Below are 72,089 nucleotides of genomic sequence, written 5' to 3'. Positions count from 1 at the left end.
TGGCTAGCGTTTTGGATAACCCTTTTGGCGATGGGTTGCTAGCATTTGTTATTGAGGCAATGAATCTCGGCTAGTGCGGATTTATGATGACTCAGGTAGTTCAGTCATCTTGGTGATGAGGTGGTGAATTTCGGGTTGTGCGAATTCACTAAGGCTCGGGTAGTTCGGCCAACCTCGGTTGTTGAAGTGGTGAAGGAAGTGAATCTCGGGTAGTGCGAATTCACTAAGGTCCGGGTAGTTCGGACAACCTTCATGTGGATTGGGTTAAGGGGTTAACCTTATTGTTATTATTGTTCATAGTTATTGTATATATATATATGTACTTATTGTTGTGTTGTAGCTAATCTCGTGGCGCTAGCTTGGTGATTACGTAGCGTGTAGCTACTTTGTGTTTGTGCTCTTTTGTAGTTTGTTTACCATACGGAACCGGTATGTGTTTATTTTGATGCTTGGTGATGCGTAGCCATTTTATGCATATGTATATGTATAGTACTTTACATTCACTAAGCATTAGCTTACCCTCTCGTTGTTGATATTTTTATAGGTTCGCGTGATGGCGGCTCGGGTAAGCATGGGGATTAGAGATCTTGGCTAGGTTTCTTAGAAGATCTTGCTTTTGTACTCGATTAGGATTTGGGGTAGCGTAGTCCCAAATCACCATGCTCGGTTTTGTGTAAACGTAACTAGTCGGGTCATAATGACTATAACCAGTTTATTATTTAATTAACGCATCATTGTATTAAGGAGTTTAAATTATTAATGTATGTTTTAAGTTCGATGAACTTACTTTGATAATAAATACGTTTTGGAATTTTGTAATGGGACCTAAATGTTATTTAATGTATATTAAAAAGGAAAAAAATTTATGGATCGGTTTAAATATGGGTTTGGGTTGTTTCAGTACTTGATCAGCAAATTGTTTTGTCCACTCTTAAGCATCAAATCTGTCTGTTAACATAAACCAATACGACTCTTCCCAGCTAAGATTTTGTCATAAAATATATCATAACTATAAATAATTCTGTGATTTGGGTAAAAATAACTAGCATTTTTATCGAGCCTTTGGCTTAGTGGTAATCAAGGAGTGAATCAATAATGTGACCCGGGTTTGATTCTCACCTAGAGGTTTTACTTCCCTCGAAATATATGGCCCGAATTCGAGTTGAACAGGTTTCCACTGGACATGTGATATAGGATGAAAAGGTGGTGGGTCCTCTACATAGTGTGGACCTCCGTCATTGACTCTAAAGTTGCTGGTCTAAAAAAATAAAAAATAAATAAATAACATTTTTTCTTATCGATTTAGTTGGTGTGTGGGTTTGTCTTTAGAAAACATAGTTTCAACTAACTACTCCATATTTTTCAATTTCAAACCCATAATTCGTAATAGGTTATTGTTACTCAGTTTTCAGGAAAAAAATGTGGGTCTTAGGTTGGATCTGAAACTCAATGAGTGGTTTGAAATGTTGATGTTTAAACAACATTCGAGCATAAACCATAATCAAAGTCAAAATTACCATGAGCAGATAAATAACCGAATCAGAGCAGAAGCTTTTGAAACTGAAAATCAGAAGTTGAAGATCGATTTGAAGAAGACAAGAGATGTGACAGTTTTCTATAAGAAACGTTGTTTACTTTTAATAATCTCTTTACTTGGTGTATGGCTAATGATGTGTTTTGTTTTGATGTAATTGTAATGTGAAATTGATATGAATCAATGAAAAGAACATTTTGTAGTGAAAAATCTCTGGTTTGCGCTCGTGGAGTAAACCCTTCTCCGCATTTCGGAGTTGGGATATAACCACGTTAAATACCCGTGTCGTTTGTACTTTATTTATCGTTTTAATTCGTTTGTCGTTCGTGGGTAAGTGATTCGTATAAATCACTGTTTGCCTACCGAATTCCTAACAAGTAGTATCTAGAGCTTAAGGTTCGACGAACGGGCACGATGGCAAATTTAAAGCATGGTAAACAAGCGACGGGTCTAGAAATTTTCTAAATTCGGATGTCCAGGAACTGTTGCAGAAGAAAATTAGTGGTTTCGTTAACCGTTGGATCGGTTTGAAATTTTTATCGAAGGTACTAGATACATATTTCCAGTGATAGTAAAAATTTGAGGATGATCGGACCGTTAGATTTCAAGATATGATTTTCCGAATGTTTCTGTTCAAAGTTTAATTACGGAGCTATGAGAGAAGAAAAATCACTACGGGTTCGTTAATCGTTGGACCGCTTTGAAATCTTAACTGTAGACTCTAGACTCATAGATCTAGTCGTGGTCAAAATTTAGTGGTGATCGGACCGTTCAATTTGGAGATACGTGTTTTCAAAATTTCAGTTGTTTGGGTTTAGAGCAGCTGTGAGAGAAAATTCATAGAGGGTTCGTCTACCGTTAGATCGACTTGATATTTGGATTGTAGGTTCCAGACATTCTGTTATAGAGGTGGTTAAAATCTGGTAACGATCGAACTGTTGGATCTTGAGATACAATTTTCGAAGTAGCGGCAGTTTTATTAGAGAGTTCCAGTTTTGATGTTGCGAGTGGCGAGACGATTTGTTTTGCGAATCTTCGGACGATAAAGGCTGTGATTTTTTCAGAGATGTAGCTTTGTTACAGGAGCCAAAATATATTCCGGATGTGATGGATGGCGTTGTGGGCGCACCTCTCAGCGTGCGTGCGTTCCCTTGGTAACGTTGAGCTGATCCTAAAGTCTTGTATCAAAATCTCACTAGTCCGAACACAGACAGTTTGAGAGTTCCGTTTGGCGGCGGTAAAGGTTGGGTCCAAACTATCGTTGGAAGGGAGGCACATATGAACTTGGGTTTGAGGGGAGGTTTGTTATGGTGCAAACCAAAGTCATCAATCGGATATGGGGAAGAAACATATGTGTGCTTAATAGTTTCTCTCAGGTTTGGGCGGTAAGGTAGCAAACAGTGGGACATTCGTTTGATAATCTACAGTGGGAGTTATCGTGGAAGTTTGGATACTCGCGGGTTGTAGTTCGGATGTGTGGATAGCACAACGTGACATTTACAGCATGTCGATGGTTGGTGCACCCCGTACTTGGCGCACGTAGTTATGCACCCTCAATGGATGAGTCAATCTTGGAGCCTTATACCGTAAGTCGACTTGATGTGGTCCCAGTCAGGTTGTGTTCCGAGGTTGCGGCATGCACTAAATTATGTTAGATCTGGACTATCATTGGAGGGAAGGCCTAGTTGAACTTAGGTTTCAGGGGAGGTTTGTTGGAATTCAAACCAAAGTCTAACATTAGATTATTGAACGGGTTGACCAATGTACTTGGTTAAATGTTCTATGGTATTTGGAGTATGTGGGCAGGGTTAGAGCTTCTCTCACTAAATAAATTGGTTTGAAGTTGTCGGAAAGGACGTGTTCGACTGTGGCTCGAGTTTGGTTGATGGTTTGTTCAACAAAGCGAAGGTTTTATTCGGGGTGACCAATTAGGAATCGTTAGGTGATGGTAGAAGTGGATAATCGTGTAAGTCCTGGAACTTGAGCTTTCTAGAGGGTGTCGGGAATTCGATGGGTGTTTGGTAACCGACGAAAGTACTGAGTTAGTAGGAGTTTGACGACTAATGGGAGTTATGGAGATGGTTATGCAACGTGGGTCTCTGGTATTCACTTGATTAGTGCGTATAACACTAGGGTACTTGGATGCTGCAATATACCCTCGAATGGCAAATAGATTTGCAACTGACCGGTGGAACAAACCAGATTCTTCTCGGATAGCCACGATTTTATTTCTTACTCGTACAGTGGGAGCGTGCTTGGGATGAGAATATGGGGTTTGTGAAATTCATAGCTATGAGGTGGGTTAGTGTACCAGCGCGAAAGCGGTAGATTTTCAAAGGTGTAGATTTTAAGGTTTTGTGTTCTCACTCGAGCCTTGATGAAGAGTCTACGAAGGTGTGTGTTGGATTTTCTGATTGCTGGGAAGGAAAATCATAGATAGACGGTGAAATCCTGTACGAGGGTGATCATTGACATGCGTGTTCGGGATTGGACATGTCTAGAGTGATCGGTGAGGTGGTGTAGTTTCATGAAAAATCCTATAATTGAAGAGTTGCATACTTCAATTGATCTTCTTGTGTAAAAAGATGGTGGTGCAAGAAACCGAGATGGACCAAGTTAGTAACTGGAGATCGGGTTGAAGCTTAGCGGTTTTGATGTCGAAAGAATTCCTTCCCTCTGGTGTGGAAGAGCGGCATAACCCGGATGTTTGATTCCGGCGGTATTAAAAGTCGTAGCTGAGAGGAGATCGGGAGTTGCTATGTGTAGTGACCCGAACTTTTCCATGTTTATATATATTAATTGAGATTGATGTTTACATGATTAAATGTTTCCAACATGTTAAGCAATCAAACTTGTTAAGACTTGATTAATTGAAATAGGTTTCATATAGACAATTGACCACCCAAGTTGACCGGTGATTCACGAACGTTAAAACTTGTGAAAAACTATATGATGACATATATATGGTTATATATATAGTTAACATGATATTATGATAAGTAAACATATCATTAATTATGTTAACAATGAACTACATATGTAAAAACAAGACTACTAACTTAATGATTTTGAAACGAGACATATATGTAACGTTTATCGTTGTAACGACATTTAATGTATATATATCATATTAAGAGATATTCGTACATCATAATATCATGATAATATAATAATTTAAAATCTCTTTTGTTATTATAAACATTGGGTTAACAACATTTAACAAGATCGTTAACCTAAAGGTTTCAAAACAACACTTACATGTAACGACTAACGATGACTTAACGACTCAGTTAAAATGTATATACATGTAGTGTTTTAATATGTATTTATACACTTTTGAAAGACTTCAATACACTTATCAAAATACTTCTACTTAACAAAAATGCTTACAATTACATTCTCGTTCAGTTTCATCAACAATTCTACTCGTATGCACCCGTATTCGTACTCGTACAATACACAGCTTTTAGATGTATGTACTATTGGTATATACACTCCAATGATCAGCTCTTAGCAGCCCATGTGAGTCACCTAACACATGTGGGAACCATCATTTGGCAACTAGCATGAAATATCTCATAAAATTACAAAAATATGAGTAATCATTCATGACTTATTTACATGAAAACAAAATTACATATCCTTTATATCTAATCCATACACCAACGACCAAAAACACCTACAAACACTTTCATTCTTCAATTTTCTTCATCTAATTGAACTCTCTCAAGTTCTATCTTCAAGTTCTAAGTGTTCTTCATAAATTCCAAAAGTTCTAGTTTCATAAAATCAAGAATACTTTCAAGTTTGCTAGCTCACTTCCAATCTTGTAAGGTGATCATCCAACCTCAAGAAATCTTTGTTTCTTACAGTAGGTTATCATTCTAATACAAGGTAATAATCATATTCAAACTTTGGTTCAATTTCTATAACTATAACAATCTTATTTCAAGTGATGATCTTACTTGAACTTGTTTTCGTGTCATGATTTTGCTTCAAGAACTTTGAGCCATCCAAGGATCCATTGAAGCTAGATCCATTTTTCTCTTTTCCAGTAGGTTCATCCAAGGAACTTAAGGTAGTAATGATGTTCATAACATCATTCGATTCATACATATAAAGCTATCTTATTCGAAGGTTTAAACTTGTAATCACTAGAACATAGTTTAGTTAATTCTAAACTTGTTCGCAAACAAAAGTTAATCCTTCTAACTTGACTTTTAAAATCAACTAAACACATGTTCTATATCTATATGATATGCTAACTTAATGATTTAAAACCTGGAAACACGAAAAACACCGTAAAACCGGATTTACGCCGTCGTAGTAACACCGCGGGCTGTTTTGGGTTAGTTAATTAAAAACTATGATAAACTTTGATTTAAAAGTTGTTATTCTGAGAAAATGATTTTTATTATGAACATGAAACTATATCCAAAAATTATGGTTAAACTCAAAGTGGAAGTATGTTTTCTAAAATGGTCATCTAGACGTCGTTCTTTCGACTGAAATGACTACCTTTACAAAAACGACTTGTAACTTATTTTTCCGACTAGAAACCTATACTTTTTTTGTTTAGATTCATAAAATAGAGTTCAATATGAAACCATAGCAATTTGATTCACTCAAAACGGATTTAAAATGAAGAAGTTATGGGTAAAACAAGATTGGATAATTTTTCTCATTTTAGCTACGTGAAAATTGGTAACAAATCTATTCCAACCATAACTTAATCAACTTGTATTATATATTATGTAATCTTGAGATACCATAGACACGTATACAATGTTTCGACCTATCATGTCGACACATCTATATATATTTCGGAACAACCATAGACACTCTATATGTGAATGTTGGAGTTAGCTATACAGGGTTGAGGTTGATTCCAAAATATATATAGTTTGAGTTGTGATCAATACTGAGATACGTATACACTGGGTCGTGGATTGATTCAAGATAATATTTATCGATTTATTTCTGTACATCTAACTGTGGACAACTAGTTGTAGGTTACTAACGAGGACAGCTGACTTAATAAACTTAAAACATCAAAATATATTAAAAGTGTTGTAAATATATTTTGAACATACTTTGATATATATGTATATATTGTTATAGGTTCGTGAATCAACCAGTGGCCAAGTCTTACTTCCCGACGAAGTAAAAATCTGTGAAAGTGAGTTATAGTCCCACTTTTAAAATCTAATATTTTTGGGATGAGAATACATGCAGGTTTTATAAATGATTTACAAAATAGACACAAGTACGTGAAACTACATTCTATGGTTGAATTATCGAAATCGAATATGCCCCTTTTTATTAAGTCTGGTAATCTAAGAATTAGGGAACAGACACCCTAATTGACGCGAATCCTAAAGATAGATCTATTGGGCCTAACAAACCCCATCCAAAGTACCGGATGCTTTAGTACTTCGAAATTTATATCATATCCGAAGGGTGTCCCGGAATGATGGGGATATTCTTATATATGCATCTTGTTATTGTCGGTTACCAGGTGTTCACCATATGAATGATTTTTATCTCTATGTATGGGATGTGTATTGAAATATGAAATCTTGTGGTCTATTGTTACGATTTGATATATATAGGTTAAACCTATAACTCACCAACATTTTTGTTGACGTTTAAAGCATGTTTATTCTCAGGTGAATATTAAGAGCTTCCGCTGTTGCATACTAAAATAAGGACAAGATTTGGAGTCCATGTTTGTATGATATTGTGTAAAAACTGCATTCAAGAAACTGATTTCGATGTAACATATTTGTATTGTAAACCATTATGTAATGGTCGTGTGTAAACAGGATATTTTAGATTATCATTATTTGATAATCTACGTAAAGCTTTTTAAACCTTTACTTATGAAATAAAGGTTATGGTTTGTTTTAAAAATGAATGCAGTCTTTGAAAAACGTCTCATATAGAGGTCAAAACCTCGCAACGAAATCAATTAATATGGAACGTTTTTAATCAATAAGAACGGGACATTTCAGTTGGTATCCGAGCGTTGGTCTTAGAGAACCAGAAAATTTGCATTAGTGTGTCTTATCGAGTTTGTTAGGATGCATTAGTGAGTCTGGACTTCGACCGTGTTTTCTTTAAAAATGATTGCTTAACATTTTTGTTGGAAACTATATATTTTTAACATATGAATATTATGTGATATATTAATCTCTTAACGTGTTTGATATTATGTGATAGATGTCTACCTCTAGAACAAGTCCCATTGACTCACCTAATAATAATGAAGAGTCAAATGTAAATTGGAATGATTTGTGGACTGATTCACAAGTTCCCGAAGAGGAACCGGAAGAAGAGTCGGAACCGGAAGAAGAATCGGAACCGGAAGAAGAATCGAAACCGGATGAAGAAATAGAACCGGTGGGGGAAATAATAAAACGGTTAAGTAAAAGAAAATCCTCAACCAACCGACCAAAGTTAATTATGGTCAATGGTGTTTCCGCCAAGGAAGCAAAATATTGGGAGGATTACCAATTCTCCGATGAATCGGATTCCGACGAGAATTCCGATGATGTTATAGAAATTACCCCAACTGAATTTAAAAAGGCAAAAGAAAATAATAAGGGAAAGGGCATAAAAATAGAGAAATCTAATTCCAACCCCGATGAACTTTATATGTATCGTCAACCCCCGAAGTCCTTAAGTTGTAACAATGACCCGGGAATCTCTAAACCACCAGGTTTTTCTAAACCAATGTGGACAACGACGGCTCGTATTAGGGGAACATCATATATCCCTAGAAACTTGGCAAAACGAACCAAAACCGAAGAAGAAGAAACGAGCGAGTCGGAATAAGATAGTTGTATTCGTGTGGTGTAATATATGTAATATAGTGTTCTTATGCTTTATGATATATGTAAAAATTGCTTGTATTAATAAGTATTTTTTTATGAATCTAACTCTTGTCTATTTTACAGTTTAAAAACACAAAATGGATAGACAACCCAATATTTTAAGAGACCTACCCGGAGACATGATTGATGAAATCTTGTCTAGAGTCGGCCAGAATTCTTCGGCACAACTATTTAAGGCGAGATCAGTTTGTAAGACATTCGAAGAACGTTCCAAGAATGTCTTGGTTTATAAGAGACTTTCGTTTGAAAGATGGGGGATATCACATTGGGAAACCCATAAGTTACGATGTGTTTACTTTGACGCATATATTGCGGGGAACCCAAATGCTATTTTACGCAACGGGTTAAGAAATTATTTTGACTCAATATATCCGAATATTGGACTTCGTGATTTAGAAAAAGCGGCTAACATGCAACATAAAGAAGCATGTTATGCTTATGGATTAGTAATGTTCGCTTCTCACCAAAGTGAGAACAAGAACATCGGGCTACAACTATTAAACAAAACGTTTCCACAAGTGACGGAGTCGGTAATTGGGGTAAGAAATGAGGTTTTTAGATTATTACGGGACTGTTGGACATTACGTAACCCTCGTCCCTTTGATGACGTTACAACACGCTGTCTTATCAACGGCCATAACGGTTATGTTGCACAAGACCAAGGATGGGAAGTAGTCCTAGTAAAACCAGAATGCATGACTTGTTTCTGGACGTATGAATTACGTGTCTTTATTGCCTTTACTGAACGACTTGTGTACTAGCTAGAATTGTCTTCACAACTATCTTGTATCAAAGTTATTGTGTGCTATATTTCATGCTTTATGTAAAATAAGCGGTATTGTAAGTTTGTAAAATATTGTATAAAAGTTTGAACGCGAAATATTATTATAATCAGTTTTTCATATAGAATTGTAGTAGTTGAATTGTATATTAGCTACTAAGTATGAACTTAACGGGTAGGTACTACCCGAATTTAAACTTATAAAACGCTAATATGAAGAAAAAGCTTTTATAAATGAGTTCATATTATGCTACGAAATACTATTAACTACTCTTAATATTCTGTATGATTAACTTGTTCCATTTAACTATTTTGAAGGAAATGGCACCGACTACTCGACACACCGTGAATATGAATGAAGAGGAATTCCGTACTTTTCTAGCTTCAAACATAGCTGCAGTACAGGCTGCGCTACATACCAACAATAACCTTGGATCTAGCAGTACAGGAAATCGTGTAGGATGCACCTACAAAGAATTCACTGCCTGCAAACCTTTGGAATTCGATGGAACCGAAGGACCGATCGGATTGAAACGGTGGACCGAGAAGGTTGAATCGGTGTTTGCCATAAGTAAGTGTACTGAAGAGGACAAAGTGAAGTACGCTACGCATACCTTCACAGGTTCTGCGTTAACATGGTGGAATACCTATCTAGAGCAAGTGGGACAAGATGATGCGTACGCACTACCGTGGTCAGCATTCAAGCACTTGATGAACGAGAAGTACCGTCCCAGAACCGAGGTCAATAAGCTCAAGACAGAACTTAGAGGGTTACGAACCCAAGGATTTGATATTATCACGTACGAAAGACGATTCACAGAATTGTGCCTATTGTGTCCGGGAGCATTCGAAGATGAGGAAGAGAAGATCGACGCGTTTGTGAAAGGATTACCGGAAAGAATCCAAGAAGATATAAGTTCACACGAGCCCGCCTCCATACAACAGGCATGTAGAATGGCTCACAAACTAGTGAACCAGATTGAAGAAAGAATTAAAGAACAGACTGCTGAAGAGGCCAATGTGAAGCAAGTCAAAAGAAAGTGGGAGGAAAACGGTGATAAGAATCACCAATACAACAACAACAGCAATTACAACAATAATCGCAACAATTATCCCAACAATCGCAACATCAATCGCAACTACAACAAACGGCCCAACAACAACAACAACAACAACAACAACAACAACAGCAACTACAACAATCATCCCAACAACAATAATAACCGCAACAACGACAACAATCAGAAGCAGCTATGCCAAAGGTGTGAAAAGAATCACTCGGGGTTCTGCACCAAATTTTGCAACAAGTGTAAAAGAAATGGTCATAGCGCGGCGAAGTGTGAGGTCTACGGACCAGGGGTTAATAGAACGAAAGGAACAAATGGTGTCGGAACGAGTAATGGCGGAGCAAGTAGTGTCGGAGCAAGTTATGCCAATGTAGTTTGTTATAAATGTGGAAAACCAGGCCACATTATTAGAAATTGCCCGAACCAGGAGAACACGAATGGACAAGGCCGTGGAAGAGTTTTCAATATTAATGCGGTAGAGGCACAGGAAGACCCGGAGCTTGTTACGGGTACGTTTCTTATTGACAATAAATCTGCTTACGTTTTATTTGATTCGGGTGCGGATAGAAGCTATATGAGTAGAGATTTTTGTGCTAAATTAAGTTGTCCATTGACGCCTTTGGATAGTAAATTTTTACTCGAATTAGCAAATGGTAAATTAATTTCAGCAGATAATATATGTCGGAATCGAGAAATTAAACTGGTTAGCGAAACATTTAAGATTGATTTGATACCAGTAGAGTTAGGGAGTTTTGATGTGATAATCGGTATGGACTGGTTGAAAGAAGTGAAAGCGGAGATCGTTTGTTACAAAAATGCAATTCGCATTATACGAGAAAAAGGAAAACCCTTAATGGTGTACGGAGAAAAGGGCAACACGAAGCTACATCTTATTAGTAATTTGAAGGCACAAAAACTAATAAGAAAAGGTTGCTATGCTGTTCTAGCACACGTCGAGAAAGTACAAACTGAAGAAAAGAGCATCAATGATGTTCCCATTGCAAAAGAATTTCCCGATGTATTTCCGAAAGAATTACCGGGATTACCCCCACATCGATCCGTTGAATTTCAAATAGATCTTGTACCAGGAGCTGCACCAATAGCTCGTGCTCCTTACAGACTCGCACCCAGCGAGATGAAAGAACTGCAAAGCCAATTACAAGAACTTTTAGAGCGTGGTTTCATTCGACCAAGCACATCACCATGGGGAGCTCCTGTTTTGTTTGTCAAGAAGAAAGATGGTACATTCAGGTTGTGTATCGACTACCGAGAGTTGAACAAACTTACCATCAAGAACCGCTACCCACTACCGAGAATCGACGACTTATTTGATCAACTACAAGGCTCGTCTGTTTATTCAAAGATTGACTTACGTTCCGGGTATCATCAAATGCGGGTGAAAGAAGATGATATTCCAAAGACTGCTTTCAGAACACGTTACGGTCATTACGAGTTTATGGTCATGCCGTTTGGTTTAACTAATGCACCAGCTGTGTTCATGGACCTTATGAACCGAGTGTGTGGACCATACCTTGACAAGTTTGTCATTGTTTTCATTGATGACATACTTATTTACTCAAAGAATGACCAAGAACACGGTGAACATTTGAGAAAGGTGTTAGAAGTATTGAGGAAGGAAGAATTGTACGCTAAGTTTTCAAAGTGTGCATTTTGGTTGGAAGAAGTTCAATTCCTCGGTCACATAGTGAACAAAGAAGGTATTAAGGTGGATCCGGCAAAGATAGAAACTGTTGAAAAGTGGGAAACCCCGAAAACTCCGAAACACATACGCCAGTTTTTAGGACTAGCTGGTTACTACAGAAGGTTCATCCAAGACTTTTCCAGAATAGCAAAACCCTTGACTGCATTAACGCATAAAGGGAAGAAATTTGAATGGAATGATGAACAAGAGAAAGCGTTTCAGTTATTGAAGAAAAAGCTAACTACGGCACCTATATTGTCATTGCCTGAAGGGAATGATGATTTTGTGATTTATTGTGACGCATCAAAGCAAGGTCTCGGTTGTGTATTAATGCAACGAACGAAGGTGATTGCTTATGCGTCTAGACAATTGAAGATTCACGAACAAAATTATACGACGCATGATTTGGAATTAGGCGCGGTTGTTTTTGCATTAAAGACTTGGAGGCACTACTTATATGGGGTCAAAAGTATTATATATACCGACCACAAAAGTCTTCAACACATATTTAATCAGAAACAACTGAATATGAGGCAGCGTAGGTGGATTGAATTATTGAATGATTACGACTTTGAGATTCGTTACCACCCGGGGAAGGCAAATGTGGTAGCCGATGCCTTGAGCAGGAAGGACAGAGAACCCATTCGAGTAAAATCTATGAATATAATGATTCATAATAACATTACTACTCAAATAAAGGAGGCGCAACAAGGAGTTTTAAAAGAGGGAAATTTAAAGGATGAAATACCCAAAGGATCGGAGAAGCATCTTAATATTCGGGAAGACGGAACCCGGTATAGGGCTGAAAGGATTTGGGTACCAAAATTTGGAGATATGAGAGAAATGGTACTTAGAGAAGCTCATAAAACCAGATACTCAATACATCCTGGAACGGGGAAGATGTACAAGGATCTCAAGAAACATTTTTGGTGGCCGGGTATGAAAGCCGATGTTGCTAAATACGTAGGAGAATGTTTGACGTGTTCTAAGGTCAAAGCTGAGCATCAGAAACCATCAGGTCTACTTCAACAACCCGAAATCCCGGAATGGAAATGGGAAAACATTACCATGGATTTCATCACTAAATTGCCAAGGACTGCAAGTGGTTTTGATACTATTTGGGTAATAGTTGATCGTCTCACCAAATCAGCACACTTCCTACCAATAAGAGAAGATGACAAGATGGAGAAGTTAACACGACTGTATTTGAAGGAAGTCATCTCCAGACATGGAATACCAATCTCTATTATCTCTGATAGGGATGGCAGATTTATTTCAAGATTCTGGCAGACATTACAGCAAGCATTAGGAACTCGTCTAGACATGAGTACTGCCTATCATCCACAAACTGATGGGCAGAGCGAAAGGACGATACAAACGCTTGAAGACATGCTACGAGCATGTGTTATTGATTTCGGAAACAGTTGGGATCGACATCTACCGTTAGCAGAATTTTCCTACAACAACAGCTACCATTCAAGCATTGAGATGGCGCCGTTTGAAGCACTTTATGGTAGAAAGTGCAGGTCTCCGATTTGTTGGAGTGAAGTGGGGGATAGACAAATTACGGGTCCGGAGATTATACAAGAAACTACCGAGAAGATCATCCAAATTCAACAACGGTTGAAAACCGCCCAAAGTCGACAAAAGAGCTACGCTGACATTAAAAGAAAAGATATAGAATTTGAAATTGGAGAGATGGTCATGCTTAAAGTTGCACCTTGGAAAGGCGTTGTTCGATTTGGTAAACGAGGGAAATTAAATCCAAGGTATATTGGACCATTCAAGATTATTGATCGTGTCGGACCAGTAGCTTACCGACTAGAGTTACCTCAACAACTCGCGGCTGTACATAACACTTTCCACGTCTCGAATTTAAAGAAATGTTTTGCTAAAGAAGATCTCACTATTCCGTTAGATGAAATCCAAATCAACGAAAAACTTCAATTCATCGAAGAACCCGTCGAAATAATGGATCGTGAGGTTAAAAGACTTAAGCAAAACAAGATACCAATTGTTAAGGTTCGATGGAATGCTCGTAGAGGACCCGAGTTCACCTGGGAGCGTGAAGATCAGATGAAGAAGAAATACCCGCATCTATTTCCAGAAGATTCGTCAACGCCTTCAACAGCTTAAAATTTCGGGACGAAATTTATTTAACGGGTAGGTACTGTAGTGACCCGAACTTTTCCATGTTTATATATATTAATTGAGATTGATGTTTACATGATTAAATGTTTCCAACATGTTAAGCAATCAAACTTGTTAAGACTTGATTAATTGAAATAGGTTTCATATAGACAATTGACCACCCAAGTTGACCGGTGATTCACGAACGTTAAAACTTGTGAAAAACTATATGATGACATATATATGGTTATATATATAGTTAACATGATATTATGATAAGTAAACATATCATTAATTATGTTAACAATGAACTACATATGTAAAAACAAGACTACTAACTTAATGATTTTGAAACGAGACATATATGTAACGTTTATCGTTGTAACGACATTTAATGTATATATATCATATTAAGAGATATTCGTACATCATAATATCATGATAATATAATAATTTAAAATCTCTTTTGTTATTATAAACATTGGGTTAACAACATTTAACAAGATCGTTAACCTAAAGGTTTCAAAACAACACTTACATGTAACGACTAACGATGACTTAACGACTCAGTTAAAATGTATATACATGTAGTGTTTTAATATGTATTTATACACTTTTGAAAGACTTCAATACACTTATCAAAATACTTCTACTTAACAAAAATGCTTACAATTACATTCTCGTTCAGTTTCATCAACAATTCTACTCGTATGCACCCGTATTCGTACTCGTACAATACACAGCTTTTAGATGTATGTACTATTGGTATATACACTCCAATGATCAGCTCTTAGCAGCCCATGTGAGTCACCTAACACATGTGGGAACCATCATTTGGCAACTAGCATGAAATATCTCATAAAATTACAAAAATATGAGTAATCATTCATGACTTATTTACATGAAAACAAAATTACATATCCTTTATATCTAATCCATACACCAACGACCAAAAACACCTACAAACACTTTCATTCTTCAATTTTCTTCATCTAATTGAACTCTCTCAAGTTCTATCTTCAAGTTCTAAGTGTTCTTCATAAATTCCAAAAGTTCTAGTTTCATAAAATCAAGAATACTTTCAAGTTTGCTAGCTCACTTCCAATCTTGTAAGGTGATCATCCAACCTCAAGAAATCTTTGTTTCTTACAGTAGGTTATCATTCTAATACAAGGTAATAATCATATTCAAACTTTGGTTCAATTTCTATAACTATAACAATCTTATTTCAAGTGATGATCTTACTTGAACTTGTTTTCGTGTCATGATTTTGCTTCAAGAACTTTGAGCCATCCAAGGATCCATTGAAGCTAGATCCATTTTTCTCTTTTCCAGTAGGTTCATCCAAGGAACTTAAGGTAGTAATGATGTTCATAACATCATTCGATTCATACATATAAAGCTATCTTATTCGAAGGTTTAAACTTGTAATCACTAGAACATAGTTTAGTTAATTCTAAACTTGTTCGCAAACAAAAGTTAATCCTTCTAACTTGACTTTTAAAATCAACTAAACACATGTTCTATATCTATATGATATGCTAACTTAATGATTTAAAACCTGGAAACACGAAAAACACCGTAAAACCGGATTTACGCCGTCGTAGTAACACCGCGGGCTGTTTTGGGTTAGTTAATTAAAAACTATGATAAACTTTGATTTAAAAGTTGTTATTCTGAGAAAATGATTTTTATTATGAACATGAAACTATATCCAAAAATTATGGTTAAACTCAAAGTGGAAGTATGTTTTCTAAAATGGTCATCTAGACGTCGTTCTTTCGACTGAAATGACTACCTTTACAAAAACGACTTGTAACTTATTTTTCCGACTAGAAACCTATACTTTTTTTGTTTAGATTCATAAAATAGAGTTCAATATGAAACCATAGCAATTTGATTCACTCAAAACGGATTTAAAATGAAGAAGTTATGGGTAAAACAAGATTGGATAATTTTTCTCATTTTAGCTACGTGAAAATTGGTAACAAATCTATTCCAACCATAACTTAATCAACTTGTATTATATATTATGTAATCTTGAGATACCATAGACACGTATACAATGTTTCGACCTATCATGTCGACACATCTATATATATTTCGGAACAACCATAGACACTCTATATGTGAATGTTGGAGTTAGCTATACAGGGTTGAGGTTGATTCCAAAATATATATAGTTTGAGTTGTGATCAATACTGAGATACGTATACACTGGGTCGTGGATTGATTCAAGATAATATTTATCGATTTATTTCTGTACATCTAACTGTGGACAACTAGTTGTAGGTTACTAACGAGGACAGCTGACTTAATAAACTTAAAACATCAAAATATATTAAAAGTGTTGTAAATATATTTTGAACATACTTTGATATATATGTATATATTGTTATAGGTTCGTGAATCAACCAGTGGCCAAGTCTTACTTCCCGACGAAGTAAAAATCTGTGAAAGTGAGTTATAGTCCCACTTTTAAAATCTAATATTTTTGGGATGAGAATACATGCAGGTTTTATAAATGATTTACAAAATAGACACAAGTACGTGAAACTACATTCTATGGTTGAATTATCGAAATCGAATATGCCCCTTTTTATTAAGTCTGGTAATCTAAGAATTAGGGAACAGACACCCTAATTGACGCGAATCCTAAAGATAGATCTATTGGGCCTAACAAACCCCATCCAAAGTACCGGATGCTTTAGTACTTCGAAATTTATATCATATCCGAAGGGTGTCCCGGAATGATGGGGATATTCTTATATATGCATCTTGTTATTGTCGGTTACCAGGTGTTCACCATATGAATGATTTTTATCTCTATGTATGGGATGTGTATTGAAATATGAAATCTTGTGGTCTATTGTTACGATTTGATATATATAGGTTAAACCTATAACTCACCAACATTTTTGTTGACGTTTAAAGCATGTTTATTCTCAGGTGAATATTAAGAGCTTCCGCTGTTGCATACTAAAATAAGGACAAGATTTGGAGTCCATGTTTGTATGATATTGTGTAAAAACTGCATTCAAGAAACTGATTTCGATGTAACATATTTGTATTGTAAACCATTATGTAATGGTCGTGTGTAAACAGGATATTTTAGATTATCATTATTTGATAATCTACGTAAAGCTTTTTAAACCTTTACTTATGAAATAAAGGTTATGGTTTGTTTTAAAAATGAATGCAGTCTTTGAAAAACGTCTCATATAGAGGTCAAAACCTCGCAACGAAATCAATTAATATGGAACGTTTTTAATCAATAAGAACGGGACATTTCACTATGGGTGTTTGAACAACACTGATAGTTGAGGCGGTTATTGGTTTCTAGTTCCGACAAGTAGTGTTGAAGACATTGTATCAAAAGTATACTCATTCGACGTATGTGATGAGTGTGCGTGTCTCAAATGGAGTTTGGCGGTATAATGGTGGTTTGACTTTATTGGATGGAATGGAGATTGATGTCCGGGTTTGTTAAAAATCTTTAAGTGGGAGATTGTTAAGTAGTGAAGAGTTTGCTCAAAGTCTTCTAATGGGAGATTGTTGAAGGTGTGAAGAATTTGATCAAAGGAACAAGTCGAAGAGAGCTTGACTTGGTGAACAAGTCGTAGGGAGCTTGACTTGGTGAATGTGATGACCCGAAAATTTTTGACTTATTTAAACCAATTCTCTATACGATTTATTATTTTAACACGCTAAACAAAGTCTGTTAGATTGAGTCTCAAAATTTTAGAACTGTTTCATATATACAATTACCTTTGATTACTCTCGACGATTCATGAACAATTATATGTATGTATATATATATGTACAAGTAAAAAAGACTTTCCTACAGTAAAACCCTATTTGCTACAGTAAAAATTACTTTGCTACAGTAAAACATAATTTGCTACAGTAAAACACTATTTGCTACAGTGAAACCGTATTTTGCTACAGTGCTACAGTGATTTGCTACAGTGAAACACTATTTGCTACAGTAAAACACTATTTGCTACAGTAAAACACTATTTGCTGCAGTAAATACTATTTGCTACAGTAGACACTATTTGATGTCGACGAACTAGCAAACAAAAACAGAAAAGGCGGCCATGCGATCGCATGGCAAAAACACTGAAAACTCATGCGATCGCATGAGCTACAGTAAATCGAAAAGTACTATAAAAGGTCAGTTTTGCTCGACGAATTTTTCATAATAATTTCTTTACATAAATTTTATATTTATAATTATAATTTTAATTTTAATTTTAAGTTTAATAATAATAAAGTATATTCGAGGGTATTTTTAATTCGGGTTTCAAACCGTTTTAAAATAAGGAAATTTTGAGTATTGTTCGGGGTATTGTTCTTGAATCCAAGACCAACCATACAGTCGTCTACCATCATTACGTCTACGCAATTTGCCTACAATATTGAATCGCAATATTGAACTGTGAGTTATAGTCTCCCTTTTTAAATACTTTAAATATTTTTGGGCTGAGAATACATGCAATTTATTTTAAACGTGATAAGACACAAGTACATACTAAATTCTACACTGAGTTAAACCGGAAATCCCTTAGCTTTGGTAACTAGTAGCTGCCAGTACATAGGATATGGACTGGTGGGCGCGAATAATTGTATATGGATCCATAGGGCTTGACATCCCCGTCCGAGCTAGAGCGCTAGCCTTTTAACGGACGTATGTTATTTGAGTTTAAGACACGTTGGTTTGCGTGTATTAAAACGAATGGGGTAATTATCACTATAGCGTTAAGTTTAGTTACCAGGGTGCTCTGTTACGTAGAATCTATTGATAAACTTTTGATGAAATCTTGTGGTCTATCTTTATACATGTTTATGACTCGAGCAATTAAACCTATAACTCACCAACATTCGTGTTGACTTTTTAGCATGTTTTATTCTCAGGTCCTTAGAATGCTTCCGCTGTGATGTGCTTGTTGCCTGCATGGAGTCTCTCATGCTTTGTACAAAGTTTATTGCATTCAAAATAAAACTGCGTTGTGTAATAAATAATTGGACTGTGATGTCAACCTGTAAATTAAAGACTTATGTATTCTGGGGTTTTGCTTATACCTAAGCACTCGCCCACATGTTTATAACTTTCTATGTTTAGAAAGTCACTTATTTTAATGAATGCAATATTTTATCAAAACGTATCATATAGAGGTCAAAACCTCACTGTGGAATCAATGATTAACGTGCCGCGTCAATAGCAATTTTGACGGGTCGTTACAGTTGGTATCAGAGCTTGAGGTCATAGGGAACCAGAAATTACATTAGTGTGTTTAACTGGTAATTGTTAGGATGCATTAGTGAGTCTGGACTATGACCATATTTGTTTTTACTGATTTTTGCTTATCATTTGGTCAAAAACATTATATGTAATATATTTATATGCTAACGTAATTGTTGTTTCAATTATGTGATAGATGACTTCCTCTAATTCTATCATTTTGTACGACTCGGAATCGGACACTGAATCTATTCTATCCACAATTGAAAAGGGCGTTCCAATACCTATTAAAGAAGAAATTGTGTTAGCCGGGGAATCTCAACTCCCGGTAAACCCAGAGGAGGTTCCAGCTCCACCCAGCTTTAGTTTTCCGGAGCCACGGTATCGTTGGCATGGACCCATGATCCCTGGAGTAAACGAGGATCGTCCATTTCTAAACAAATATGGACATTGGTCCAGATATACCGCCGACGGGCGGGTTGTGCCGATTACGCCTGGCAGATTTCGGTTCATGACCACCGGTACATATTCTTGCAGTTCGTCATCATATTCTCCTACACATGACTCAGACAGTTCGTCATCAGACGAGATCAGTAAGGAGGAGGATTTCGCTAATGAAATAAAAGAGATCACTAAGGAGAAATTCCAACTTGCTATAGATAATAAAAACAACCACAATAATAAAATGCCCTTAATTATTAAAAAAGAACAGGACCATTCGATCCGTAACCACCCTTATTGTATTAAACCCACTGAGGAAACGGGTACCTCAAAACCCCAACTAAAAATAAAATACACTGCCAGAATGTCTGTCGGACCATGTGCACACAAACAATTGGCAGAGAGAACCAAATGGGAAGAAGTTTCTGATAGTTCTGAATGAACGACCTCGCAACCATAAATCTTCCATGCGCTATTTTATTGATTATGTGTGCTACTCTATCTTGTTATGTAAAATAAGCATATGTAAAATATCAGTATTGTATGGTATTGTATTATTTTGGTTTATTAATAATAAATGCATGGAATGATTATTTGTATTATTACTACTTCTTATTATTATTATTACATAATAATGTAGTAACTCGCTATAATTTTTCATAGTGGAATATTATTAGGATTTTAGTAGTTAATTCCTTGTACTAGCTATTATGTATGAACTTAACGTGTAGGTAATACCCTAGAAATAATTATAAAATGCTAATAAGAAGAAAAGGCTTTTATAATAATCGGTTCATATTATTAATATGCTACGATTAACTATTGACAACTCATTTTACCTATAATATTCTATATGATTAAATTATATCTGTTGTGTTTATTGAAGAAACATGTCTCAAATGTCGGATGCTGAGTTTGAGCAACTAGTCGAGAAACGTGTGAATGAAAGAATTGCTGCAACCGAAGCAGCAAAAGCAACAGCTGAAGCAGCAGCCAAAGCAGCAGCCGTAAACACAAATTCACGAAACGGATGCTCATACAAAACTTTTCAAGGATGCAAACCACAGACGTTTAGTGGAACCGAGGGACCAGTCGGTTTAACCCGATGGTTTGAAAAGATGGAGTCCGTTTTCAAAATCAGTAATTGTGCGAACGGAGACAAGTCAAAGTATGCTTCGTGTACGTTGCAAGACGGTGCACTTACTTGGTGGAACAATTATGCTAAAGCAGAAGGAATAGATACGCCATATGATATCTCTTGGGAAGAACTGAAAAAGATGCTAATCGAGGAGTACTGTCCTCGAAACGAGATCAGAAAAATGGAATCCGAGTTACGTAATCTGAAGGTTATCGGCGTGAATCTCAATAACTATGAAAAGCGTTTCATGGAACTAGCCTTGTTGTGTCCCGAATTGGTGCCAAACGAGAAACGAAAGATAGAAATGTATATTGACGGTTTATCGATCAATATCAAAGGAAATGTTACATCGTCCAAACCAAATACGATGCAGGAAGCCATGACAATGGCACACCAACTCATGGACCAGATCACAGAGAGTTCGATTAAGGCACCAATTACCGAAGTCAAGATAACTGAAGGAAAGAGGAAATGGGAAGACTATAAGGGCAAAAGTACTCACCTGAAGAAACAAGAAACTTTTAAAGGTAAACAAGATGGGGCAACTGCAAGTCCAAACTATAAGGGACCTCATCCGTTCTGCAAAAGGTGTTACACACATCATGCAGGCTATTGCCAAGTGGTCTGTGATAAGTGCAACAAGAAAGGACATGTGGCGAAAGATTGTTATGCCACCGTTTCTGAAGTAAAGACAAAATTGACCGATGTCAAGAAATGTTATGGATGCGGGAAGTCTGGTCACTTTATAAATCAATGCCCTGATAAGGAGAAGAACAAAGAACCCGCACGTGGGAGGGCATTTAATGTTAGTGCCAGTAAAGCACGTGAAGATCCTAATCTTGTCACGGGTACGTTTACCGTTAATAATCAACTAGCTTCTATTATGTTTGATACGGGTGCTGATAGAAGTTATATGTGTAAAGACTTTAGTTTTAAACTAAAATGTGCATCATTACCTCTAGACGATAAATATACTATTGAATTAGCTAATGGTAAACTGATAAAAGCCGATAAAATTTGTCATGGTTGCGAAATGAATCTCGCTGGTGAAACCTTCAAAATTGATTTGATACCCGTAGAATTAGGAAGTTTTGATGTAATCGTTGGCATGGACTGGATGTCCAAAACAAGAGCGGAAGTTGTTTGCGCTGAAAAAGCAATCCGCATCCCTCGTAAGGATGAAACGTCATTAATGATTTATGGGGAGAAGAACAACTCAAAACTGAACTTTATCAGCTGTATGAAGGCCCAGAAACTTATAAGAAAAGGTTGTTATGCTATTCTGGCACACGTAAAGAAGATCGATACTGAAGAAAGAAGCATTGATGACATGCCGGTTGTAAGAGAATATACCGGAGTATTTCCAGAAGAATTACCGGGGCTACCTCCACACAGATGTGTAGAATTCCAGATTGATCTCATACCAGGAGCTGCACCTGTAGCCCGATCTCCATATAGACTTGCACCTTCAGAAATGCAAGAATTACAAGACCAGTTGCAAGAATTATCGGACCGTGGATTTATTCGTCCTAGTTTTTCACCTTGGGGTGCTCCTATTCTGTTCGTCAAGAAGAAGGATGGATCTATGAGAATGTGCATAGATTACCGAGAATTAAATAAATTAACGATCAAGAATCGGTACCCATTACCGAGGATTGATGATTTGTTTGATCAATTGCAAGGATCAAGTGTTTATTCTAAGATTGATCTACGCTCCGGATATCATCAGCTGAGAGTGAAGGAAGAAGATGTTCCTAAAACAGCGTTCAGAACCCGTTACGGTCACTATGAATTTTTAGTCATGCCTTTTGGATTGACTAATGCTCCAGCAGTATTCATGGATCTAATGAATCGCATCTGTAGACCGTATTTAGACAAATTTGTCATTGTTTTTATCGACGACATATTGATTTACTCGAAGAACAAGGAAGAACATGAGCAACACTTAAGACTGGTACTAGAGATACTCAAGAAAGAAGAATTGTACGCAAAATTTTCGAAGTGTGATTTCTGGTTACAAGAAGTACAATTTTTGGGCCATGTTGTCAGTAAACATGGAATTAAAGTTGACCCCGCCAAGATCGAAGCCATTAGTAAATGGGAAACCCCGAAGACTCCAACACAAATTCGCCAATTCTTAGGTCTTGCTGGTTACTACCGAAGATTCATTCAAGATTTCTCTAGAATCGCCAAACCCTTAACTGCATTGACTCAAAAGGGAAAGAAGTATGATTGGTCCACAGAACAGGAATCCTCATTCCAGTTATTAAAGAAGAAGTTAACGTCTGCACCCATTTTGTCATTACCGGAAGGAAATGATGATTTCGTGATCTATTGTGATGCTTCACGCCAAGGTTTAGGATGTGTATTAATGCAACGCACAAAAGTCATCGCATATGCCTCACGACAACTAAAAATTCATGAAAAGAACTATACGACGCACGATTTAGAACTTGGAGCAGTAGTTTTTGCACTCAAAATATGGAGACACTATCTATATGGCACCAAGTGTACAGTGTACACCGACCATAAGAGTCTTCAGCATATTTTTGATCAAAAACAACTCAATATGAGGCAACGTCGCTGGGTAGAGTTGTTAAACGATTACGATTGTGAAATCCGTTACCACCCCGGAAAGGCTAATGTTGTAGCTGATGCCCTAAGTCGAAAAGAAAGAGTAAAACCTCTTAGGGTCCGAGCTTTGAATATTACAATTCGTACTGATCTCACAAAGCAAATTCAAGCAGCACAGTTAGAGGCTTTAAAAGAAGAAAATGAAAAAGGCGAAATGAGCAGAGGGTTAGAAAAACAGCTTGAAGTAAAAGCCGATGGAACCCTGTATTTTGCTGGTAGGATATGGGTACCAAAACATGGTAACCTAAGGCAACTAGTACTGGATGAAGCACCCAAAATGAGGTACTCAATTCACCCAGGAAATGGAAAAATGTACCACGATCTCAAGAAGTTTTATTGGTGGCCTAATATGAAAACAGAAATTGCTACTTATGTAAGCAAATGTTTAACGTGTGCAAAGGTCAAAGCTGAGCACCAAAAGCCGTCAGGATTACTGCAACAACCAGAAATTCCGCAGTGGAAATGGGAAAGAATAACCATGGATTTCATTACGAAATTGCCAAGGACTGCAAGTAGACATGATACTATTTGGGTGATAGTTGATCGTCTAACTAAATCAGCTCACTTCCTACCAATAAAGGAGACAGACAGTATGGAGAAATTAGCACGCCTATATTTGAAGGAAGTAGTTTCCAGGCATGGTGTACCCATCTCTATCATATCTGATCGCGACACCCGATTCACATCACGTTTTTGGCAATCATTACAAAAAGCATTGGGAACTCGATTAGATATGAGCACCGCTTATCACCCACAGACAGATGGTCAAAGTGAAAGAACAATACAAACATTGGAAGACATGTTACGGGCATGCGTGATTGACTTTGGAACCAGTTGGGATCGACACTTACCGTTGGCAGAATTTTCATACAATAACAGCTATCATACGAGCATCAACGCAGCGCCATTTGAAGCACTTTACGGTAGAAAGTGCAGATCTCCTATCTGTTGGAGTGAAGTAGGAGAAAGACAACTTACTGGACCAGAAATTATTCACGAAACCACCGAAAAGATCATTCAAATACAACAGCGATTGAAAACGGCCATGAGTCGCCAAAAGAGTTATGCTGATGTAAGAAGAAAACCGCTAGAATTTCAAGTGGGCGACAAAGTCATGTTGAAAGTGTCACCCTGGAAAGGCGTTGTACGATTCGGTAAACGAGGAAAGCTAAGTCCTAGGTACGTAGGACCCTTTGAAATCACCGAAAGAATTGGAGCAGTTGCTTATCGATTAAGGCTACCACAAGAACTTAGTAGTGTTCACGACACATTTCACGTGTCAAATTTGAAGAAATGTTTAGCTGAAGAGGATGTCGTAATTCCTCTTGACGAAATACGAATCAATGATAAACTCCATTTTATCGAAGAACCTGTTGAAATCATGGACCGTGAGGTCAAACAATTAAAACAAAGTAAAATACCGATAGTTAGGGTTCGTTGGAACGCAAGACGAGGACCCGAGTTTACTTGGGAACGTGAAGATCAGATGAAGCAAAAGTATCCACATTTGTTCACTGATATCGCTCATGAAACAGGTACTACTCAAAATTTCGGGACGAAATTTTCTTTAAGGGGGAGGTACTGTGATGACCCGAAAATTTTTGACTTATTTAAACCAATTCTCTATACGATTTATTATTTTAACACGCTAAACAAAGTCTGTTAGATTGAGTCTCAAAATTTTAGAACTGTTTCATATATACAATTACCTTTGATTACTCTCGACGATTCATGAACAATTATATGTATGTATATATATATGTACAAGTAAAAAAGACTTTCCTACAGTAAAACCCTATTTGCTACAGTAAAAATTACTTTGCTACAGTAAAACATAATTTGCTACAGTAAAACACTATTTGCTACAGTGAAACCGTATTTTGCTACAGTGCTACAGTGATTTGCTACAGTGAAACACTATTTGTTCAGTAAAACACTATTGCTACAGTAAAACACTATTTGCTACAGTAAACACTATTTGATGTCGACGAACTAGCAAATAAAAACAGAAAAGGCGGCCATGCGATCGCATGGCAAAAACACTGAAAACTAATGCGATCGCATGAGCTACAGTAAATCGAAAAGTACTATAAAAGGTCAGTTTTGCTCGACGAATTTTTCATAATAATTTCTTTACATAAATTTTATATTTATAATTATAATTTTAATTTTAATTTTAAGTTTAATAATAATAAAGTATATTCGAGGGTATTTTTAATTCGGGTTTCAAACCGTTTTAAAATAAGGAAATTTTGGGTATTGTTCGGGGTATTGTTCTTGAATCCAAGACCAACCATACAGTCGTCTACCATCATTACGTCTACGCAATTTGCCTACAATATTGAATCGCAATATTGAACTGTGAGTTATAGTCTCCCTTTTTAAATACTTTAAATATTTTTGGGCTGAGAATACATGCAATTTATTTTAAACGTGATAAGACACAAGTACATACTAAATTCTACACTGAGTTAAACCGGAAATCCCTTAGCTTTGGTAACTAGTAGCTGCCAGTACATAGGATATGGACTGGTGGGCGCGAATAATTGTATATGGATCCATAGGGCTTGACATCCCCGTCCGAGCTAGAGCGCTAGCCTTTTAACGGACGTATGTTATTTGAGTTTAAGACACGTTGGTTTGCGTGTATTAAAACGAATGGGGTAATTATCACTATAGCGTTAAGTTTAGTTACCAGGGTGCTCTGTTACGTAGAATCTATTGATAAACTTTTGATGAAATCTTGTGGTCTATCTTTATACATGTTTATGACTCGAGCAATTAAACCTATAACTCACCAACATTCGTGTTGACTTTTTAGCATGTTTTATTCTCAGGTCCTTAGAATGCTTCCGCTGTGATGTGCTTGTTGCCTGCATGGAGTCTCTCATGCTTTGTACAAAGTTTATTGCATTCAAAATAAAACTGCGTTGTGTAATAAATAATTGGACTGTGATGTCAACCTGTAAATTAAAGACTTATGTATTCTGGGGTTTTGCTTATACCTAAGCACTCGCCCACATGTTTATAACTTTCTATGTTTAGAAAGTCACTTATTTTAATGAATGCAATATTTTATCAAAACGTATCATATAGAGGTCAAAACCTCACTGTGGAATCAATGATTAACGTGCCGCGTCAATAGCGATTTTGACGGGTCGTTACAGTGAACAAGTTGTAGGGAGCTTGACTTGGTGAACAAGTCGTAGAGATCTTGTTGCCTTAATTAAATCGTCTAGTAGGAATGGAGTATGGAGCAAGTAATAGATATTTATGGAATGTCTTTTGCTTGAAGGACAAGTGTAACTTGGTGGATAAGTTTAACTCTTCCTTTAAATTATAAACCATAGCCTCATTGTAATGTGTGCACAAAAATGTAGTGAAAAATCTCTGTTTTGCGCCCGTGGAGTAAAGCCTTCTCTGCGTTTTGGAGTTGGGATATAACCACGTTAAATACCCGTGTCGTTTGTACTTTATTTATCATTTTAATTCATTTGTCGTTCGTGGGTAAGTGATTCGCATAAATCACTTGTCTTGTTAGGGACTACCGAATTCCTAACATGATGTTGTTGTACATGATATAAACTAGAAAAAGCATAAAGAAGTAGATGATTCTAATTGGCATTCACAACAAATACAGTTGGCAAACACATTCATTGCACTGTTATATATTACAAACACAAAACACCAAAAGTTTCAAAAGTTGTGACCACAAACATCAATAAAATAAAAATACAAAAGGTGACCACTTGCATCATAAACAAGTACATAAGTTTGACCACTTGCAATTAAACTACCTAAGGCCACTGCCTATTATAACAGGCTTTCACAGAACTTCTCCCCTCCACTTCAGCGCCACATCAACACAAACACCTTTAACATTTCTTTCACAAATCTTTCCCTATCATAAACTCCACCACCCAACTTTACCAAATTTTAATTATTTTTTAATACAAAATATAAATATAAATAACATTATTAAACTAATAAATAAAATTAAAACATTAAATTAATTAAAATTAAAACATTACATTAATTAAAGTTAAACATTACATAAAATAATAGAAAAACAGTACATAAATAAATAAAAAAATACAATTAATTATTCGAGAGGCATTGTTTCGTATTGATCTTCTTCTTCATCTTCGTTTTTGTCTTCCTCTGGTGCCAATACCGATATCATACTCTCACGGTATTTTAGAAGATTTTTTTTTTCTCGTTTGGGCAACAATGGGTTAATGGATGTGTTGAGAATTTTAAACGCTTTACTCATTCTTTTCATTATTGACCCTTGACGTTTTTCTTGTTGAGTTCGAACAATTTATTGATGGGCTACCAAAATTTGAGAACGAACCTCATCGGATGAGCAACGTGAAGAAGCGGCGTCACACGAACCTTCACTTTTACGACTTTTTCGACTAGCTAGTCGACCGGGTGAACGCCGGATCGGGTCATCCTCGAATAGTTCTATTTGATTCGGGTTTGGATCAACCCTTAAAGGTTCCTCGTCACGCAAAAAGATCGGTGGTTCTGGTTGCTGACGCCTACGATTACTCATAATGCCTTCCGACATACTAAATTTTGGACACTCACGAAGTACTTTCCAAGCTTCATTTTGTGTAAAACTTGACCCTTGACGTGATTGATATTCTACTGGTGCAGCTTCAATGGCATTCGACTCATTAGTTCCACTCGCCAATCTTTTTAAATTGTTTGTAAATAGCAACAAAAAGTTCGACTTCTTTTGCCATTTTCCCCCATTTGCTGGTAATTTGATCGTTGTTCTTTTTGTGATCAGGGGCAAGATTATAGTTGGCTACAATCGTATTCCAAAATGATTTGTGAGTTTGTGAGGTTCCGATTTTCGGATTTTCCGTTGCATCGAGCCACCATTCCACAAAGATTTTTTCTTCTTTCAGAGTCCAAAGCATAAGTTGACGTCTCGGGCGTTCCCTAGTTTCACCTACAACTACATTTTTCTTCCCTTTTCTTTTTGTTTTTTGTGGTTCGGTTTCGAGTTGTGTTTCGGGTTGTGTTTCGGGTTGTGTTTCGGGTACGGTTTCAATTGTCAGTTTTGTTAAAGGTTGTCGGACGTATGGTGTTTGTTGTGAATAGAATTTTTGCTTTTGTTGTGAAATGTATGGGTACGGTGGTTGTTGTTGTGAATAATACGGGTTGTGATATGTAAGTTGTTGTAGTGGTGGAAATGTTAGTTGTTGTGGTGGAATGAAGTTTTGTTGATAAAATGCGTTTTGATTAGGTGCAAATCATAAAAAACTAGTTTGACTTGGTGAAGAATTGCTAGCTTAATTCGATGATGAATTGTTTGGCGACGAGATTGGATTATTGAGAATATAGTTGAAAAAAAACATTGTTTGGTTGAGACATTTTTCTTGTATGGAATGAAATGGTTTTCAATATGTATGAAATAAAGTGGTGTATTGAGTGAGAAAAATGCTTGTGAAAGTGTGTATATTTATAGAGTTAAAATAAATTTGAAAAAAAAAAGCACAACGGCATTACTATTACTATCCTATCTATTAGACAAAAATGATGAATAGTAAGTACGAGTGTTTTCGTCTTTTCACCTTTTTTTTCGCAATTTCATTTCACTTACAAAGTCCCCCCCACTTTTTTCAAAAAATCAAATCGACCCCCAAACAGGGGGTAAAGTGTCAAATAACCATTTTCATAAAAAATCTTAAATAAACTCCACCCAAATATCCAACAGGTCATATCCTCTCGCTCGCAACGAGTTAAATTTTTCCGACACCATCGTGAAACTCGAAATAATTTTAGGAACACAATGTCACTAAATATACGCAAAACGGACGCTTTTTAAAAAACGCTAAATATTTAGGGTACTTTTCTTACACGTTGATTTTGCGTTAAATTTTTAAAAGTCGACAATTCTATAGCGAAACGCGAAAATGCACATATATTGTTAATTTAAAATAACATTTAAATCTTTCACGAGTTATACCTTTTAGTTTGAATCGAGTTGCGCTTCAACGACATCATCGTTAGCCACAAAATAATTTTACAAACTAAACGCAATAAAATAAATTGAAAACCGAACCCCCGGCGCGAAGCGAGGGTTCGAAAACTAGTTATATCCATTTGAAAAAAGCATGTGGGGCCTACTCTTCTCTCGTCGAATGGTCGTTGCAGGCTTGACGAACGATGCATGTGGCAGTTTGCTGCTGATGGCCGTCACCCTCTGGCGATCCGCCACCTCCTCTGGCGACCTCCCTCACGATCGATAGGTAGCTAGATGCCTAAATTATTACAAAAGATATGAGCACAAACACAAACTTGAACCAATCACTTTTCTGCTTCTTTTTCATTTTCTTTCAATGTGAAGGTTTTCTCCAAACTAGAACCGCTACCATCCTTATCATATTTGAATTATTTTTTTTATATTGAAAATGAATATTCTTTAAGAGGGCTTTCTAGTTCTCTTTAAACGTGCATTTTGTGTAGATTGTTGAGTATCTTGATTAAGGGTAACATGAACAGTTTCTTCAACATGAGCAGATTCATCAACATTAACAGATTTTCCTTTAAAAAGTGTTTGTCAATAACACCCTTAGAGAGTTGGAGTTAATTAAAGATAAGATTTAAATATTAATTATTTGTATTAGTATTGACCCGCATTGTTTTTTTCCCAACAAATCACCTGGCGTGTTTAATTAGTCGGCTCAATTTACGTACTTCGTATTTTTTTAATCGTCCATAGATAGGGTTCGGTCAAAATTTTGAAAATTATATATAAGCATTATTTTACATGTATTTTACTACTATATTTGATGTAATCAACAAGTAAATTAAATAAGATTGAAAGCTTCATCATTTGAAAATGTCATATCATCTGAACCATTGACATTGATTTGGTTCTTACTTTATCAGCTATATAAGAAGAAACATGCATTACCCTACAATGTATCATATTTACGATTTATACTGATCGATCTTCCTAGTTTTTAACAAGATGTCACCGTCAAACCGTACTTTTACTTTCATTGTTGTCGTTTTCCTGCTTCACTTTGTCCATACTGTTATCGCCGATGACCCGACGTACCTCATTTGTTCCGCTAATTCTGATAATTTTACCTCTTATAGTCCTTACGAACAAAACTTGAACAAACTCTTAGGTGAACTCAACTTCAAAACCTCTCAAAATGGCTTTTCAAATGGCTCTGTGGGCCAGTACCAAGCTCAAACATTCGGTCTTTCACTATGTCGTGGTGATGTATCACCTCAAGACTGTATGACTTGTATTGCTAATGCAAGTTCTGAAATACGCAAGCGTTGTCCAACCAACAAGGCTGCAACCATATGGTACGACCAGTGTCTATTGAGATATTCTGATACCAACTTCTCTGGCCAAATAGACAAAGAAGGTATGTTATACGCGTGGAACGTTAACAATGCAAGTGATCCAATGTCGTTTAACTCCGGAACCAAGAGACTATTGAATGGTTTGTCCAACATGGCTTACACCGACCCAAAAATGTTTGCGGCTGGGGTTATAGCCCTTGAAGGTTCACAAAAACTTTATGGGTTGGTTCAGTGCACAAGGGATCTATCAAGTGGTGATTGCAAGACTTGTTTGGACTTTACAATTAGTCAACTTCCAAGGTGTTGTGATGGAAAACAAGGTGGAAGAGTTATTAGTGGGAGTTGTAACATTAGATATGAGATCTATCCATTTTTAAGTATTTAAAAAAACATTCACTTATAAGTTTCTCATTGTACTTGTTCTCCATTCATTTCCATTCATTGTTATAAAAAGAATATTTATTATATATGCTACATTAATCAAATCCATCATTATTAATTTGCTAACGACAATCTTAAGAGCTGTTGTTAACACGCTTAAATGCATTGTACACAACGGTTATTTGTCACTTTCAAAATGACATTTATTAAATTATACAACACATTAAAGCGTGTTAACGAGTTAGCAAAATCCTTACATGTAACAAGCTTGATAATTCAACTTTTTCCAAAACCATTTCGCCCTAAATTTACCTTGAATCAAATACGTATGCATCATAAATCTTGAAATCGCGGTTCGAACAATATAAGTTTTACATGACAAACATTTCCGAGACGACATGGCAAACACAAACAAATTCTCAAACAATCAAAAAATGAATCAAATTGAACGCACACTGGACATAAACAACGTTATATACACTCTTTCTCATTCATCGATCTAACCACACTCCTCGAAATCTACAAGCATTCGCAATAAAAGGGAGTTGCGTATCTTTAATAGTTACTCGTATTATTTTAATTATGGTGCCTCTCCGGATAAGATCTCGAGCTCAGCCCACCAAAGCGGGGAGAGTCTAGGAATTGCTTGTTCTGGTGAAATACGAAGCACTTCCCTTAGCTTTGTAACCACTTCTTTCATCGTTAGTCTTTTTCGAGGATCCTGATGAATGCATTCTTCTATAACCTCACATATTACGTCAAGTTCGTGGTGCTTAAATGATTCTAATGTTGGGTCAACCATGTGACTGATGTTTCTTTTATCGTTCAAATATTGTGCAGCCTACACAAATATAGATATAGGTTATTAGTAAAACTAATACATAAAACGATATGACAATGATTTGAACCAGTGGCGGTACCAGGATTCTTTTTCACTGGGGGCAAAAAAAAAATTTAAAACCGTAGCAATTTTTTTGGGCAAAACATGGAGGTTTTGGGGCAAAAAATGGAGTTTTTTAGGCAAATTATGGAGGTTTTTGGGCAAAATTTGAAGGTTTGTGGTAAAAATTTGAAGGTTTTGGGGTAAAATTTAGAGATTTTTGGGCAAAATCGGAAGGTTTTGGGGCAAAATATGTAGGTTTTGGGGCAAAAAAAAAAAAATCCACCGGGGCAAAGTCGAAAAATCCAAAAAATTTACACTGAAAATTGCAAATCCACTGGGGGCGGCTGCCCCCGCTTGCCCCTAAATAAAACCGCCCGTGATTTGAACTCCAATCATATTTTAACCATATAATTGTAAGAATCAGCGCAGTCCTCTAAAACCAATTAGTGATGGGGCAGTCCTAATCTTATATGCATATATTTCTTTCTATTAGTTTCGGATGTGGGACTATTTTGCATCTCCTTAACTGATTATCTCCCTATTATCTCCCTTAACTGATTACCTCCAACAATGTGTGTGTGATAATATTTAACACACTAAAATGTACAATAAATTTTTTTTCTATGGAACAAATGGTATTTTGGGTCACTAACTTGTTTCGACCACCAAATTACCCTTTTCAACCCACGACCCCACCGCCTAATTTGTCATCTCTAACGAGCACATTTAATTAAAATGTAAAATCAATGGTAGAACTAGGAACTTTTAATATATTTTCTTTTTCTGAAGGTCTTACCCAATCTACAAGATGCCCTTGTTCATCAGAATAAGGAAGCTTGCCCGAAACGACTTCGAGCATTAGGATACCAAAACAATAGACGTTCGTCTCTGTATCAACGAGTGGTGGCAGTGCAGAATGCTCCGATTCAGAATCTGCTGATATCTTTGCTTTTGATATCAAATCTTTCCAGAAACACATCTCCGCAACCTACAAATTACGGGTTCAGTAAATGGGTTAAAATGGGTCAAGTCCAAAATGAGTAATTGTTAAAAGAGTCAACTGGAACGAAACACCTTTGCCCAAATTTCTAAACCATTAATTAACTTGTATGTTAGAATTAATGACAAACTAAAGGAAAAATACTTATCACAAAAATAATCTAATTCTTTGATAAAGCCGTTCAAGTTAATAAGTATCATCATTACAATATATAAGCATTAATTTCTTTATGTTCTTGTGTTTCACATTTCAATTTCGCGTTATACGTTTAAGTTTTCAATTTAGTTTTGCGTTTCGGTTTCGCGTTTCAATTTTCAGTTCCACGAAACGGAAATGCGAAACTAAAACGCAAAACTAAACTGAAAAAATCAAACGTATAATATGCGAAACACAAAAAGAACATAAAGAAAATAAAATTTTGATGTTAAATGTTTACCCTATACCTTGACCCATATTTATCTACTTTTTCGTTGACACGTTAGATAAAAACACTGCCGCATTCGACAGTCAGAAACAAATGTACGAATATGACAACTAATCAACGCTGGAAAAAACATCTTACTTTGGGCGCATAATCGTCGGTCAAACGTATCACTGTTGAAGTCAGATTGGTATGCGGTACGGGAGGATTTAACTCGTGCATGTACTCAAGACAATACGCTATTCCCATTATAATTCTCATCCTCGAACTCCAATCAAGATGTTCAAGTTCTTTAACTGTTATAATTGTTTTATTTCATCATAAGCAAATATAAACCACACTTTCATTTAAAGATTAAAGATATATAAGAAGTGAGTAATCACCGTGTATGTGTTCCGAGAGTGAGCCATTAGGAGCATATTCAAACACCATCATCCTAGCAAACGGTTCGTCCTCTTCACAATAACCGAGAAGATTAACAAAGTTTTTGTGATTAACCCGTGACAACGCATCAATCTATAAAACACCTTGCAAGAATATATACGTTAGCTATAACTTATATGTGTATTGTGAAAGATAGATTAATAATCCCCGGAAATGAACAAACCTTCTTACGGAAACTTAGTTCTGCACGCTTTGACCAATCTTTGAGACTGAGAATGGAAGTTGACACCACACCGATCTCAACCCCGCTAGATAACGTTCCTTTGTATACTGTATAAGCTTCGGTTGTCTCAATAATATTGCTGAAATCCTCACATGCTGTTTCTAGCTCGGTTCGGTTTAGCTTTGGAACACCTGTGGACGATAAGTGGCGTGAATACAGGATTTTTAATCAAGATATTCTGTACAAAACATTGTTTTTAGCTTATCTTAGATGTAGGATTTCCAATGGTGGACTCGGTTTCAAAGATAAACGACGCTAAAGGTCCCAACTTTACCAAACTTCATAGATAAATGACGCAAAAGGTCCCAATTTTTCCAAACTTCGGAGATAAATGACACAAAAGGTCCCAACTTTACCAAACTTCTCATTGTGGGTACTAACCTTTTTTCATCACTTTTAAGTATCCAAGATTATCTAAACCACCAAAAAGAGATTTTTTTTCTACCTTTTAAAACATCAAGACAACAAAAAATGCCTCTTGAATAACTCTGTATTACATTTTTTTTTATGTTCTTTTACCTTTTAAAACATCTTAATACCAAATAAAAACAAAGATAACTTCATTTTAACATAATAAACGATAATAGATTAAATCTATCTATGTGGACATTACTGGTAAAAAATCTAACACAAATCCATACTTTTAACAATGTTTCAAGAAAAGAATTACCAGTAACAAAAGCTTTTTGCAATTGTCCACTGATACCAGACCTCCAAGGACCTATGGTCTTAACCGCACGACTTCGACACACGCACCAGAGAGCTACAGCGATTATTATCAGCAAAAGTATGCAAAAAGATATTATAAACCAAATCTTCCATTTATCTGAATCACTTTCTTCAAATTGGCCATCACTTTTACTTTCTGGATTCTGATTTGTTGCTGAAGTCGGGTTTTTCGGAGTATCTTGAATGACGGCAATTGGAGGTGGCGGCGGTGGATTTTGTTCTTTCTTGTCCTTGGGTACAGCGGGAAACGATCCGCTGCTTCTACTAGTTGGGAGAGATATGATCTTCGGTGGGCCCATCCCGTTATTAGGAGAAGGTGCGGCTGCTAGGTTTTGAGACTCTTCAGCTAGCTTTCGACGTACAATGTTCTCGACTAGTTCTGGTTCTGGTTCACCTACTGGTTTACACAGGGAAAATGAAGAATGAGAAGTAAAAAGGAATATTCTTTACAGGCTGAAATGTGAGAGTGAAAGGTCTACTCAGAATTTGGATCGACCTGAGACACTTGCACTTAAATGTGCTAAAAAAATTAAACAAAGAAGACACGGGGTTACTATATTAATATAGTTCTTTGAATAATGTGATTTACAGGGTTGTATGCACCAAAGTTGCGCTTTGAGCAATTTTCAACCCACTAAGAAATTCAACCCAAATAACTCATTTATTTTCTAACAAATCAAGTGATGCGTTTTTTCTACTTACATTTTTCCCAGATGGCGCAATCATTCAAGGAGTTCTTGTAATTCCTGAAACTTATTTAAGAAAGAACACACATGAGTATATTTATATTTATATACTTGATATAATATAAAAGAAGCGTGATTTTTTAAATCTATTTGACATTCTTACTTACAGTTGGAATGGATTGAGGTATCTGTGAACTAATTCTTTCAGCTGTATCAGAAAAGAATCGGCTTTCTTTTGAAGATTTGAACCTCCCTGCATTACACTGTCAATAATACTACACAATAAGTATAGAAACGTGCTTAAAACTGTAATTGGTGATTGTTGCTTAAAAGTGTGTGCAATTGATTCAAAGGAAGTGTTTGGATGTTTCATTAAGTGATTATATGAATATTTAAACGTGAACGTGGCAACTTCTGACATTTCTATCTAATGCAACACTTTTAATTTGTGATATTATCAAATTTTTAGTCTTCAATACCACAAGATTACTTCCAAAAAGTGCATGCAAACACCCCCAAGTAAAAATTGGAAATTGTAGTTACTATTATCATGAGTAGTGTCTTACCATCGTCCAAACTTCCTATTTAGACAACCAATCCCATTGGCAACAAGGGCTAAAAGGTTTTCATCGTATTGCATTTCATATAGAAAGTTGAGAGTCCTGACTTCAATGGGAATCAATCCTTCAAAATTGTTGTTACAGAGCAACCTATATTACACAACTACCATAGTTCAGATATTCATGTAACCAATGTTAACACATTTTTAAAAAAATTATTCACACAGCATTCTCTAACAAAGAATCTATAAGAATCAATAAAAAAGTTCTCGCCAAACTAAATTGTATAACGAAAAGTTAACTAGTGCTAGTTCAAGTTTTATTTTATTATATAGAAAAAAGGTTAAACTTTATGGTTTGATAGCCGGTTCTACTATACGAAACGTTATTGATACTCCAAATCTGATCATTACGACCCCAAACAAAAAAAAATCATATCACAATCCATTTACCACTAAAAACTAACTATAGAGATATGACCTTACATGCACATCAAGCACACATTAAGTTTAATAAGTAATGTTTTAGGTTGAGAACTTAGGAAATACAAGTTTGAGACTAAAAAGTCAAAGATGAAGACTCAGAGAATAAAGGGACTAACTTATTCCACTTACAACCGTTTTAATGAATGCATCCTTCCTAGCTCCGATGGAATTTGTCCACTGAAGTTATTATCCCGCAAATCTAGTAATTCCAACATCGTAAGTTTGCCAAGCTCTTCCGGAATAACCCCACGAAACTTATTCTGCGAGAGGACACTAGTAACACAAATAAACAAAACAAGATTAAGAAAAAAATATACAAAAGCTTATTCATTGTAAAGTTATTTGGCACATCGAACATAAATGCCTCAAAAGATTAACTTTTTCTTATTTAACATCTAATAACATGTTGGTTATAATATAAACTACAAAATACAAAATAAAAGAGCACTCACAGACGTCTCAAATGTGTGAGGTTCGCTATCTCAGGTGCCAAAACTCCTTCCAAAGATAACCCGCTGAGATTCCTTTAAAGAAAACACAAAAAAATAAATAAATCAAAACACGTAATTATTCAACACGTCCGCAATATCCACCATAAGCACAAAATGAACAAAAAAGAGTGACGAACTTACAGCATGTGAACATTACCATCAACACAATGCACAAAAGACCACGAACATGGATCACTGTCATCGGGATTCCAACTTGCGAATGCGCCACGTGGATCATGAGATACTCCTACCCGAAAATCCAACAAGGCCAAACCTAGATTCCAATAACAAAAAACCAACTAAAACGCTTAAAAACTACTCCACAAATTAATTGGACATTATATACAAATCCCTACCAATTAAATAAACAATTTTGTACAATAAAGTAAACTTACCCTCGGGGTTAAGTGAAGAACATCCTTGAATTAGAATTAGAACAAGAATCAAAAGCGAGAAACGAGATAAACTGAATTTATATGTTGTCCATCTATCCCCCATTGCGCGCATAGGCAGCAATGGTTTCTGCAAACAGCCAGTGCTCTGTGTATAATAAGCCAAACAAGTTTGCCAGCTTTATATGCACATCTACGTCTCCTTGAATATCCGTTACACAGGCGCCTCGAGGAGTCACTCAACCCACACAAACAAACAAAAATCTTTCTTTTTTTTTTTTTTTTTTTTTTTTGAGATATAACAAATCACTAATAAGAAAAAAGTAACCAAATGTAACCTATTCAACAAACAAACAAAGCTCTCACTCTCTATACATAACTATTTTAACAAACACCCCTCTTCAACATAATGATCAAATTTGGGCCCTCATTTATAGGTTTATGAATTTTTAGTTGTTTTTTTTTCGTTTTATTGTTTTTTAATTTTGTTGTAGCACCTCCTTCTGTAGCATTTGACATCACCCAACAAAAATTGCAATCTTCAACAATTCAACCCGAAACTGAAAAGCAAAAGAAAACCACATGTTTTAAAGAGATATCAGAAACCCAACAACAATTTTTTAGTATCAAACAATAAAGAAACAAAAAAAGAATATCATCAACAACAAGCAATCCATCCAAAAGTAAAAGGATATTAGATTTTTATAAAGGGCGATTCTCCCTATCTAATATATGCTACAATAAGATTCGCTACCAAACTTTCACTTTTTAAATAATGTATACAAGTATTCGAGTCTCTGGCTGTTAAGAATTCTTACTTACAATGTACCATATAAATATAATTTATTTATAACTATTAATTATAAAACAGGTAAAAGGGTAGAAGGTTTTCCCGTTCGGGCTACCCGAGAAGGCGAGTAATCCGACCCCATAGTCTGATATACGAACCCAGCGGGATTACTCCATGGCTGTTTCCAACTCATCCCTGACCACCACTAAATATTCGTCCTAGACAGTATTCGAACCTGAGACCTCTTGCAAGGAACTCAGGCCCGAACCACTGGGCTATCTTGTGATGGTTCTTACTAACCAAGGATTCTTACTTACAATGTACTATATGATCATAATTAGTATACATGCCAACTTCTTCATTAAATAATCATTTCTATATAGCAGAGTACTACTAATAACTTGATACAACCAAATCTTGACATCTAATTTAAGCTTGAAAACTAAAATCGTTGACTTTTAAAGTCAATTCCTTTTTTCAACAAATCAAACAGCACACAACAACAACAACATTGCCATTGCCATCAATCAATATAACAAACAAAAAAAATGGGAAAAGGGTTTTGAAAGAAAGAAAAAAAAAAAACATACCAAGAAGCAGATGATGATTGGAGAATTGAAGTGTAAAGTCGATTGATTTGGATGACGAATAAAATGTACCACCATGGAAATAGAAATGGATTAATTAAATAATAAGAAAAATTATTTAATAGTAATTGATAAAATAATAATTGTAAAATCTTGAATGGGGGAATTAGGGTTTGATGATGCCGTGAGAGGGGGAGGACAAGGAAGGCATCGATTGGGGAATTAGGGCTTGTCCAGCAGAGATTTTGGATAACTAACAAAACACCCGCCCTTTCTAACCGATACATCCAAGTGGAATCCACGTTCTTCAATTTCACCCCCTTTTAATAATATTTGTTTATTTGTTTATGTTTTTTATTTATTGTTACGTTATTGTTATTACTTTACTATATTATATCTATATCTATATACCTAAAAGGCATACTCAAAATGAATAGCAAACCTCACAAGTTTCACAAACTACCCCAATATTTTACTTACTTACATTTTAACCCCAAAATATATAATCGTTAACTTTATGGTTTTTATAAACTTACCACAAACTTTTAACATTTTATACTTTAACCATTAAACTTCTCATTCATTATAAATCGACCACATACTTTATATACTACCTAATAGACAAAAACGATTAATAATCACCAGGGGCGCTTTCGTCCTTTCACTTTTTTCCCCCTTTTCCACTTTTTTTTTTTTAAAAAAGGCCCCATAGTTTGTTCAAGTATTAAAATCGACCCCCCAAACAGGGGGTATAGTGTCAAATACTCATTTTCATAAAAAAAAATTAAATAAACTCCACCCAAATATTCAACGGGCCATATCTTCTAGCTCGCAACGAGTTAAATTTTTCTGACACCATCGTTAAACTCGAAATAATTTTAGGAGCACACTGTCACTAACTATACGCAATACAGAGGCTTTTTAAAAAACGCTAAATATTTGAGGTACTTTTCATACACGTCGATTTTGCGTTAAATTTTTAAAACTCGACAATTCCATAGTGAAACGCGGAGATGTGCATATATTGTTAATTTAAAATAACATTTAAATCTTTCACGGATTATACCTTTTAGTTCGACTCGAGTTGCACTTCAACGATATCATCGTTAGCCACGAAATAATTTTACAAACTAAACGCAATATAATACATTGAAAACCGAACCCCGGCGCGAAGCGAGGGTTCGAACACTAATTAAGATAATGGAGCACATTATTCAAATATTTAAATAATCAATCATGGTCCTCTTTGATCTGTTATAAAAAATGGTACTGTAAGAATTTTAATATTCAATGCAACGACAAGCTAATGAGATACGGAGTATCATATAGATATGGGATATGAATGCACTATATTCTTTTATAATATATTTACATTTTATATTTAAAACATATATTTTCATGTAAATGGATGCAAAATTTCACGTTCAAGTTATTTAGATATGACAAATGCATTTACTCATTTATACTTGACCTAATCAGGTTATTCAATAATTATTTCTGACATTTTTCTTGAATATCTCAAGATGTTTTTCTAGTTATTATTATTATACCTTGTCCTAAATAAAAATAAAGGACTAAAGTGCATACAACAATAACAAAACATGTATGACATGTGATATAGAGAAGTGAGATGTAGGTTTTTTTTATTCAATAATAAAAAGTAGTGATTTTTGGGGTAAAACAATCCAAGAGTAGAAAAAGTCCTTTTTTATATATGTAAACAAAAATGTAGGTAAAAAGTAAGGAGTAAAACTATGAGGTATATATATATATATATATATATATTATATTGTGTGTTTTTTGTCTGGAAACAATTATATGCGACGGGGGAGTAACACACAAATAGTAGTGATGACAATTAACATCCAATTCGATGGATATCCATCTGATCCGATTCGCTTAAAGCGGATATGAATCAGGGGCGACTTTATGTGAGAACCCGTGGTGTCCTGTGACACCACTAGTTTTTTGAAATTTATTACAAAATATTTTTTTTTACAGGATACTACTAAATATAATAATGAGATCTCATAAAATTTTAGAGATTATAATTAAATAGTTTAAACTAGAAAAGTATTTGAAATTAGCTCACTTTTTTATATTATACTACGTGCAATTAAATAAATTAAATATAAAAATAAATCTTTAGCCGAATAGGCAATAGCCCTTATCCCTTGACCAATTCACTAATAATTTCTTTAAAAGATCAGCAACAAATATCTAATTAGCGAATAGTGACCTTCATTAGATCATTTAGTCATTCGTATCCTTCGATCTTTTAGTCTCCGTTCAACATTATCAATCATCCTTTGGATTATGCAGTCTGCCTCAATCAATTTATCCATACATAATATGTGGTAGCCTGGTAATTAATGATCTATTATTAGGTTTTTTTCATTATTTATTTATTTTATAAATGACTTGAATTCTATAAAATAATTGGGTATGAATCCCTGTAATATCCATGTAATTCTTATTCTTATTGTGTTTATACATCAATTTTGTATAGGTTGAGTTAGCGAATTGGATTTGTACTTTTGTGTCCTTAGCAATTAGCATTATAGTCAGTGGCGATTTTCACTTTTATGTTACATTGTCCAGAAGTTGAAAACATGTTTTATAAAAAATTTCAAGAAAATAAGATCATAAAATTTCGAAATTGAATAAAGGTATACATCCTTACATGTTTAGCTTTCATACAGTAAGCTAAATTATCGTTATAGCTAGTTTTTTTATTTTAAGTTAATGATTATAAATTTGATTGTGGTTTTGAAATTTGACAGCTATTGTTAACATGTTAAGATACTTCAAAAAGTCTGGAGAATTTAGGAATTCTACTAGTGCTTCGGTAAACACTGTTGAAGAACAACCCTATGTCCAGGAGAGAGTACTTGAAGAAGATGAACATCAAGTCCCTTTCATAAAGTATACAAGATTTGATTTGAATGAACTTCCGACTGATCCAGGAGAACGTCTGAGCATGGAACACTACCACCCAAGTCAACGAGATGAAATTAGAAGAACATACTTGCTAAAAGGTCTTTGTCAACGGCGAAATCATCCTTTTCTGCAAAGAGAAATTGGAGGTAAATGCCGTAAGTTTATTTCATTATGGTTTGATGATCACAAATATTGGTTGGAGTATAGCATAAAGAAAGAAGCGGTCTTTTGCTTGTGTTGTTATCTATTGAATCTAAGATAAAAGCTCAAGAGGGAGCGGATACTTATGTTAAAGGTGGATTTCAGGCATGGAATAAGAAAGAACGCTTAGATGTACATAGTGATAGCAAGCCACATAATATAGCTTTCGAAAAATGTCAAAGTTTGATGAACCATAAATAGTCCATCACTACAACTTTTTTTAAGCAAAATTATGCGAACAATAAAAATTACCATATTTGGCTAACTACTTCCGTTGATTGTGTGAGATTCTTATTGCAACAAGCTTTCCGTGGCCATAATGAAAAGGAAGATTCAATTAATAAAGATAACTTTTGTGAATTACTACATTGGTTAGAGGTTCAATATGAAAAAATAGGTCATGTTGTGTTAAAGAAAGCACCAAAGAATTCACAAATGAAGTGTAGCTCTATATAAAAATATATTGTACGTGCTACTGCAGTATAGGTTGAGAAGGCTATTTCAAAAGAGATTGGAAATGAGTTCTTTGTCATTTTAGTAGACGAATCCTGTGATGTACTTTGTGAAGAGCAAATGTCATTGATTTTGCGATTTGTAAATAATGAAGGGGTTGTTGTGGAGAGGTTTATTGGGATTAAACAAGTTAGTGATACTTCATCTTTGACACTAAAGTCATCCATTTATTCAATGTTGTTAAGACAAGGGTTGAGTCCATGTAGTATCTGGGGGAAAGGTTACGATGGAGCTAGTAACATTAGCGGCGCCTTCAATGGTTTGAATACCTTGATCATGAAAGAATCTCAATCTACACATTTTATTCATTTTTTTTTTTTTTTGCACACTAAAGTCAATTGGCACTCGTGTTTGTTGCAAAAAATCATTGTTCAATAAATGATTTCTTTGAGCGAATTTCTGGATTGCTTAACATGATTGGCTCCTCGTATAAGCGTCGAGACAGACTTAGAAAAAAGCAAGCAACATACACTGTGGAGGCATTGGCTCGGATACGTTTTAATATAAAGTTAATTCTACATGTGACATTATATGCATATAGTTATATAGGAGTATAGGAAAGTATCAATTTTGTTTGTAGTAGTATTTTTGTCTTGTAGTGGTATAGGTTTATAAGACAATAGCAATTTTGTTTGTATTGTAGTATTTTTGTTGTTCTAATAATATATGTCTTTGTTACTTACATTAGCAATTTACATATTCATCATTTTAATTCCCGCGGCTTCTGCATTAGAAGCTTACAATTTATATATTCATCATTCTAACCATTTAAGTTAACCTTCTACATTTAAGTTAACCTTCTGACATTTGGGTTCACCTTGTACACATTTACAATTTACATTGATAAAAGTTTTTTTCCCTTTAAAAAACAGTAGCATTCTAGCAATTTACTTTATTGATTATGTTTATTGTAAAATACAGTAGTCAATAGCAATTACAGTACCAATTTTTTGTTTATATTTTGTTTAAAACAGGTGAACTTGGTACCGGTCGAAATCAAGAAGTAGGAGTTAAACGTCTGTGTGATACTCGTCGGGGTTCTCACTATGGTTCACTTCTAAACATATTGACTATATATTCTTCTATTTGTGAAGTACTTAAGGACATCAGTGCAGTTGGTAATTGTCAAGATCAAAGAGCAGAAGCATGTCGCCTTTTGAGAAAATTACTAAAGTTTGATTTTGTTTTTTGGCTACACTTAATGGTTGATGTCTTGGAGATCACAAATGATTTGAACACAACATTACAAATAAAAGATCAAGATATTGTAAACACAATGCATCAAGTGAGGGGCTCTAAGACAAGACTTCAATGTATGAGAGAAAATGGATGGGAACTACTTTTAAGGAATACACAACAACAACAACAAAACCCAATACAACATGAGTGGTGTATGGGGGATGTGAGATGTAGGTAATCCTTCCCGAAGAGGAACCGGAAGAAGAGTCGGAACCGGAGGAAGAATCGGAACCGGAAGAAGAATCGGAACTGGAAGAATAAATAGAACCAGTGGGGGAAATAATAAAACGGTTAAGTAGAAGAAAATCCTCAACCAACCGACCAAAGTTAATTATGGTCAATGGTGTTTCCGCCAAGGAAGCAAAGTATTGGGAGGATTACCAATTCTCCGATGAATCGGATCCCGACAAGGATTCCGATGATGTTATAGAAATTACCCCAACACTCCAGCCTGTAAAGCAGATTGAACGCGTAAAGTCGAGCTGTAAAGTGTTTTCGGGGTTGGTGAACAGTGCGCTCAGCGCACCCCAAATAGTGCGCTCGGCGCACTCCACTTTCGGTGTAGATTATTCCCTTTTTAAAACCATGTCCAGCCTCATTCAAAAGACACCACTACACAGTCATTTTCAGAGGCAGAGGTTACGATTCAAGGTGATCCTTGGAGTAATCCAGGATTACCTAATCCATCATTTCAATCCGGAATCAAAAAAAATCAGGATCATCATCCAAGATTGCTTCAAGAGGTCGATTCTTGTTAGTTCAATGAATTCTATCTTTGTTTCCAGTTTGTTATTGTATTTAAATATGATTGTTAGCTAGTTCTTTTTATGTTTGTCTAGATTAATAATCGAGATGTTGATTGTTTACCTTTGTTGATTGATTGTTCTTATGCATGATAGTTTGATGTTTGAATACAAGAACCATTCTTGTTAAGTTTAATCTTTTCGATTTAATTAGTCAGTATACTTGTTCAACTAAGAAACACCATCTTGTTGATTTAGTATATTGATTTGCACCTAGTGACAAGTGTTTGCCTGTCTTTTACCAAAAGGGGTAAGTTGCGTTCAAACGATTAATCTATATAGAAATGTAAGAACGACTCTTGTAGATACTTTCGGATAGCTTAATTGATATGTGTAGTTGTCTAGGAGAACGATCAATTCCCTAGAATCTGTTATACATATTTTCATTATTTAATTCCATATAACTAATAGGTATTAGTAATTTGCCTTATCTAGTGACGTTTATAAGGATCCTATTGCTACATTAAATTGATTACTTGGGTAAATTGGGCATTTAACCGGACCAAGAGAATGAACTAAGTTAAACCATTAGTTGACATAGGAGTGGATCATGATCAACACATCATTGGCATGATCATCATTCAAGTCTTTAGGCTAGTTGAATTAATTGATTACAAATAGGAGGTCTTAGATGACAAGAACATCACTTGCGTCGTGTAATCCCGTTTGAGTGTTTGCACAAGGCTACTCTTGGTAAACCAATTAATTAGTTCTCGTACGTAGTCAATCAATCCAGTCTTAATCCTAAAACAATAATCAACATTCGAGGTTAAAAAGTCTAGACGAGCATATTTGTTTAATTTGATATAAAGACTATCTTTTCATTTTTATAAATCTAAAATACCAAAAATATTGTCTTTTAAACTTATTCCTTTATTGATTTGCACATCGTTAAAGGGCAACCCAATATCTTGTATTTGTTTGATTTCATTTTATCTAGTTAAATCTCAATTTAGTTTATACAATCTTAACTTGCACATATAACTGTCCTTGGAACGATACACGGATTTTACCATTATCTATACTACTACACGATCGGGTACACTGCCCGTTAGTGTGTGTAATCTTTAAAACCGGTATTTTCCATACAACAATTCATATACCACGTTTCACACATCACTTTCCACCTTCTTTTTTTTCTTTTCAAAAAAATCCCCCCACTTTGTTCAACAATTAAAATCGACCCCCCTGAGTGTGTCACATAACCATTTTCCTAAAAAATCATAAATAAACTCCACCCAATTCAACGAGTCATATCTTCTTGCTCGCAACGAGTTAAATTTTTCCGATACCATAGTTAAACTCGAAATAATTTTAGGAACACAATGTCACTAACTATACGCAAAACGGACGCTTTTTAGAAAACGCTAAATATTTGAGGTACTTTTCATACACGTTGATTTTGTGTTAAATTTTTAAAAGTCGCCAATTCCATAGCGAAACGTGGAGATGCACATATATTGTTAATTTAAATAACATTTAAATCTTTCACGGATTATACCTTTTAGTTCGATTCGAGTTGCGCTTCAACGACATCATCGTTAGCCATGAAATAATTTTACAAATTAAACGCAATAAAATACATTGAAAACCGAACCCCCGGCGCGAAGTGAGTGTTCGAAAACTGTTAATACTTATATCTAATAGACAAAAATGATGAATAGTAACCAGGGGCAATTTCGTCCTTTCACCTTTTTTTCCTTCCACCTTTTTTTTTTCAAAAAAAGCCCCCACACTTTGTTCAATAATTAAAATCGACCCCCTAACCAGGGGGAAAAGTGTCACATAACCATTTTCATATAAAATCTTAAATAAACTCCACCCAAACATTCAACAGGTCATATTTTCACACTCGAAACGAGTTAAATTTTTCCGACACCATCGTTAAACTCGAAATAATTTTAGGAACACAAGGTCACTAACTATACGCAAAACAGACGCTTTTTAAAAAACGCTAAATATTTGAGGTACTTTTCATACACGTTGATTTTGCGTTAAATTTTTAAAAGTCGACAATTCCATAGCGAAACGCGGAGATGCACATATATTGTTAATTTAAAATAACATTTAAATCTTTCACGGATTATACCTTTTAGTTCGATTCGAGTTGCGCTTCAACGACATCATCGTTAGCCACGAAATAATTTTACAAACTAAACGCAATAAAATACATTGAAAACCGAACCCTGACGCGAAGCGAGAGTTCGAAAACTAGTTAGAACTACAACAAAATTAATCAACTTTTGAACCAGCCTATCCATACAAAACAAATCTATTAAACAATATAAACACCAAGTGGTCAACTGTTCAAAGCAAATTAAAGACGAACATACTTGAAGTTCTAATCGGTGGCGAAAATATATGGGGGCAGAGGGGGCATCCGCCCCCAGTGAATTTTTTTTTTCAGTGTTAAAATTTTAGATTTTTGACTTTGCTTCCAGTGAATTTTTTTTTTTTGCCCCAAAACCAACATATTTTGCCCCAAAACCAATATTTTTTGCCTCAAAACCTACATATTTTGACCCAAATCCTTTGAATTTTGCCCAAAATTCTCTCTCCATCTTTTTCCTTAAAACCTTCAAATTTTATCCAAAAACCTTCAACTTTTGTCCAAAATCAAAAACCTTCATAATTTGTCCAAAAAGCTCAATTTTTTGCCCCAATATTTTGTCCAAAAAAATTAGTACGGTTTTAATTTTTTTTTGCCCCCGGTGAAAAAAAATCCTAGTTCCGCCACTGGTTCTAATGATGACACAAAAAATCGATAACAATAGAAGGGAATGGACTTGAATTTTATACATATGTAATTCAATGGAAAGTAGTGTAAAATTCGATGCTTACTATCGGTCTATAAAACAACAGTCTATAAAACATAATTTATGTGTTATTTAACATCAATTATATCCCTTTAAAACAATACATTACTAATTACTACTACCCTTTAAAACAATACATTACTAATTACTACTACAGTAATATATACTAACGGGGAGGAATTTTGGACCGTAATAGCTTTTGAATTACCATTTTACTAATATATATACTAATGGGGGAGCGATTTTGAGTCGATAATAGCTTTTGAATTGCCATTGCCATTACTAATATATGCTAACGGGGAGGAATTTTGGGCCGGTAATAGCTTTTGGATTGCCATTTTACTAATATAAACTGACGGGGGAGGGATTTTGGGTCGGTAATAGCTTTTGGATTGTCATTTTACACAAAATGACTTCGCTTGTTTGTTTTTTTCTTTTATAAAGTTAAACGACACACTTTCTTCTTATACAAAATGCTTATTCTTTTTTAAAATGTTTTGAACTTTTTTTCTAATATAGTCATTTTAATTTAATCTTACTTTACATTTAATAAACCAATTAATGGGGTAGGGATTCTTGGAGTTTCATGGCTTTAGAATTGTCGTTTGTTGTAAACGACATATTTTTTTTTTTTTTTTTTTTACAACAGGAATAGTAAGGAATATAACGAGCATTACCATTACCTTTGATGGTACTTGGCCAAAAACTAGATAAATAAATGATGTTGAGTGGTTACCGCCCTTCTAGGTGTCTGTGTGGTCTCGAGTTTGAGTCTCACTTGAGGATTTCATAATGCAATTTGCTTTGCAGTCGGTTATGGAGTCTTTTGGTGGCATTATTGTCTCAGCCTGTCCTATGACAGTTGTTCGGAGGGTATTTTCCAAGGGTGACTACACACAGAACATGTGCTATGATAGTTGTTCGGTGAAACATCCTTGACACGTGGGACGGATATGATCGGGTGGTAAAAACTTTTTTGGTGGTCCCCACTCTCGCTGTTAAAAAAAAAAACTACTTTAGAAAAATACTACTCCTTATTTAAATATCTCAAGTCTTAATAAATTATTTTTTTAAAATTGCAAAAACATAATCACAGATAAAAGGAATACATTCATTCGGATTTAACGAATATAAAAAAAAGTAAGATGTAATTGAATGGTTTCATGAGACTCTAAAGATATAGTTGTGAAATTTTGCTTTATTTCTAACCTACGACCACATTAAATAGGTGTAAAATGATGAGCGAACAATGAAAAATTTGAGATATTTCTATGTTTCTTCAAATAATTTTAAGTTACAAATAAATCATATACTGTTGGCTGTATACTTTACCGTAGATTATAAATTTTCAAAAATTATATTAATGTAAACAGATAACTTTTTTAACATGGAACAAAAACATGACTTCTTGACACTGAATTGTCATTACGTGACATTACGTGTAACAAAAGCGAAAATATATAATTTATTTGTAACATTAACTTAATAATCATTTTAGTTTAATTTTAAGTGACGAGAATTATCACTCATTTTTCAAAACTTGATATATTATGCCATCCGGATGGACTAAAAGTGAGACTCTGCAAAAAAAATAAATAAATAAATAAATAATTACAAGATAAATTGGGATGTTTTGTGTCATGATACGACCAAAAATTGAATAAAAAATAAATAGGAATTTTTAATATATAACCATTATGACTATGTTTAACACATTTTGACATGCAATATTCACTTAGACATTCTTAATAACCACCTCCAGTACTTGCTAATAACTACCTTCTTAACTTCAATGTACCACAATTTATGTTTACTTTATTTTCTTAATGATAGCCCTTAAAACTATATTTAGATAAATTCAATTAAATATTATTTTAATGGCAGTTAAAGTACTTAATCATTCTCATACGCCTTAAATTATTGGTTAATAGTTGATTACCCATACTCTATAATGATTATAACAAGTGTTTGGTCATCCCGCGAGTTGCCGCGGGCTTGACGATGAATTGGTTTCATTGTTGCACCGGGGGCTAATACCATGTTGTATGCAGGGGTACGTTAACTGTATTGAACATATTACACATAGTTAGGTATTACGAATAATTGCTAAAGTTTATAAAGAACATACTTTCAAAAAGAATGGAGTACCTTAAGACCATTTACAAACATGCTAAAGTCTTGCACATACTTAGGTCTTACCCGTAGTTTCTAATCTGCAAGGTGTACAAAGTTGCCATGTTTAGCACATAGTTGGTTTTCCGATCTAGCTAAAAAAACAACGCAAATAAACGTCAGCATTAACAAAAGGAAGTAACCGACTATAATAATACCGTAACTTGAATAGCATTCACAATTTTAGTAAAAACTGCAAAAAAAAAAAAAAAAAAAAAAAAAAATTCTATTTGAATTAACATATAACTATGATTATGAGCTTAATTCAATAAGCATCAATCTTTATTCTGCATTTTTGTCAATCAATCATACTATTACAACACTAACCATTCTCCTATATTCATATAGAGCAAGTGCGAGAAACAAAAGCATATACATAAATGGAACCGCGAACAATCAATTTGCATATAAGAATGGTAGCAATGGTATAAGCCAATGGTAGTCAATGGTAAAATCAAATTCTATTATTTAAGGATCAAATGTATAAGTCAATGGTAGTCAATAGCACAAATCTAAATGCATAATAGCTTTTACAATAGTCTGGGTCATATGCCCATATTGCTACCCTTGTAAGAATTATAGTTAATCAATAAACGTACTTTTTGTTTAAAAAAAATTCATATAAGAATCTAATGGCATAATTAACAGCCTAATATTTGAACTGAATTCCCGAAAAACTTGTCCTACCACCAATACTAAATCGTCATCAAATAGCACAGATTTCTATACAACACATATAAACCCAAATTGAATACTATATAAATTGTCCGTTTAACATGTAACTAAGATGATAAATTTTATTCAGTAGTTAGTAATTTTTATTCCCCATTTATCAATCAAACATACAATTATTTATCACTATATTAGTTTCATAAGTAATAAGCACATACATACTACTGTACTAAACTTCAGCAAGGAGTATTTTCGCACAACTAAATACAAACATATTTTGAGACAATAGAAGTGTAACAACTATTTAAACTCCAACGGTGATCAAATATTAATAAATACAACATACCATTTACGTCTAACATATCAATGCATTTAGGAAGATGATTAACATGATCATTTCAGTAACATCTATACAAATAAACAAAAAAACAACCTTAACATAAATAAAAATAAACTAATAGTGTATAGAATAATTTAGGACTATGAGAGCATTACCACTCGTTAAAACTTCACTTGCAGTATAGGTTTTGTCTATGTCGAGAACCAAGTTGAAGAATCTTATATCTGAAGCATTTGCCTGAAATCGTGTTACCCTGGGTTCATTTAAATGTAAAATAAGTAGTGGTATTATTGTAATTATTATCTATTGTAAATAAGTACAGTTAATATATAAAAGCAGATTGGAAACAATTATTTGTTATACCATTTTCGTCTAATAGCATAACACAATATCCAAGTGGGGTCTGGTCTGGGGGGTTTCTTGCTCTATCCATATGCAATAAACTTTTACCTCAATCACTTTTCCATTGTCATAAGGTCTTAGATCAGCAAGTGGAGTAATCTGACTCATTATGAAGCAAAGAAAAATATTAACAACAGGTACCATACAACAACAAAAAAAAAAATAAAAAATATGACAACTCTAAAAATAAAACAATATAGACTACAATAATTGGAAACTGAAGTTAAAGCAGGCGACCAAAACATTGAACTAACATACATCAGTTGAATCATACCTTCGGAATTGAAGACGAGATTAGTATCAAGTAAAGATCGTCAGATTTGAGCATTGTAAACAGGCAATTGCAACAAAGAGCCAGAACCTAGTGTTAACATTTAAAAAATATAACACAAATTAGAACACCATCTGCAAGCCAAAAAGAATAAGCACTACAAAAATAGTAGCAAAGAAAAAACATGCTATGATTTACCATCAGCAATTGCATTACAATCCTCGGATGAACTATTAGTTGTCAGAGACCTAGCGTCCATCACTGCCATTTGAAACAATATAACGCAAAACATGTAAATACCTACAGAATATTGTGAACAGCAAAAAGGAAACACTACAAAATTTACACACCTTCTGAACTACCCAAAACAGTATAACAGAAGCAGTGTACAATGGCCTTCAATTTCAAATCTCCAGACAATCCAACAACAAATAATGACCGATCCGAACTCAAATTTGCCTTATGATTACGATAATTTAACATATTTTGAATATCAGTTTTCCTCGAAGATACAGAAGAAATGTTCGCAACGAAGGCGTTGTCTTTAATACCCTCGAGCGAAGCATTCGCATTTTCAGCTGACCTTTTTTCACGTTTTTTAGGTGCCATTATACTATTATGGCTTACAAAAAGGATGCCAACTGAACTTAAGGCAGGCTATTATTTAACAACTGGTTCATACCAATAACTCATACAAAACAGCAGATAAAAAATGCCTCTTAAACATTAGCCTACAGTAGAACAAAAAAAAATCATCCAGTTAAACCAATAAAGTACATAGAAATAGCAAAAATAAGATTAGAAAACTTACTGGTATAAGGAAAAGATGTAGCCGTTATCTGCAATAAAAAAGAACGTATAAACAACAGTTAATGATATCCGGTCGATTAACAACAAACCAAAAAAAATCAGTACCTTCAAGAATGATAATAACCAACAAAAGCAAAAAACAAAACCTGGAACTTCGAGATGACGCAAACGGACGGTAGTAGATGAAGTTTGCTTACAAAGAAAAAATTAAATAAAAAAATGACAATAACTATCAAAAAGTAACTTACGATTATGTGAGATGTATATTTAGGGGTTCATAGGAAAAAAGGGTTGTGACAATTGGGAATGAAATGAAACAATGGTGGAGAAGAAACCGTAGCAGCGGCGGTGGTCATGGTACCAAAAGCAACGGCGGTAGTGGTTGCAGCAGCAAATTTGGCCGCGTTTGGTGGTCTGGTGGTGATGACGGTGGCAGAGTGACACAAAACACGCAACGGAGGAATCATCGGTGATCAAAGTAGCGACCTAGAAAGAAAACCCTATCGCCAGAATTCGATCCATCGAGAGAGTGGGTGATGGGAGAAATATGGGGTAGGTTCTATAAAATATCTAAAGTGTTACATGACGAAAATTCCCTTTACTAATAAAATAACTGAGTAAATAGTAAAATGATATATATTAATATTAATTAATTATAATATAATTATATTATAATATAATTATAGGGGATAATTCTCACACACTGTTTTTTGATCCTCACACTAATTTACTTGAACTCCTCTCTAATAATAGGGTAAAAGGGTGAGTGAGGATCAAAAAACAGTGTGTGAGAATCATCCCCATAATTATATAATAGACAATCAATCATCTTCAATTATTTTTATTATCATTTCTTACCTCCTAAAACCTTTTTTTTTTTTTTACTTTTTTGTTCCGTTGATCTTTCATTTATACACAAAATTGCAATTCGAGTCCCTCGAGTTTTTTTTTTTTTGAATTTTCAAGTCCTTAAAATTGCAAAATCTTGCAATCCGCGTCCCTCCGTCTATCTGCCGTATAAATTGGCCGTTAACTATTGACATGTGCATTGCATATGAGGGTAAATTCGTCATTTTACTCTTTTCTTCGTTAAAAACGAGGAACCACCTGCGCAAAACTTTTTTTATTATTTTTAAATTATAAATTAATAATATATATATAATATATATATATATATATAATTATAATTAAATTATTATATTATATTTACTTTAAAAATTTTATTCACAACACAAAATCATTCATTTTCAATAAGTCAAAACACACAATCATTCACAATCACCAAATCATGTTCTGAGATCATTATCATCATCAATTTTATTTCAGAAAATCAAAATCAAGTTCATATTCGAATTCATATTTCTTACTCACTTGCTTACTGTACACGTATTCTTATTCTTCATGAACTCCAAATTACAATAACAAAATATTCAGATCATAATAGCAGTTCATGTTCATCATTCAACTTTGTCCTTAACCGCTAAAGCTAGAATCGATTTAGGCGTTCAAGATTTAGAGGTTATAAATACAAATTGAGCTCGGATATGTATATCTTATCGTCTACTGGATGTTATTCGATCATCAAACACCATTAACAGATTCAGATTCGTAGAGTTTCAGACCGTGTTCTTCGCTAGCCGCTAACTCGACGAGTTTTGGTCCTCGGAACGATTCAGATACATTTAATAAAATGTAAAAATGGAGAAGTGTTAGGAATCCGTTCATGAATCTTTCCACACATTTTCAGATCCTAATTCAATACATTGAGTTCGAATTCGACAGTCAAAGTTTCGAAATCTAAAGTCAACCAAATTTAATTTGTTCAAATTCGTAGCCTATGTGCTGATTCAGGTGAAAAGGATGATCACGAGTATTTTCGGATGGATTTGCTACATGTTTCATGAAGGATTAAAGATCTAAAATCAACTAGATCATGATTTTAATTTTTGAAACTCATATGAAGCAAAACTACTGTTCGAAGTTTTTTTTTTTTTTTTTTTTTTTATTCTTCATTTTGTGGATGATTTGAATTTAATTCTTTCATACACTTACTTAGTCGCTGTCTTTAAAAGAGTTTTCTACTATTTTCGTTCTTCAATTCATACAGTTTGAAATTTTGTTGCAAACTTGCTCGATGAAAATGAAGCTGTTCATTGATGAATTTTGTAGACTAATGAAGTTTTTGCCATTTTTTGTTCACAAATATTATTAATCGAAGCATTTGCAAGGTTTTTTGAAGATTCGGTTAATTTAATTTGGATTTAGATTTGCATCTTGTTAGAGTTTGTCATTGTAGTGGTGAAGATGTAGATAGATGTGTTTATAAGAGAAAATATGTAAACATGTAAATTATATATTTTATTTTTATAAATTTATAAATTAAAAAATATATAATTTTTTTGCGCAGGAGGTCCCTCGTTTTTTATGAAGAAATAAGTAAAATGACGAATTTACCCTCATATGCAAAGCACATGTCAAGAGTTAACGGCCAATTTAGACGGCAAGTTGACGGAGGGGCGCGGATTGTAAAATTTTGCAATTTTAAGGACTCGAAAATCCAAAAAAAACTTGAGAGACTCGAATTGCAATTTCGTATATAATTGAAGGACCAACGGAGCAAAAAAGTCTTTTTTTTAAAGCAAACAATTATATTAACAATAAAAGTGATACAAGAATAATATTAGGCTAGGAGATCCCAATAGAACATGAGTAAACTAACAACCCAATTGGACACCTATCCTATACAATTAAGCAGAACAGGAGCCATAAGACATTCAGGAAAATAGATGACTGAGATGCCGAGTTCGCATCCCATATCACCAGAGTTATCATAAATACGACTATGGGTTCGTTAGCCAAGTATTCCACTCGATTTGTCTTCCTTTCACTCTCCGAGAAATCCATTCAATTGATGAAACTTGAATCTCATTAAGTGCGACCGGTGCGTTCCAACACTTACCTTAAAAAGACTTTAGTGTTACGATTGTTCCAAATTAAATATGCACTAACCTACTTGACAGCTTGCCAAATCTTTGAGTCGGTGGCCGATAAGACATGTGGAGCATTGCCTCGAAGAATTTCATTAATACTATAGTTCGGGAAATTTCCAAGGTTCCACCATTGAAAACACGAGACCATACCTCTTGTGCGTGTTTGTAGAAAATGAGAGTGTGTCCCACTAATTTCAAATCATCATCGCGTAGCGGACAACGGAGACTATCAAGATCAACTCTTCTTTTGTTGAGTTCCATATGAACGGGAAGCCTCTTTTGTAATGCTCTCCGTACGAAAATTTTGAATTTTTTTAGGACCATTGTGTTATGAAGAGTTTCTTGCTCTCGAGAATTTGCAGCTACTAGCAGTTGATCATCAATGATTGATGACAACTTTTTCACTGTGAATTTCCCATTCGAAGCTAAATTCCATTTCCACGAATCCGGTCCCCCTGATTTAAGGTTAATGAAGCAATCAGAGAACATAACGAATCCAACCAAATTTTTTTAAACTTATTTTTATATAGCCATTTTGATTTGATTGTTTGTTACTTTTTATTTAAGAAATTATACTATCAATTTTTTATATGCATATCGTAATTATAAATTATCAAGAACATCGTTTAATGTATATAGGGGAACTATGTATTGATGTAAATGATTTACCGCATCAATCTGCTAAATCATCTCTACTACTCTAAAAATATTTAAATTATTGAATAAAATTATGTCTCGCAACAATCCGAACCATTTATTTACTGGTTGTAATCATTAATAGACTCTCTGCAATTTTTACCAGGTGATTAATTTATGAATATCTACACATTTTGGGAGGTTTTAATTTCTAACAAATCTCATTTAATGGGAAAAATAATAAAATAAGTTTGTATGAGAGCGACTTTGATCTCATGGAGTGGCGAAACACGTGGGTAATATTAAAATTAAAATAATAGTTGGAAAAAAAAATCTTTGCTCATAAACGATACAAATCTCGATGATATCATAAAAGATCACAATCGGATTATATGCAATTTAATAATTCACCATCGACCTAGCTGTAATCATATTTAATAGAAAAAGTCTTTATGGCACTGATTATTAGTGTTATTGTTATTATTATAATGACACAATTATTATTCCGTAAGTAAATTAATCATCCAAAGATCCACAAGCACCGAAACAATTATGAATATTTGCATTATAAATATTGATTATGAATATATTCTCCTTTTCGCCGAAGAAAAAAAAATATTGATTATGAATTAATTATGATTATGAGTTTTAGATTGTTGAATTTTAATAATCAAATTTAGTAAAATGTGTTGTAAATTAATTATGTTTGTTTGTATTATTTTGTTATCGGCGGTTAAGAGTTACTGACGGATGTCCGAACGTGTCATAACCCATCTACCTAGTCACTTTATGAGAAGAACGTTACGGTTGTACTGCCACTTAAGAGGAAACCCACACGTGAATTTCTACTGGCATCACATGTTAAAAAACCTCTCGGGTGAGACTCGAATGCAAGACGTTTAAGCCATCTGAGGTTCATGAAATGGGCAGATTACCATAATAAAAATATGTAACAACCCGACTTTTTCCGTTACTATCGTTACTTGTCCGTTAAATATTTAACGGTGATTACTTAGACTTTATGTGTTTAATGGATTTAAATGCATACTTGATCCTATTGGATTACTTGAATTAATATGTTATATTAATTTATGAACTTGTTTCGGATAACGAAATAACTAGAAAACGACACGATTAAGTTAACCGCCTAGAAAGCTTTTCAGTTTACGGAACTCAGAAAAATGATAAAATAATTATTTTTAATAATTATTGACTTTATCAAAAACTTAATTAATTTATTAATTTTTAATGAATTAAATCCGGTGATTTCGTTTCAACGACTATTTAACGTTCCGGAGACCCGGTACGGCTAACTGCACTCGAAACGGACCACGCGTGTACAAGCAATTAAGCAAAACCGAGCCCGAGACCCCGTTAAAGGGCCATTCGGCCGACCACACCCAAGCCCCCTTTAATTTTGTGTTTTGGGCTTATATAGATCTAGTTGGACTTTTAATGAGGCCCTAAACCTACTATAACTAGTAAAGTAAATCACAGACTCCTCATAATACCCTAAACAAGTCGACACACTCCCTCTCCCCCTCCCTCTTGAGCCGTCGACACAAACCACACTACCATCATCACAAAAACTTGAAATTAGAAGAAACCTCGTGCATAAACGTTGTTCCTATCGTCGTTTTCTACGCATACATACTTGCAATTTGTGATTTTGAGGTATAATTGAAAACCCTAATTTTTCAAGATCAGTTTTTATTCAATTTCATAGTGTAATCATGTCTAGTGCTCAATTGATTGCGTATAGAGTTGTCGTTTGTCGTTAATTTGCTCGATTGTTATCGTTTGCATGTATCACAAATTTGTATTTCATGGATCTGATCAAATTGGTTTGTGTACTGATCTTGTATGATATCTAGATGAATAGGTATCGAAAAATTAATGAGTTTGGACTTTGATTTCGCTTGATTTCGTTATCGTATGCTCCAGTTATGATTAATCGAAGTTTCGTTAGGGTTTTACATGATATACGAATTTTCTGGGTTATGTGCTTTGTGAATTAGCTATTGAAATGTGTACCATTATAATCCTTGTTAAAAATCATGCAAATTGGACTTAAGATTTGTAGTGACCCGAACTTTTCCATGTTTATATATATTAATTGAGATTGATGTTTACATGATTAAATGTTTCCAACATGTTAAGCAATCAAACTTGTTAAGACTTGATTAATTGAAATAGGTTTCATATAGACAATTGACCACCCAAGTTGACCGGTGATTCACGAACGTTAAAACTTGTAAAAAAAACTATATGATGACATATATATGGTTATATATATAGTTAACATGATATTATGATAAGTAAACATATCATTAATTATATTAACAATGAACTACATATGTAAAAACAAGACTACTAACTTAATGATTTTGAAACGAGACATATATGTAACGTTTATCGTTGTAACGACATTTAATGTATATATATCATATTAAGAGATATTCGTACATCATAATATCATGATAATATAATAATTTAAAATCTCTTTTGTTATTATAAACATTGGGTTAACAACATTTAACAAGATCGTTAACCTAAAGGTTTCAAAACAACACTTACATGTAACGACTAACGATGACTTAACGACTCAGTTAAAATGTATATACATGTAGTGTTTTAATATGTATTTATACACTTTTGAAAGACTTCAATACACTTATCAAAATACTTCTACTTAACAAAAATGCTTACAATTACATTCTCGTTCAGTTTCATCAACAATTCTACTCGTATGCACCCGTATTCGTACTCGTACAATACACAGCTTTTAGATGTATGTACTATTGGTATATACACTCCAATGATCAGCTCTTAGCAGCCCATGTGAGTCACCTAACACATGTGGGAACCATCATTTGGCAACTAGCATGAAATATCTCATAAGATTACAAAAATATGAGTAATCATTCATGACTTATTTACATGAAAACAAAATTACATATCCTTTATATCTAATCCATACACCAACGACCAAAAACACCTACAAACACTTTCATTCTTCAATTTTCTTCATCTAATTGAACTCTCTCAAGTTCTATCTTCAAGTTCTAAGTGTTCTTCATAAATTCCAAAAGTTCTAGTTTCATAAAATCAAGAATACTTTCAAGTTTGCTAGCTCACTTCCAATCTTGTAAGGTGATCATCCAACCTCAAGAAATCTTTGTTTCTTACAGTAGGTTATCATTCTAATACAAGGTAATAATCATATTCAAACTTTGGTTCAATTTCTATAACTATAACAATCTTATTTCAAGTGATGATCTTACTTGAACTTGTTTTCGTGTCATGATTTTGCTTCAAGAACTTTGAGCCATCCAAGGATCCATTGAAGCTAGATCCATTTTTCTCTTTTCCAGTAGGTTCATCCAAGGAACTTAAGGTAGTAATGATGTTCATAACATCATTCGATTCATACATATAAAGCTATCTTATTCGAAGGTTTAAACTTGTAATCACTAGAACATAGTTTAGTTAATTCTAAACTTGTTCGCAAACAAAAGTTAATCCTTCTAACTTGACTTTTAAAATCAACTAAACACATGTTCTATATCTATATGATATGCTAACTTAATGATTTAAAACCTGGAAACACGAAAAACACCGTAAAACCGGGTTTACGCCGTCGTAGTAACACCGCGGGCTATTTTGGGTTAGTTAATTAAAAACTATGATAAACTTTGATTTAAAAGTTGTTATTCTGAGAAAATGATTTTTATTATGAACATGAAACTATATCCAAAAATTATGGTTAAACTCAAAGTGGAAGTATGTTTTCTAAAATGGTCATCTAGACGTCGTTCTTTCGACTGAAATGACTACCTTTACAAAAACGACTTGTAACTTATTTTTCCGACTAGAAACCTATACTTTTTTTGTTTAGATTCATAAAATAGAGTTCAATATGAAACCATAGCAATTTGATTCACTCAAAACGGATTTAAAATGAAGAAGTTATGGGTAAAACAAGATTGGATAATTTTTCTCATTTTAGCTACGTGAAAATTGGTAACAAATCTATTCCAACCATAACTTAATCAACTTGTATTATGTAATCTTGAGATACCATAGACACGTATACAATGTTTCGACCTATCATGTCGACACATCTATATATATTTCGGAACAACCATAGACACTCTATATGTGAATGTTGGAGTTAGCTATACAGGGTTGAGGTTGATTCCAAAATATATATAGTTTGAGTTGTGATCAATACTGAGATACGTATACACTGGGTCGTGGATTGATTCAAGATAATATTTATCGATTTATTTCTGTACATCTAACTGTGGACAACTAGTTGTAGGTTACTAACGAGGACAGCTGACTTAATAAACTTAAAACATCAAAATATATTAAAAGTGTTGTAAATATATTTTGAACATACTTTGATATATATGTATATATTGTTATAGGTTCGTGAATCAACCAGTGGCCAAGTCTTACTTCCCGACGAAGTAAAAATCTGTGAAAGTGAGTTATAGTCCCACTTTTAAAATCTAATATTTTTGGGATGAGAATACATGCAGGTTTTATAAATGATTTACAAAATAGACACAAGTACGTGAAACTACATTCTATGGTTGAATTATCGAAATCGAATATGCCCCTTTTTATTAAGTCTGGTAATCTAAGAATTAGGGAACAGACACCCTAATTGACGCGAATCCTAAAGATAGATCTATTGGGCCTAACAAACCCCATCCAAAGTACCGGATGCTTTAGTACTTCGAAATTTATATCATATCCGAAGGGTGTCCCGGAATGATGGGGATATTCTTATATATGCATCTTGTTATTGTCGGTTACCAGGTGTTCACCATATGAATGATTTTTATCTCTATGTATGGGATGTGTATTGAAATATGAAATCTTGTGGTCTATTGTTACGATTTGATATATATAGGTTAAACCTATAACTCACCAACATTTTTGTTGACGTTTTAAGCATGTTTATTCTCAGGTGATTATTAAGAGCTTCCGCTGTCGCATACTTAAATAAGGACAAGATTTGGAGTCCATGCTTGTATGATATTGTGTAAAAACTGCATTCAAGAAACTTATTTTGTTGTAACATATTTGTATTGTAAACCATTATGTAATGGTCGTGTGTAAACAGGATATATTAGATTATCATTATTTGATAATCTACGTAAAGCTTTTTAAACCTTTATTGATGAAATAAAGGTTATGGTTTGTTTAAAAATGAATGCAGTCTTTGAAAAACGTCTCATATAGAGGTCAAAACCTCGCAACGAAATCAATTAATATGGAACGTTTTTAATCAATAAGAACGGGACATTTCAGTTGGTATCCGAGCGTTGGTCTTAGAGAACCAGAAAATTTGCATTAGTGTGTCTTATCGAGTTTGTTAGGATGCATTAGTGAGTCTGGACTTCGACCGTGTTTTCTTTAAAAATGATTGCTTAACATTTTTGTTGGAAACTATATATTTTTAACATATGAATATTATGTGATATATTAATCTCTTAACGTGTTTGATATTATGTGATAGATGTCTACCTCTAGAACAAGTCCCATTGACTCACCTAATAATAATGAAGAGTCAAATGTAAATTGGAATAATTTGTGGACTGATTCACAAGTTCCCGAAGAGGAACCGGAAGAAGAGTCGGAACCGGAAGAAGAATCGGAACCGGAAGAAGAATCGGAACCGGAAGAAGAATCGGAACCGGATGAAGAAATAGAACCGGTGGGGGAAATAATAAAACGGTTAAGTAAAAGAAAATCCTCAACCAACCGACCAAAGTTAATTATGGTCAATGGTGTTTCCACCAAGGAAGCAAAATATTGGGAGGATTACCAATTCTCCGATGAATCGGATTCCGACGAGAATTCCGATGATGTTATAGAAATTACCCCAACTGAATTTAAAAAGGCAAAAGAAAATAATAAGGGAAAGGGCATAAAAATAGAGAAATCTAATTCCAACCCCGATGAACTTTATATGTATCGTCAACCCCCGAAGTCCTTAAGTTGTAATAATGACCCGGGAACCTCTAAACCACCAGGTTTTTCTAAACCAATGTGGACAACGACGGTTCGTATTAGGGGAACATCATATATCCCTAGAAACTTGGCAAAACGAACCAAAACCGAAGAAGAAGAAACGAGCGAGTCGGAATAAGATAGTTGTATTCGTGTGGTGTAATATATGGAATATAGTGTTTTTATGCTTTATGATATATGTAAAAATTGCTTGTATTAATAAGTATTTTTTTTTATGAATCTAACTCTTGTCTATTTTACAGTTTAAAAATACAAAATGGATAGACAACCCAATATTTTAAGAGACCTACCCGGAGACATGATTGATGAAATCTTGTCTAGAGTCGGCCAGAATTCTTCGGCACAACTATTTAAGGCGAGATCAGTTTGTAAGACATTCGAAGAACGTTCCAAGAATGTCTTGGTTTATAAGAGACTTTCGTTTGAAAGATGGGGGATATCACATTGGGAAACCCATAAGTTACGATGTGTTTACTTTGACGCATATATTGCGGGGAACCCAAATGCTATTTTACGCAACGGGTTAAGAAATTATTTTGACTCAATATATCCGAATATTGGACTTCGTGATTTAGAAAAAGCGGCTAATATGCAACATAAAGAAGCATGTTATGCTTACGGATTAGTAATGTTCGCTTCTCACCAAAGTGAGAACAAGAACATCGGGCTACAACTATTAAACAAAACGTTTCCACAAGTGACAGAGTCGGTAATTGGGGTAAGAAATGAGGTTTTTAGATTATTACGGGACTGTTGGACATTACGTAACCCTCGTCCCTTTGATGACGTTACAACACGCTGTCTTATCAACGGCCATAACGGTTATGTTGCACAAGACCAAGGATGGGAAGTAGTCCTAGTAAAACCAGAATGCATGACTTGTTTCTGGACGTATGAATTACGTGTATTTATTGCCTTTGCTGAACGACTTGTGTACTAGCTAGAATTGTCTTCACAACTATCTTGTATCAAAGTTATTGTGTGCTATATTTCATGCTTTATGTAAAATAAGCGGTATTGTAAGTTTGTAAAATATTGTATAAAAGTTTGAACGCGAAATATTATTATAATCAGTTTTTCATATAGAATTGTAGTAGTTGAATTGTATATTAGCTACTAAGTATGAACTTAACGGGTAGGTACTACCCGAATTTAAACTTATAAAACGCTAATATGAAGAAAAAGCTTTTATAAATGAGTTCATATTATGCTACGAAATACTATTAACTACTCTTAATATTCTGTATGATTAACTTGTTCCATTTAACTATTTTGAAGGAAATGGCACCGACTACTCGACACACCGTGAATATGAATGAAGAGGAATTCCGTACTTTTCTAGCTTCAAACATAGCCGCAGTACAGGCTGCGCTACATACCAACAATAACCTTGGATCTAGCAGTACAGGAAATCGTGTAGGATGCACCTACAAAGAATTCACTGCCTGCAAACCTTTGGAATTTGATGGAACCGAAGGACCAATCGGATTGAAACGGTGGACCGAGAAGGTTGAATCGGTGTTTGCCATAAGTAAGTGTACTGAAGAGGACAAAGTGAAGTACGCTACGCATACCTTCACAGGTTCTGCGTTAACATGGTGGAATACCTATCTAGAGCAAGTGGGACAAGATGATGCGTACGCACTACCGTGGTCAGCATTCAAGCACTTGATGAACGAGAAGTACCGTCCCAGAACCGAGGTCAATAAGCTCAAGACAGAACTTAGAGGGTTACGAACCCAAGGATTTGATATTACCACGTACGAAAGACGATTCACAGAATTGTGCCTATTGTGTCCGGGAGCATTCGAAGATGAGGAAGAGAAGATCGACGCGTTTGTGAAAGGATTACCGGAAAGAATCCAAGAAGATATAAGTTCACACGAGCCCGCCTCCATACAACAGGCATGTAGAATGGCTCACAAACTAGTGAACCAGATTGAAGAAAGAATTAAAGAACAGACTGCTGAAGAGGCCAATGTGAAGCAAGTCAAAAGAAAGTGGGAGGAAAACGGTGATAAGAATCACCAATACAACAACAACAGCAATTACAACAATAATCGCAACAATTATCCCAACAATCGCAACATCAATCGCAACTACAACAAACGGCCCAACAACAACAACAACAACAACAACAGCAACTACAACAATCATCCCAACAACAATAATAACCGCAACAACAACAACAATCAGAAGCAACTATGCCAAAGGTGTGAAAAGAATCACTCGGGGTTCTGCACCAAATTTTGCAACAAGTGTAAAAGAAATGGTCATAGCGCGGCGAAGTGTGAGGTCTACGGACCAGGGGTTAATAGAACGAAAGGAACAAATGGTGTCGGAACGAGTAATGGCGGAGCAAGTAGTGTCGGAGCAAGTTATGCCAATGTAGTTTGTTATAAATGTGGAAAACCAGGCCACATTATTAGAAATTGCCCGAACCAGGAGAACACGAATGGACAAGGCCGTGGAAGAGTTTTCAATATTAATGCGGTAGAGGCACAGGAAGACCCGGAGCTTGTTACGGGTACGTTTCTTATTGACAATAAATCTGCTTACGTTTTATTTGATTCGGGTGCGGATAGAAGCTATATGAGTAGAGATTTTTGTGCTAAATTAAGTTGTCCATTGACGCCTTTGGATAGTAAATTTTTACTCGAATTAGCAAATGGTAAATTAATTTCAGCAGATAATATATGTCGGAATCGAGAAATTAAACTGGTTAGCGAAACATTTAAGATTGATTTGATACCAGTAGAGTTAGGGAGTTTTGATGTGATAATCGGTATGGACTGGTTGAAAGAAGTGAAAGCGGAGATCGTTTGTTACAAAAATGCAATTCGCATTATACGAGAAAAAGGAAAACCCTTAATGGTGTACGGAGAAAAGGGCAACACGAAGCTACATCTTATTAGTAATTTGAAGGCACAAAAACTAATAAGAAAAGGTTGCTATGCTGTTCTAGCACACGTCGAGAAAGTACAAACTGAAGAAAAGAGCATCAATGATGTTCCCATTGCAAAAGAATTTCCCGATGTATTTCCGAAAGAATTACCGGGATTACCCCCACATCGATCCGTTGAATTTCAAATAGATCTTGTACCAGGAGCTGCACCAATAGCTCGTGCTCCTTACAGACTCGCACCCAGCGAGATGAAAGAACTGCAAAGCCAATTACAAGAACTTTTAGAGCGTGGTTTCATTCGACCAAGCACATCACCGTGGGGAGCTCCTGTTTTGTTTGTCAAGAAGAAAGATGGTACATTCAGGTTGTGTATCGACTACCGAGAGTTGAACAAACTTACCATCAAGAACCGCTACCCACTACCGAGAATCGACGACTTATTTGATCAACTACAAGGCTCGTCTGTTTATTCAAAGATTGACTTACGTTCCGGGTATCATCAAATGCGGGTGAAAGAAGATGATATTCCAAAGACTGCTTTCAGAACACGTTACGGTCATTACGAGTTTATGGTCATGCCGTTTGGTTTAACTAATGCACCAGCTGTGTTCATGGACCTTATGAACCGAGTGTGTGGACCATACCTTGACAAGTTTGTCATTTTTTTCATTGATGACATACTTATTTACTCAAAGAATGACCAAGAACACGGTGAACATTTGAGAAAAGTGTTAGAAGTATTGAGGAAGGAAGAATTGTACGCTAAGTTTTCAAAGTGTGCATTTTGGTTGGAAGAAGTTCAATTCCTCGGTCACATAGTAAACAAAGAAGGTATTAAGGTGGATCCGGCAAAGATAGAAACTGTTGAAAAGTGGGAAACCCCGAAAACTCCGAAACACATACGCCAGTTTTTAGGACTAGCTGGTTACTACAGAAGGTTCATCCAAGACTTTTCCAGAATAGCAAAACCCTTGACTGCATTAACGCATAAAGGGAAGAAATTTGAATGGAATGATGAACAAGAGAAAGCGTTTCAGTTATTGAAGAAAAAGCTAACTACGGCACCTATATTGTCATTGCCTGAAGGGAATGATGATTTTGTGATTTATTGTGACGCATCAAAGCAAGGTCTCGGTTGTGTATTAATGCAACGAACGAAGGTGATTGCTTATGCGTCTAGACAATTGAAGATTCACGAACAAAATTATACGACGCATGATTTGGAATTAGGCGCGGTTGTTTTTGCATTAAAGACTTGGAGGCACTACTTATATGGGGTCAAAAGTATTATATATACCGACCACAAAAGTCTTCAACACATATTTAATCAGAAACAACTGAATATGAGGCAGCGTAGGTGGATTGAATTATTGAATGATTACGATTTTGAGATTCGTTACCACCCGGGGAAGGCAAATGTGGTAGCCGATGCCTTGAGCAGGAAGGATAGAGAACCCATTCGAGTAAAATCTATGAATATAATGATTCATAATAACATTACTACTCAAATAAAGGAGGCGCAACAAGGAGTTTTAAAAGAGGGAAATTTAAAGGATGAAATACCCAAAGGATCGGAGAAACATCTTAATATTCGGGAAGACGGAACCCGGTATAGGGCTGAAAGGATTTGGGTACCAAAATTTGGAGATATGAGAGAAATGGTACTTAGAGAAGCTCATAAAACCAGATACTCAATACATCCTGGAACGGGGAAGATGTACAAGGATCTCAAGAAACATTTTTGGTGGCCGGGTATGAAAGCCGATGTTGCTAAATACGTAGGAGAATGTTTGACGTGTTCTAAGGTCAAAGCTGAGCATCAGAAACCATCAGGTCTACTTCAACAACCCGAAATCCCGGAATGGAAATGGGAAAACATTACCATGGATTTCATCACTAAATTGCCAAGGACTGCAAGTGGTTTTGATACTATTTGGGTAATAGTTGATCGTCTCACCAAATCAGCACACTTCCTACCAATAAGAGAAGATGACAAGATGGAGAAGTTAGCACGACTGTATTTGAAGGAAGTCGTCTCCAGACATGGAATACCAATCTCTATTATCTCTGATAGGGATGGCAGATTTATTTCAAGATTCTGGCAGACATTACAGCAAGCATTAGGAACTCGTCTAGACATGAGTACTGCCTATCATCCACAAACTGATGGGCAGAGCGAAAGGACGATACAAACGCTTGAAGACATGCTACGAGCATGTGTTATTGATTTCGGAAACAGTTGGGATCGACATCTACCGTTAGCAGAATTTTCCTACAACAACAGCTACCATTCAAGCATTGAGATGGCGCCGTTTGAAGCACTTTATGGTAGAAAGTGCAGGTCTCCGATTTGTTGGAGTGAGGTGGGGGATAGACAGATTACGGGTCCGGAGATTATACAAGAAACTACCGAGAAGATCATCCAAATTCAACAACGGTTGAAAACCGCCCAAAGTCGACAAAAGAGCTACGCTGACATTAAAAGAAAAGATATAGAATTTGAAATTGGAGAGATGGTCATGCTTAAAGTTTCACCTTGGAAAGGCGTTGTTCGATTTGGTAAACGAGGGAAATTAAATCCAAGGTATATTGGACCATTCAAGATTATTGATCGTGTCGGACCAGTAGCTTACCGACTTGAGTTACCTCAACAACTCGCGGCTGTACATAACACTTTCCACGTCTCGAATTTGAAAAAATGTTTTGCTAAAGAAGATCTCACTATTCCGTTAGATGAAATCCAAATCAACGAAAAACTCCAATTCATCGAAGAACCCGTCGAAATAATGGATCGTGAGGTTAAAAGACTTAAGCAAAACAAGATACCAATTGTTAAGGTTCGATGGAATGCTCGTAGAGGACCCGAGTTCACCTGGGAGCGTGAAGATCAGATGAAGAAGAAATACCCGCATCTATTTCCAGAAGATTCGTCAACACCTTCAACAGCTTAAAATTTCGGAACGAAATTTATTTAACGGGTAGGTACTGTAGTGACCCGAACTTTTCCATGTTTATATATATTAATTGAGATTGATGTTTACATGATTAAATGTTTCCAACATGTTAAGCAATCAAACTTGTTAAGACTTGATTAATTGAAATAGGTTTCATATAGACAATTGACCACCCAAGTTGACCGGTGATTCACGAACGTTAAAACTTGTAAAAAAAAACTATATGATGACATATATATGGTTATATATATAGTTAACATGATATTATGATAAGTAAACATATCATTAATTATATTAACAATGAACTACATATGTAAAAACAAGACTACTAACTTAATGATTTTGAAACGAGACATATATGTAACGTTTATCGTTGTAACGACATTTAATGTATATATATCATATTAAGAGATATTCGTACATCATAATATCATGATAATATAATAATTTAAAATCTCTTTTGTTATTATAAACATTGGGTTAACAACATTTAACAAGATCGTTAACCTAAAGGTTTCAAAACAACACTTACATGTAACGACTAACGATGACTTAACGACTCAGTTAAAATGTATATACATGTAGTGTTTTAATATGTATTTATACACTTTTGAAAGACTTCAATACACTTATCAAAATACTTCTACTTAACAAAAATGCTTACAATTACATTCTCGTTCAGTTTCATCAACAATTCTACTCGTATGCACCCGTATTCGTACTCGTACAATACACAGCTTTTAGATGTATGTACTATTGGTATATACACTCCAATGATCAGCTCTTAGCAGCCCATGTGAGTCACCTAACACATGTGGGAACCATCATTTGGCAACTAGCATGAAATATCTCATAAGATTACAAAAATATGAGTAATCATTCATGACTTATTTACATGAAAACAAAATTACATATCCTTTATATCTAATCCATACACCAACGACCAAAAACACCTACAAACACTTTCATTCTTCAATTTTCTTCATCTAATTGAACTCTCTCAAGTTCTATCTTCAAGTTCTAAGTGTTCTTCATAAATTCCAAAAGTTCTAGTTTCATAAAATCAAGAATACTTTCAAGTTTGCTAGCTCACTTCCAATCTTGTAAGGTGATCATCCAACCTCAAGAAATCTTTGTTTCTTACAGTAGGTTATCATTCTAATACAAGGTAATAATCATATTCAAACTTTGGTTCAATTTCTATAACTATAACAATCTTATTTCAAGTGATGATCTTACTTGAACTTGTTTTCGTGTCATGATTTTGCTTCAAGAACTTTGAGCCATCCAAGGATCCATTGAAGCTAGATCCATTTTTCTCTTTTCCAGTAGGTTCATCCAAGGAACTTAAGGTAGTAATGATGTTCATAACATCATTCGATTCATACATATAAAGCTATCTTATTCGAAGGTTTAAACTTGTAATCACTAGAACATAGTTTAGTTAATTCTAAACTTGTTCGCAAACAAAAGTTAATCCTTCTAACTTGACTTTTAAAATCAACTAAACACATGTTCTATATCTATATGATATGCTAACTTAATGATTTAAAACCTGGAAACACGAAAAACACCGTAAAACCGGGTTTACGCCGTCGTAGTAACACCGCGGGCTATTTTGGGTTAGTTAATTAAAAACTATGATAAACTTTGATTTAAAAGTTGTTATTCTGAGAAAATGATTTTTATTATGAACATGAAACTATATCCAAAAATTATGGTTAAACTCAAAGTGGAAGTATGTTTTCTAAAATGGTCATCTAGACGTCGTTCTTTCGACTGAAATGACTACCTTTACAAAAACGACTTGTAACTTATTTTTCCGACTAGAAACCTATACTTTTTTTGTTTAGATTCATAAAATAGAGTTCAATATGAAACCATAGCAATTTGATTCACTCAAAACGGATTTAAAATGAAGAAGTTATGGGTAAAACAAGATTGGATAATTTTTCTCATTTTAGCTACGTGAAAATTGGTAACAAATCTATTCCAACCATAACTTAATCAACTTGTATTATGTAATCTTGAGATACCATAGACACGTATACAATGTTTCGACCTATCATGTCGACACATCTATATATATTTCGGAACAACCATAGACACTCTATATGTGAATGTTGGAGTTAGCTATACAGGGTTGAGGTTGATTCCAAAATATATATAGTTTGAGTTGTGATCAATACTGAGATACGTATACACTGGGTCGTGGATTGATTCAAGATAATATTTATCGATTTATTTCTGTACATCTAACTGTGGACAACTAGTTGTAGGTTACTAACGAGGACAGCTGACTTAATAAACTTAAAACATCAAAATATATTAAAAGTGTTGTAAATATATTTTGAACATACTTTGATATATATGTATATATTGTTATAGGTTCGTGAATCAACCAGTGGCCAAGTCTTACTTCCCGACGAAGTAAAAATCTGTGAAAGTGAGTTATAGTCCCACTTTTAAAATCTAATATTTTTGGGATGAGAATACATGCAGGTTTTATAAATGATTTACAAAATAGACACAAGTACGTGAAACTACATTCTATGGTTGAATTATCGAAATCGAATATGCCCCTTTTTATTAAGTCTGGTAATCTAAGAATTAGGGAACAGACACCCTAATTGACGCGAATCCTAAAGATAGATCTATTGGGCCTAACAAACCCCATCCAAAGTACCGGATGCTTTAGTACTTCGAAATTTATATCATATCCGAAGGGTGTCCCGGAATGATGGGGATATTCTTATATATGCATCTTGTTATTGTCGGTTACCAGGTGTTCACCATATGAATGATTTTTATCTCTATGTATGGGATGTGTATTGAAATATGAAATCTTGTGGTCTATTGTTACGATTTGATATATATAGGTTAAACCTATAACTCACCAACATTTTTGTTGACGTTTTAAGCATGTTTATTCTCAGGTGATTATTAAGAGCTTCCGCTGTCGCATACTTAAATAAGGACAAGATTTGGAGTCCATGCTTGTATGATATTGTGTAAAAACTGCATTCAAGAAACTTATTTTGTTGTAACATATTTGTATTGTAAACCATTATGTAATGGTCGTGTGTAAACAGGATATATTAGATTATCATTATTTGATAATCTACGTAAAGCTTTTTAAACCTTTATTGATGAAATAAAGGTTATGGTTTGTTTAAAAATGAATGCAGTCTTTGAAAAACGTCTCATATAGAGGTCAAAACCTCGCAACGAAATCAATTAATATGGAACGTTTTTAATCAATAAGAACGGGACATTTCAAGATTTGCGTAAAAAGCTTTTGTAATGCTCTCGGTGTGTCAAAACGAAGATTTGCATTTTAAAGTGAGTTGAAACTGTTTTCGAATGCAAAAGAAATTACCTTCAGTAAACTAGGAATTTATTGAGACCATGAACTTCTGGAATATGATTTTTTATATATTCCTAAGTATATTTCATTTGTATGCTAACTTCTGAAAACTTGATTTGCCATGAGTTGTATGCTTGACCAAACGATATGTCTGAATGTTGTCTAAAACTGAATAGTCTGTAGAGTTATGCTAATCTGTACAAATTGGCTAAATGAATGTCTTTGATTATTTTATCACTGAAACTTTGGAGTGTTTTGAGTCGTCTCCAAATGGCCATTCCTCAAAATCTATTTTCAATATTAAATGAGAAATGGTTTGAAACTGACGCGCGGGCAGAAGCTGATTTGGTAAACTGTAACTAGACCCTTTATGGAATCCCGACTTGTAGACATCGTATGAGGCTCGGGTTAGACTTTTTGGAATCAATTTTGAGTCTAGTTATGATCTGGAGTTTTTCATGTTTTCATGGATTATGTGCTAAGAGTTGTACTCGTTGTTTCTATGGTGTGCGTATTTTCAAGGACATGCGATAAACTGCGAACGTGCGAATTGTTGAACTATGAGTTGTAACATGTTACTTGACTTAGGATTTAAATGTTGACCAAGATTGCATGACCTGCTGAGATGTTTGACTTTAGTTGACCACTTTGACCGAGTTGACTTTTGGTTTGACTTTGGTTGACTTTTGTTGACTTGCTTGGACTAGTTGACTTTTACTTGCATATTGGGTCAGTCTGAGCACTAGGACTATGCGTACACTATGGGTTGACATAGCGTGACCTGTGTATTTACTTAAGATGACCTATTTGACTAGGTTGCGTTGTTTGGTCGTGATTGTTCGACTGCTGTATGGTTTTTACTAAGAGATTTTTCAGTGCTTTGCTAAGGTGAGTCTACAGTCCATACTACATTTTTACAAGGATGAGATAACATGCTTTTTTAAAAATGTTTTACATATTAGGCACGAGTAACTCAACGATATACATTTGAGTTCAGATCAAAAATCCCTTAGCTTGATTATATTAATT

At 34.8% G+C, this 72,089-nt stretch overlaps 3 protein-coding genes across 18 annotated transcripts; 1 reads left to right on the top strand and 2 right to left on the bottom strand.

Annotated features, from left to right (window-relative positions):
- Positions 1–30,559: 30,559 nt before the first annotated feature.
- Positions 30,560–31,294, top strand: LOC139890832 (antimicrobial ginkbilobin-2-like protein). The gene has a single exon (XM_071873760.1). The coding sequence runs from the start codon at positions 30,560–30,562 to the stop codon at positions 31,292–31,294; it is 735 nt and encodes a 244-aa protein (XP_071729861.1).
- A 309-nt stretch (positions 31,295–31,603) lies between these two features.
- On the bottom strand, positions 31,604–39,250 carry LOC139890831 (protein MALE DISCOVERER 2-like). Of its 5 annotated transcripts, none has more exons than XM_071873756.1 (14): positions 38,985–39,250; positions 37,608–38,164; positions 37,354–37,486; positions 37,174–37,245; positions 36,851–36,994; positions 36,243–36,386; positions 35,844–35,939; positions 35,693–35,742; positions 34,932–35,384; positions 34,202–34,392; positions 33,978–34,110; positions 33,736–33,890; positions 32,970–33,161; positions 31,604–32,131 (listed from the first exon to the last, which is right to left on the bottom strand). In XM_071873756.1, the coding sequence occupies exons 2-14, from the start codon at positions 37,717–37,719 to the stop codon at positions 31,871–31,873; spliced, it is 2,136 nt and encodes a 711-aa protein (XP_071729857.1). In that variant the 5' UTR covers positions 37,720–38,164; positions 38,985–39,250; the 3' UTR covers positions 31,604–31,870. The 5 variants fall into 5 exon arrangements, with proteins under 5 accessions (XP_071729857.1, XP_071729858.1, XP_071729859.1 ...); XM_071873757.1 differs by having other exon boundaries at positions 34,932–35,387; positions 35,693–35,736; XM_071873758.1 differs by having other exon boundaries at positions 35,693–35,736.
- An 8,871-nt stretch (positions 39,251–48,121) lies between these two features.
- LOC139890829 (uncharacterized) lies at positions 48,122–52,671 on the bottom strand. Of its 12 annotated transcripts, none has more exons than XM_071873746.1 (9): positions 52,162–52,391; positions 51,701–52,081; positions 51,549–51,611; positions 51,354–51,440; positions 51,128–51,178; positions 50,833–50,930; positions 49,642–49,760; positions 49,439–49,555; positions 48,122–48,488 (listed from the first exon to the last, which is right to left on the bottom strand). In XM_071873746.1, exons 2-4 carry the CDS (start codon positions 51,957–51,959, stop codon positions 51,394–51,396), a joined length of 369 nt encoding a protein of 122 aa, XP_071729847.1. In that variant the 5' UTR covers positions 51,960–52,081; positions 52,162–52,391; the 3' UTR covers positions 48,122–48,488; positions 49,439–49,555; positions 49,642–49,760; positions 50,833–50,930; positions 51,128–51,178; positions 51,354–51,393. The 12 variants fall into 12 exon arrangements, 11 of the variants coding, with proteins under 11 accessions (XP_071729847.1, XP_071729846.1, XP_071729845.1 ...); XM_071873745.1 differs by having other exon boundaries at positions 48,123–48,488; positions 49,433–49,555; XM_071873744.1 differs by lacking the exon at positions 48,122–48,488 and adding an exon at positions 52,409–52,671 and having other exon boundaries at positions 49,150–49,555; positions 52,162–52,189.
- Positions 52,672–72,089: the final 19,418 nt, after the last annotated feature.

This window comes from Rutidosis leptorrhynchoides, chromosome 2 (assembly GCF_046630445.1).
Source record: "Rutidosis leptorrhynchoides isolate AG116_Rl617_1_P2 chromosome 2, CSIRO_AGI_Rlap_v1, whole genome shotgun sequence".
In the NCBI taxonomy this organism is placed as follows: Eukaryota; Viridiplantae; Streptophyta; class Magnoliopsida; order Asterales; family Asteraceae; genus Rutidosis; species Rutidosis leptorrhynchoides.
This window is presented reverse-complemented; position numbering and strand designations above follow the sequence as displayed.

Bases quoted from the DNA above. Each gene is read 5' to 3' on its own strand.
- LOC139890832 (XM_071873760.1), top strand. From the start codon at position 30,560: ATGTCACCGTCAAACCGTACTTTTACTTTCATTGTTGTCGTTTTCCTG.
- LOC139890831 (XM_071873755.1), bottom strand. From the start codon at position 37,719: ATGCGCGCAATGGGGGATAGATGGACAACATATAAATTCAGTTTATCT. The intron at 35,940-36,242 runs GTAAGACACTAC...TATTATTGACAG, and splicing joins AATAGGAAGTTTGGACGATG to TGTAATGCAGGGAGGTTCAA. The intron at 33,162-33,735 runs GTAAGATGTTTT...CGTAATTTGTAG, and splicing joins CCGACGATTATGCGCCCAAA to GTTGCGGAGATGTGTTTCTG.
- LOC139890829 (XM_071873744.1), bottom strand. From the start codon at position 51,959: ATGGCACCTAAAAAACGTGAAAAAAGGTCAGCTGAAAATGCGAATGCT. The intron at 51,612-51,700 runs GTGTGTAAATTT...TTCAAATGGCAG, and splicing joins TGTTTTGGGTAGTTCAGAAG to TGATGGACGCTAGGTCTCTG. The intron at 51,441-51,548 runs GTAAATCATAGC...TGTTAACACTAG, and splicing joins TTGTAATGCAATTGCTGATG to GTTCTGGCTCTTTGTTGCAA.